At 45.4% G+C, this 72,089-nt stretch overlaps 1 protein-coding gene across 1 annotated transcript; it reads left to right on the plus strand.

The window, feature by feature from the left end:
* The first annotated feature begins 15,726 nt into the window (after positions 1-15,726).
* Positions 15,727-33,210, plus strand: LOC134586251 (ankyrin repeat domain-containing protein 50-like). The gene is made up of 4 exons (XM_063441745.1): positions 15,727-15,837; positions 20,702-21,335; positions 26,043-26,272; positions 29,066-33,210. The coding sequence occupies exons 2-4, from the start codon at positions 20,962-20,964 to the stop codon at positions 33,208-33,210; spliced, it is 4,749 nt and encodes a 1,582-aa protein (XP_063297815.1). The 5' UTR covers positions 15,727-15,837; positions 20,702-20,961.
* Positions 33,211-72,089: the final 38,879 nt, after the last annotated feature.

Consider the following 72,089-nt stretch of genomic DNA (forward strand, 5'->3'; position numbering starts at 1 on the left):
CTGTCTCACTTAGCTCTATATTCTATATTCCTGGTTCACTTAGCTCTACATTCTATATTCCTGGCTCACTTAGTTCTATATTCTATATTCCTGGCTCGCTTAGCTCTATATTCCATATTCCTGGCTTTCTTAGCTCTATATTCTATATTCCTGGCTCAGTTAGCTCTATATTCCATATTCCTGGCTCGCTTAGCTCTATATTCCATATTCCTGGCTCGCTTAGCTCTATATTCCATATTCCTGTCTCACTTAGCTCTATATTCTATATTCCTGGTTCACTTAGCTCTACATTCTATATTCCTGGCTCACTTAGTTCTATATTCTATATTCCTGGCTCGCTTAGCTCTATATTCCATATTCCTGGCTTTCTTAGCTCTATATTCTATATTCCTGGCTCAGTTAGCTCTATATTCCATATTCCTGGCTCGCTTAGCTCTATATTCCATATTCCTGGCTCGCTTAGCTCTATATTCCATATTCCTGGCTTTCTTAGCTCTATATTCTATATTCCGGGCTCAGTTAGCTCTATATTCTATATTCCTGGCTCACTTAGCTCTATATTCCATATTCCTGGCTCACTTAGTTCTATATTCCATATTCCTGACTCACTTAGTTCTATATTCCATATTCCTGGATCACTTAGCTCTATATTCTATATTCCTGGTTCACTTAGTTCTATATTCCATATTCCTGGTTCACTTAGCTCTATATTCCATATTCCTGGCTCGCTTAGCTCTATATTCCATATTCCTGACTCACTTAGTTCTATATTCCATATTCCTGGTTCACTTAGCTCTATATTCTATATTCCTGGTTCACTTAGCTCTATATTCTATATTCCTGGTTCACTTAATTCTATATTCTATATTCCTGGCTCGCTTAGCTCTATATTCTATATTCCTGGCTCACTTAGCTCTATATTCTATATTCCTGGTTCACTTAGCTCTATATTCTATATTCCTGGCTCAGTTAGCTCTATATTCCATATTCCTGGTTCACTTAGCTCTATATTCTATATTCCTGGCTCACTTAGCTCTATATTCCATATTCCTGGCTCACTTAGTTCTATATTCCATATTCCTGGCTCACTTAGCTCTATATTCTATATTCCTGGCTCGCTTAGCTCTATATTCTATATTCCTGGCTCACTTAGCTCTATATTCTATATTCCTGGTTCACTTAGCTCTATATTCCATATTCCTGGCTCACTTAGTTCTATATTCCATATTCCTGGCTCACTTAGCTCTATATTCTATATTCCTGGCTCGCTTAGCTCTATATTCTATATTCCTGGCTCACTTAGCTCTATATTCTATATTCCTGGATCGCTTAGCTCTATATTCTATATTCCTGGATCGCTTAGTTCTATATTCTATATTCCTGGTTCACTTAGCTCTATATTCCATATTCCTGGATCGCTTAGTTCTATATTCTATATTCCTGGTTCACTTAGCTCTATATTCTATATTCCTGGATCGCTTAGTTCTATATTCTATATTCCTGGCTCACTTAGCTCTATATTCTATATTCCTGGATCGCTTAGTTCTATATTCTATATTCCTGGTTCACTTAGCTCTATATTCTATATTCCTGGTTCACTTAGCTCTATATTCTATATTCCTGGCTCACTTAGCTCTATATTCTATATTCCTGGCTCGCTTAGCTCTATATTCTATATTCCTGGTTCACTTAGCTCTATATTCTATATTCCTGGTTCACTTAGCTCTATATTCTATATTCCTGGCTCAGTTCGCTCTATATTCCATATTCCTGGTTCACTTAGCTCTATATTCTATATTCCTGGCTCACTTAGCTCTATATTCCATATTCCTGACTCACTTAGCTCTATATTCTATATTCCTGGCTCAGTTAGCTCTATATTCTATATTCCTGGCTCAGTTAGCTCTATATTCTATATTCCTGGCTCAGTTTGCTCTATATTCCATATTCCTGGCTCACTTAGCTCTATATTCTATATTCCTGGCTCAGTTAGCTCTATATTCTATATTCCTGGCTCAGTTAGCTCTATATTCTATATTCCTGGTTCACTTAGCTCTATATTCTATATTCCTGGCTCAGTTCGCTCTATATTCCATATTCCTGGTTCACTTAGCTCTATATTCTATATTCCTGGTTCACTTAGCTCTATATTCTATATTCCTGGCTTACTTAGCTCTATATTCTATATTCCTGGTTCACTTAGCTCTATATTCCATATTCCTGGCTCACTTAGCTCTATATTCTATATTCCTGGCTTACTTAGCTCTATATTCTATATTCCCGGTTCACTTAGCTCTATATTCCATATTCCTGGCTCACTTAGCTCTATATTCCATATTCCTGGCTCACTTAGCTCTATATTCTATATTCCTGACTCACTTAGCTCTATATTCTATGTTCCTGGATCACTTAGCTCTATATTCCATATTCCTGGTTCACTTAGCTCTATATTCTATATTCCTGGTTCACTTAGCTCTATATTCCATATTCCTGGTTCACTTAGCTCTATATTCTATGTTCCTGGTTCACTTAGCTCTCTATTCCATATTCCTGGCTCAGTTAGCTCTATATTCCATATTCCTGGTTCACTTAGCTCTATATTCTATATTCCTGGCTCACTTAGCTCTATATTCCATATTCCTGGCTCACTTAGTTCTATATTCCATATTCCTGGCTCGCTTAGCTCTATATTCCATATTCCTGTCTCACTTAGCTCTATATTCTATATTCCTGGTTCACTTAGCTCTACATTCTATATTCCTGGCTCACTTAGTTCTATATTCTATATTCCTGGCTCGCTTAGCTCTATATTCCATATTCCTGGCTTTCTTAGCTCTATATTCTATATTCCTGGCTCAGTTAGCTCTATATTCCATATTCCTGGCTCGCTTAGCTCTATATTCCATATTCCTGGCTCGCTTAGCTCTATATTCCATATTCCTGGCTTTCTTAGCTCTATATTCTATATTCCGGGCTCAGTTAGCTCTATATTCTATATTCCTGGCTCACTTAGCTCTATATTCCATATTCCTGGCTCACTTAGTTCTATATTCCATATTCCTGACTCACTTAGTTCTATATTCCATATTCCTGGATCACTTAGCTCTATATTCTATATTCCTGGTTCACTTAGTTCTATATTCCATATTCCTGGTTCACTTAGCTCTATATTCCATATTCCTGGCTCGCTTAGCTCTATATTCCATATTCCTGACTCACTTAGTTCTATATTCCATATTCCTGGTTCACTTAGCTCTATATTCTATATTCCTGGTTCACTTAGCTCTATATTCTATATTCCTGGTTCACTTAGTTCTATATTCTATATTCCTGGCTCGCTTAGCTCTATATTCTATATTCCTGGCTCACTTAGCTCTATATTCTATATTCCTGGTTCACTTAGCTCTATATTCTATATTCCTGGCTCAGTTAGCTCTATATTCCATATTCCTGGTTCACTTAGCTCTATATTCTATATTCCTGGCTCACTTAGCTCTATATTCCATATTCCTGGCTCACTTAGTTCTATATTCCATATTCCTGGCTCACTTAGCTCTATATTCTATATTCCTGGCTCGCTTAGCTCTATATTCTATATTCCTGGCTCACTTAGCTCTATATTCTATATTCCTGGTTCACTTAGCTCTATATTCCATATTCCTGGCTCACTTAGTTCTATATTCCATATTCCTGGCTCACTTAGCTCTATATTCTATATTCCTGGCTCGCTTAGCTCTATATTCTATATTCCTGGCTCACTTAGCTCTATATTCTATATTCCTGGATCGCTTAGCTCTATATTCTATATTCCTGGATCGCTTAGTTCTATATTCTATATTCCTGGTTCACTTAGCTCTATATTCCATATTCCTGGATCGCTTAGTTCTATATTCTATATTCCTGGTTCACTTAGCTCTATATTCTATATTCCTGGATCGCTTAGTTCTATATTCTATATTCCTGGCTCACTTAGCTCTATATTCTATATTCCTGGATCGCTTAGTTCTATATTCTATATTCCTGGTTCACTTAGCTCTATATTCTATATTCCTGGTTCACTTAGCTCTATATTCTATATTCCTGGCTCACTTAGCTCTATATTCTATATTCCTGGCTCGCTTAGCTCTATATTCTATATTCCTGGTTCACTTAGCTCTATATTCTATATTCCTGGTTCACTTAGCTCTATATTCTATATTCCTGGCTCAGTTCGCTCTATATTCCATATTCCTGGTTCACTTAGCTCTATATTCTATATTCCTGGCTCACTTAGCTCTATATTCCATATTCCTGACTCACTTAGCTCTATATTCTATATTCCTGGCTCAGTTAGCTCTATATTCTATATTCCTGGCTCAGTTCGCTCTATATTCCATATTCCTGGCTCACTTAGCTCTATATTCTATATTCCTGGCTCAGTTAGCTCTATATTCTATATTCCTGGCTCAGTTAGCTCTATATTCTATATTCCTGGTTCACTTAGCTCTATATTCTATATTCCTGGCTCAGTTCGCTCTATATTCCATATTCCTGGTTCACTTAGCTCTATATTCTATATTCCTGGTTCACTTAGCTCTATATTCTATATTCCTGGCTTACTTAGCTCTATATTCTATATTCCTGGTTCACTTAGCTCTATATTCCATATTCCTGGCTCACTTAGCTCTATATTCTATATTCCTGGCTTACTTAGCTCTATATTCTATATTCCTGGTTCACTTAGCTCTATATTCCATATTCCTGGCTCACTTAGCTCTATATTCCATATTCCTGGCTCACTTAGCTCTATATTCTATATTCCTGACTCACTTAGCTCTATATTCTATATTCCTGGATCACTTAGCTCTATATTCTATATTCCTGGCTCAGTTAGCTCTATATTCCATATTCCTGGTTCACTTAGCTCTATATTCTATATTCCTGGTTCACTTAGCTCTATATTCCATATTCCTGGTTCACTTAGCTCTATATTCTATGTTCCTGGTTCACTTAGCTCTCTATTCCATATTCCTGGCTCAGTTAGCTCTATATTCCATATTCCTGGTTCACTTAGCTCTATATTCTATATTCCTGGCTCACTTAGCTCTATATTCCATATTCCTGGCTCACTTAGTTCTATATTCCATATTCCTGGCTCACTTAGCTCTATATTCTATATTCCTGGCTCGCTTAGCTCTATATTCTATATTCCTGGCTCACTTAGCTCTATATTCTATATTCCTGGTTCACTTAGCTCTATATTCCATATTCCTGGCTCACTTAGTTCTATATTCCATATTCCTGGCTCACTTAGCTCTATATTCTATATTCCTGGCTCGCTTAGCTCTATATTCTATATTCCTGGCTCACTTAGCTCTATATTCTATATTCCTGGATCGCTTAGCTCTATATTCTATATTCCTGGATCGCTTAGTTCTATATTCTATATTCCTGGTTCACTTAGCTCTATATTCCATATTCCTGGATCGCTTAGTTCTATATTCTATATTCCTGGTTCACTTAGCTCTATATTCTATATTCCTGGATCGCTTAGTTCTATATTCTATATTCCTGGCTCACTTAGCTCTATATTCTATATTCCTGGATCGCTTAGTTCTATATTCCATATTCCTGGTTCACTTAGCTCTATATTCTATGTTCCTGGTTCACTTAGCTCTCTATTCCATATTCCTGGCTCAGTTAGCTCTATATTCCATATTCCTGGTTCACTTAGCTCTATATTCTATATTCCTGGCTCACTTAGCTCTATATTCCATATTCCTGGCTCACTTAGTTCTATATTCCATATTCCTGGCTCACTTAGCTCTATATTCTATATTCCTGGCTCGCTTAGCTCTATATTCTATATTCCTGGCTCACTTAGCTCTATATTCTATATTCCTGGTTCACTTAGCTCTATATTCCATATTCCTGGCTCACTTAGTTCTATATTCCATATTCCTGGCTCACTTAGCTCTATATTCTATATTCCTGGCTCGCTTAGCTCTATATTCTATATTCCTGGCTCACTTAGCTCTATATTCTATATTCCTGGATCGCTTAGCTCTATATTCTATATTCCTGGATCGCTTAGTTCTATATTCTATATTCCTGGTTCACTTAGCTCTATATTCCATATTCCTGGATCGCTTAGTTCTATATTCTATATTCCTGGTTCACTTAGCTCTATATTCTATATTCCTGGATCGCTTAGTTCTATATTCTATATTCCTGGCTCACTTAGCTCTATATTCTATATTCCTGGATCGCTTAGTTCTATATTCTATATTCCTGGTTCACTTAGCTCTATATTCTATATTCCTGGTTCACTTAGCTCTATATTCTATATTCCTGGCTCACTTAGCTCTATATTCCATATTCCTGGTTCACTTAGCTCTATATTCTATATTCCTGGTTCACTTAGCTCTATATTCCATATTCCTGGTTCACTTAGCTCTATATTCTATGTTCCTGGTTCACTTAGCTCTCTATTCCATATTCCTGGCTCAGTTAGCTCTATATTCCATATTCCTGGTTCACTTAGCTCTATATTCTATATTCCTGGCTCACTTAGCTCTATATTCCATATTCCTGGCTCACTTAGTTCTATATTCCATATTCCTGGCTCACTTAGCTCTATATTCTATATTCCTGGCTCGCTTAGCTCTATATTCTATATTCCTGGCTCACTTAGCTCTATATTCTATATTCCTGGTTCACTTAGCTCTATATTCCATATTCCTGGCTCACTTAGTTCTATATTCCATATTCCTGGCTCACTTAGCTCTATATTCTATATTCCTGGCTCGCTTAGCTCTATATTCTATATTCCTGGCTCACTTAGCTCTATATTCTATATTCCTGGATCGCTTAGCTCTATATTCTATATTCCTGGATCGCTTAGTTCTATATTCTATATTCCTGGTTCACTTAGCTCTATATTCCATATTCCTGGATCGCTTAGTTCTATATTCTATATTCCTGGTTCACTTAGCTCTATATTCTATATTCCTGGATCGCTTAGTTCTATATTCTATATTCCTGGCTCACTTAGCTCTATATTCTATATTCCTGGATCGCTTAGTTCTATATTCTATATTCCTGGTTCACTTAGCTCTATATTCTATATTCCTGGTTCACTTAGCTCTATATTCTATATTCCTGGCTCACTTAGCTCTATATTCCATATTCCTGGCTCACTTAGCTCTATATTCTATATTCCTGGCTCGCTTAGCTCTATATTCTATATTCCTGGTTCACTTAGCTCTATATTCTATATTCCTGGTTCACTTAGCTCTATATTCTATATTCCTGGCTCAGTTCGCTCTATATTCCATATTCCTGGTTCACTTAGCTCTATATTCTATATTCCTGGCTCACTTAGCTCTATATTCCATATTCCTGACTCACTTAGCTCTATATTCTATATTCCTGGCTCAGTTAGCTCTATATTCTATATTCCTGGCTCAGTTAGCTCTATATTCTATATTCCTGGCTCAGTTCGCTCTATATTCCATATTCCTGGCTCACTTAGCTCTATATTCTATATTCCTGGCTCAGTTAGCTCTATATTCTATATTCCTGGCTCAGTTAGCTCTATATTCTATATTCCTGGTTCACTTAGCTCTATATTCTATATTCCTGGCTCAGTTCGCTCTATATTCCATATTCCTGGTTCACTTAGCTCTATATTCTATATTCCTGGTTCACTTAGCTCTATATTCTATATTCCTGGCTTACTTAGCTCTATATTCTATATTCCTGGTTCACTTAGCTCTATATTCCATATTCCTGGCTCACTTAGCTCTATATTCTATATTCCTGGCTTACTTAGCTCTATATTCTATATTCCTGGTTCACTTAGCTCTATATTCCATATTCCTGGCTCACTTAGCTCTATATTCCATATTCCTGGCTCACTTAGCTCTATATTCTATATTCCTGACTCACTTAGCTCTATATTCTATGTTCCTGGATCACTTAGCTCTATATTCTATATTCCTGGCTCAGTTAGCTCTATATTCCATATTCCTGGTTCACTTAGCTCTATATTCTATATTCCTGGTTCACTTAGCTCTATATTCTATGTTCCTGGTTCACTTAGCTCTCTATTCCATATTCCTGGCTCACTTAGCTCTATATTCCATATTCCTGGTTCACTTAGCTCTATATTCCATATTCCTGGTTCACTTAGCTCTATATTCCATATTCCTGGATCACTTAGCTCTATATTCTATATTCCTGGTTCACTTAGCTCTATATTCTATATTCCTGGCTGGCCAAGCGCTATCTTTCATATTCCTGGTTTGCTTGGCGATATATCCTATTTTCCTGAGGGTGATCTAATGTGCATCCAATAGCGCCCTCTACCCAGATGCATCTCCAAACACCATGAACAAAGTTAGTCCTCCTTTGCACCCATTAGCTTCTTAAGAGCACACCAATATGTGTTTGCAGCCTGACAGTAATCTTAGATAACTCCCTGTGTCCCCTGTGCCCCCAGTACACACCCTGTATGCACTGTTATTGATCCCCTGTGCACCCCAATACATACCCTGTATGCACTGTTATTGATCCCCTGTGTCCCCAGCTGGCTGTGCTATGCACTGTTATTGACCTCCTGTGCCCCTAGCTGGCTGTGCACTGTTATTGATCTCCTGTGTCCCCAGCTGGCTGTGCACTGTTATTGATCCCCTGTGTCCCCAGCTGGCTGTGCACTGTTATTGATCCCTTGTGTCCACAGCTGGATGTGCACTGTTATTGATCCCCTGTTTCCCCAGTACACACCCTGTATGCACTGTTATTGATCCCCTGTGTCCCCAGCTGGCTGTGATGTGCACTGGTGTTGATCTCTTGTGTCCCCAGCAGGCTGTGCTCTGTTATTGATCACCTGTGTCCCCAGCTGGCTGTGCTGTGCACTATTGTTGATCCCCTGTGTCCCCAGCTGGCTGTGCTCTGTTATTGATCCCCTGTGTCCCCAGCTGGCTGTGCTGTGCACTATTGTTGATCCCCTGTGTCCCCAGCTGGCTGTGCTGTGCACTGTTATTGATCCCCTGTGCCCCCAGCTGGCTGTGCTGTGCACTGTTATTGATCCCCTGTGTCCCCAACTGTGCTGTGCACTGTTATTGACCCCCTGTGTCCCCAGCTGGCTGTGCACTGTTATTGATCCCCTGTGTCCCCAGCTGGCTGTGCTGTGCACTGTTATTGACCCCCTGTGTCCCCCAATACACTCCCTGTGTGCACTGTTATTGATCCCCTGTGTCCCCACCTGGCTGTGCACTGTTATTGATCCCCTGTGTCCCCAGCTGGCTGTGCACTGTTGTTGATCCCCTGTGTCCCCAGCTGGATGTGCTGTGCACTGTTATTGATCCCATGTGTCCCCAGCTGGCTGTGCACTGGTATTGACCCCCTGTGTCCCAGCTGGCTGTGCACTGTTATTGGTCCCCTGTGTCCCCAGCTGGCTGTGCACTGTTATTGATCCCCTGTGTCCCCAGCTGGATGTGCACTGTTATTGATCCCTTGTGTCCCCAGCTGGCAGTGCACTGTTATTAATCCCCTGTGTCCCCAGCTGGCTGTGCACTGTTATTGATCCCCTGTATCCCCAGCTGGCTGTGCACTGTTATTGATCCCCTGTGTCCCCAGCTGGCTGTGCACTGTTGTTGATCCCCTGTGTCCCCAGCTGGATGTGCTGTGCACTGTTATTGATCCCATGTGTCCCCAGCTGGCTGTGCACTGGTATTGACCCCCTGTGTCCCAGCTGGCTGTGCACTGTTATTGGTCCCCTGTGTCCCCAGCTGGCTGTGCACTGTTATTGATCCCCTGTGTCCCCAGCTGGATGTGCACTGTTATTGATCCCTTGTGTCCCCAGCTGGCAGTGCACTGTTATTAATCCCCTGTGTCCCCAGCTGGCTGTGCACTGTTATTGATCCCCTGTATCCCCAGCTGGCTGTGCACTGTTATTGATCCCCTGTGTCCCCAGCTGGCTGTGCACTGTTATTGATCCCCTGTGCCCCCAGCTGGATGTGCACTGTTATTGATCCCCTGTGTCCCCAGCTGGCTGTGCACTGTTATTGATCCCCTGTGTCCCCAGCTGGCTGTGCACTGTTATTGATCCCCTGTGTCCCCCGCTGGCTGTGCTGTGCACTGTTATTAATCCCCTGTGTCCCCCAATACACTCCCTGTATGCACTGTTATTGATCCCTTGTGTTCCCAGCTGGCTGTGCTGTGCACTGATATTGATCCCCTGTGCCCCCAACTGGCTGTGCTGTGCACTGATATTGATCCCCTGTGTCCCCAGCTGGCTGTGCTGTGCACTGTTCTTGATCCCCTGTGTCCCCAGCTGCTGGGCTGTGCACTATTATTGATCCCGTGTCCCCAGCTGGCTGTGCACTGTTATTGATCCCCTGTGTCCCCAGCTGGCTGTGCTGTGCACTGTTATTGATCCCCTGTGTCCCCCAATACACTCCCTATATGCACTGTTATTGATCCCCTGTGTCCCCAGCTGGCTGTGCACTGTTATTGATCCCCTGTGTCCCCAGCTGGCTGTGCTGTGCACTATTATTGATCCCCTGTGTCCCCAGCTGGCTGTGCACTGTTATTGATCCCCTTTGTCCCCAGCCGGCTGTGCTGTGTACTGTTATTGATCCCTTGTGCACCCCAATACACACCCTGAATGCACTGTTATTGATCCCCTGTGTCCCCAGCTGGCTGTGCACGGTTATTGATACCCTGTGTCCCCAGCTGGCTGTGCTGTGCACTGTTATTGATCCCCTGTGTCCCCAGCTGGCTGTGCACTGTTATAGATCCCCTGTGTCCCCAGCTGGCTGTGCTGTGCACTGTGTAGAAGTGAAAGCTGGGAGGGAGCAGCATGTGGCCTGGGGCAGCCCTGCCTTGGCTGGAAGGAGCAGCACTCAGCACTCAGGGAGCAGACTGGGCTGGTTTTACAGGAATGAGAGAGGTTGGGCCTGAGTGAGCTACACACCCTTCCTTCTACTGGGATAGTGAGCCTGCAGGCAGCAAACCAAGTGAGTGAGAGGGGTCACACTGAGTGAGTGAGAGGGGTCACACTGAGTGAGTGAGTGGGGTCACACTGAGTGAGTGAGTGGGGTCAAACTGAGTGAGTGAGTGGGGTCACACTGAGTGAGTGAGTGGGGTCACACTGAGTGAGAGGGGTCACACTGAGTGAGTAAGTGAGAGGGGTCACACTAAGTGAGTGAGAGGGGTCACACTGAGTGAGTGAGAGGGGTCACACTGAGTGAGTGAGTGAGAGGGGTCACACTGAGTAAGTGAGTAGGGTCACACTGAGTGAGTGAGTGGGGTCACACTGAGTGAGTGAGTGAGTGGGGTCACACTGAGTGAGTGGGGTCACACTGAGTGAGTGAGTGAGAGGGGTCACACTGAGTGAGTGAGTGAGAGGGGTCACACTGAGTAAGTGAGAGGGGTCACACTGAGTGAGTGAGTGAGAGGTGTCACACTGAGTGAGTGAGAGGGGTCACACTGAGTGAGTTAGTGAGAGGGGTAACAGTGAGTAAGTGAGAGGGGTGACACTGAGTGAGTGAGTGAGAGGGGTGACACTGAGTGAGTGAGTGAGTGAGTGAGAGGGGTGACACTGAGTGAGTGAGTGGGGTCACACTGAGTGAGTGAGAGGGGTCACACTGAGTGAGTGAGTGAGAGGGGTCACACTGAGTGAGTGGGATCACACTGAGTGAGTGAGTGAGTGGGGTCACACTGAGTGAGTGAGAGGGGTGACACTGAGTGAGTGAGAGGGGTGACAGTGAGTGAGTGAGAGGGGTCACACTGAGTGAGTGAGAGGGGTCACACTGAGTGAGTGAGTGAGTGGGGTCACACTGAGTGAGTGGGGTCACACTGAGTGAGTGAGTGAGAGGGGTCACACTGAGTGAGTGAGTGAGAGGGGTCACACTGAGTAAGTGAGAGGGGTCACACTGAGTGAGTGAGTGAGAGGTGTCACACTGAGTGAGTGAGAGGGGTCACACTGAGTGAGTTAGTGAGAGGGGTAACAGTGAGTAAGTGAGAGGGGTGACACTGAGTGAGTGAGTGAGAGGGGTGACACTGAGTGAGTGAGTGAGTGAGTAAGAGGGGTGACACTGAGTGAGTGAGTGGGGTCACACTGAGTGAGTGAGAGGGGTCACACTGAGTGAGTGAGTGAGAGGGGTCACACTGAGTGAGTGGGATCACACTGAGTGAGTGAGTGGGGTCACACTGAGTGAGTGAGAGGGGTGACACTGAGTGAGTGAGAGGGGTGACAGTGAGTGAGTGAGAGGGGTCACACTGAGTGAGTGAGAGGGGTCACACTGAGTGAGTGAGAGGGGTCACACTGAGTGAGTGAGTGAGAGGGGTCACACTGAGTAAGTGAGTAGGGTCACACTGAGTGAGTGAGTGGGGTCACACTGAGTGAGTGAGTGAGTGGGGTCACACTGAGTGAGTGAGTGGGGTCACACTGAGTGAGTGAGTGAGAGGGGTCACACTGAGTGAGTGAGTGAGAGGGGTCACACTGAGTAAGTGAGAGGGGTCACACTGAGTGAGTGAGTGAGAGGTGTCACACTGAGTGAGTGAGAGGGGTCACACTGAGTGAGTTAGTGAGAGGGGTAACAGTGAGTAAGTGAGAGGGGTGACACTGAGTGAGTGAGTGAGAGGGGTGACACTGAGTGAGTGAGTGAGAGGGGTGACACTGAGTGAGTGAGTGGGGTCACACTGAGTGAGTGAGAGGGGTCACACTGAGTGAGTGAGTGAGAGGGGTCACACTGAGTGAGTGGGATCACACTGAGTGAGTGAGTGAGTGGGGTCACACTGAGTGAGTGAGAGGGGTGACACTGAGTGAGTGAGAGGGGTGACAGTGAGTGAGTGAGAGGGGTCACACTGAGTGAGTGAGAGGGGTCACACTGAGTGAGTGAGAAGGGTCACACTGAATGAGTGAGTGGGGTCACACTGAGTGAGGTAGAGGGGTGACACTGAGTGAGTGAGAGGGGTGACACTGAGTGAGTGAGAGGGGTGACACTGAGTGAGTGAGAGGGGTCACACTGAGTGAGTGAGTGAGAGGGGTCACACTGAGTGAGTGGGATCACACTGAGTGAGTGAGTGAGTGGGGTCACACTGAGTGAGTGAGAGGGGTGACACTGAGTGAGTGAGAGGGGTGACAGTGAGTGAGTGAGAGGGGTCACACTGAGTGAGTGAGAGGGGTCACACTGAGTGAGTGAGAAGGGTCACACTGAATGAGTGAGTGGGGTCACACTGAGTGAGGTAGTGGGGTCACACTGAGTGAGGTAGAGGGGTGACACTGAGTGAGTGAGAGGGGTGACACTGAGTGAGTGAGAGGGGTGACACTGAGTGAGTGAGAGGGGTCACACTGAGTGAGTGAGAGGGGTCACACTGAGTGAGTGAGAGGGGTCACACTGAGTGAGTGAGAGGGGTCACACTGAGTGAGTGAGAGGGGTCACACTGAGTAAGTGAGTAGGGTCACACTGAGTGAGTGAGTGGGGTCACACTGAGTGAGTGAGTAGGGTCACACTGAGTGAGTGAGTGGGGTCACACTGAGTGAGTGAGTGGGGTCACACTGAGTGAGTGAGTGAGAGGGGTCACACTGAGTGAGTAAGTGAGAGGGGTCACACTGAGTGAGTAAGTGAGAGGGGTCACACTGAGTGAGTGAGTGAGAGGGGTCACACTGAGTGAGTAAGTGAGAGGGGTAACAGCGAGTAAGTGAGAGGGGTGACACTGAGTGAGTGAGTGAGAGGGGTGACACTGAGTGAGTGAGTGAGAGGGGTGACACTGAGTGAGTGAGTGGGGTCACACTGAGTGAGTGAGAGGGGTCACACTGAGTGAGTGAGTGAGAGGGGTCACACTGAGTGAGTGGGATCACACTGAGTGAGTGAGTGGGGTCACACTGAGTGAGTGAGTGAGAGGGGTGACACTGAGTGAGTGAGAGGGGTGACAGTGAGTGAGTGAGAGGGGTCACACTGAGTGAGTGAGAGGGGTCACACTGAGTGAGTGAGAGGGGTCACACTGAATGAGTGAGTGGGGTCACACTGAATGAGTGAGTGGGGTCACACTGAGTGAGGTAGAGGGGTCACACTGAGTGAGTGAGAGGGGTCACACTGAGTGAGTGAGAGGGGTCACACTGAGTGAGTGAGAGGGGTCACACTGAGTGAGTGAGAGGGGTCACACTGAGTGAGTGAGAGGGGTCACACTGAGTGAGTGAGAGGGGTCACACTGAGTGAGTAAGTGAGAGGGGTCACACTGAGTGAGTAAGTGAGAGGGGTCACACTGAGTGAGTGAGAGGGGTCACACTGAGTGAGTGAGAGGGGTCACACTGAATGAGTGAGTGGGGTCACACTGAGTGAGTGAGTTAGAGGGGTGACACTGAGTGAGTGAGAGGGGTGACACTGATTGAGTGAGAGGGGTGACACTGATTGAGTGAGAGGAGTCACACTGAGTGAGTAAGTGAGAGGGGTGACACTGAGTGAGTGAGAGGGGTCACACTGAGTGAGTGAGTGAGTGAGTGAGTTAGAGGGGTGACACTGAGTGAGTGAGAGGGGTGACACTGATTGAGTGAGAGGGGTCACACTGAGTGAGTAAGTGAGAGGGGTGACACTTAGTGAATAAGTGAGAGGGGTCACACTGAGTGAGTGAGTGAGTGAGTGAGAGGGGTCACACTGAGTGAGTGAGTGAGTGAGAGGGGTCACACTGAGTGACTGGGATAACAATGTGTGAATGAGTGGGGTCACACTGAGTGAGTGAGTTAGAGGGGTGACACTGAGTGAGTGGGGTCACACTGAGTGAGTGAGAGGGGTGACACTGAGTGAGTGAGTGGGGTCACACTGAGTGAGTGAGAGGGGTGACAGTGAGTGAGTGAGAGGGGTGACAGTGAGTGAGTGAGAGGGGTCACACTGAGTGAGTGAGAGGGGTCACACTGAGTGAGTGAGTGAGTGGGGTCACACTGAATGAGTGAGAGGGGTCACAGTGAGTGAGAGGGAGGAGCACAGACTGGGAGGGTGAGTGAGTAAGAGAAGGCTGGATGATGGGAATGACAGTCGGGCTGGGAATGCAGGGAGGAGCACAGACTGGGAGAGTGAGTGAGTGAAGGCTGGATGATGGGAATGGCAGTCGGGCTGGCAATGCAGGGAGGAGCACAGACTGGGAGAGTGAGTGAGTGAAGGCTGGATGATGGGAATGGCAGTCGGGCTGGGAATGCAGGGAGGAGCACAGACTGGGAGAGTGAGTGAAGGCTGGATGATGGGAATGGCAGTCGGGCTGGGAATGCAGGGAGGAGCACAGACTGGGAGAGTGAGTGAGTGAAGGCTGGATGATGGGAATGGCAGTCGGGCTGGGAATGCAGGGAGGAGCACAGACTGGGAGGGTGAGTGAGTGAAGGCTGGATGATGGGAATGGCAGTCGGGCTGGGAATGCAGGGAGGAGCACAGACTGGGAGGGTGAGTGAGTGAAGGCTGGATGATGGGAATGGCAGTCGGGCTGGGAATGCAGGGAGGAGCACAGACTGGGAGGGTGAGTGAGTGAAGGCTGGATGATGGGAATGGCAGTCGGGCTGGGAATGCAGGGAGGAGCACAGACTGGGAGGGTGAGTGAGTGAAGGCTGGATGATGGGAATGGCAGTCGGGCTGGGAATGCAGGGAGGAGCACAGACTGGGAGGGTGAGTGAGTGAAGGCTGGATGATGGGAATGACAGTCGGGCTGGGAATGCAGGGAGGAGCACAGACTGGGAGGGTGAGTGCTGCTGGGGGAGGGAGACTAACAGAGGAAACACTCACAGAGACAGCCCACAAGTCAGACACACAGAGAGAGAGAGACAGGCAGCAGAGAGTGAGTTAACCAGACTGTCATTTCATGGTGAGACTCCCTCCTATAACACCCCCTATCTCTGTATAACACCCCCTTACTCTGTATAACACCCCCTTACTCTGTATAACACCCCCTTACTCTGTATAACACCCCCTTACTCTGTATAACACTCCCTTACTCTGTATAACACCCCCTTACTCTGTATAACACTCCCTTACTCTGTATAACACCCCCTTACTCTGTATAACACCCCCTTACTCTGTATAACACCCCATTACTCTGTATAACACCCCCTTACTCTGTATAACACTCCATTACTCTGTATAACACTCCATTACTCTGTATAACACCCCCTTACTCTGTATAACACCCCCTTACTCTGTATAACACTCCATTACTCTGTATAACACCCCCTTACTCTGTATAACACTCCCTTACTCTGTATAACACTCCATTACTCTGTATAACACCCCCTTACTCTGTATAACACCCCCTTACTCTGTATAACACCCCCTTACTCTGTATAACGCCCCCTTACTCTGTATAACGCCCCCTTACTCTGTATAACGCCCCCTTACTCTGTATAACGCCCCCTTACTCTGTATAACGCCCCCTTACTCTGTATAACGCCCCCTTACTCTGTATAACGCCCCCTTACTCTGTATAACACCCCCTTACTCTGTATAACACTCCATTACTCTGTATAACACCCCCTTACTCTGTATAACACCCCCTTACTCTGTATAACGCCCCCTTACTCTGTATAACGCCCCCTTACTCTGTATAACGCCCCCTTACTCTGTATAACGCCCCCTTACTCTGTATAACGCCCCCTTACTCTGTATAACGCCCCCTTACTCTGTATAACGCCCCCTTACTCTGTATAACACCCCCTTACTCTGTATAACACCCCCTTACTCTGTATAACACTCCCTTACTCTGTATAACACCCCCTTACTCTGTATAACACCCCCTTACTCTGTATAACGCCCCCTTACTCTGTATAACGCCCCCTTACTCTGTATAACGCCCCCTTACTCTGTATAACGCCCCCTTACTCTGTATAACGCCCCTTTACTCTGTATAACGCCCCTTTACTCTGTATAGCGCCCCTTTACTCTGTATAGCGCCCCTTTACTCTGTATAGCGCCCCCTTACTCTGTATAGCGCCCCCTTACTCTGTATAGCGCCCCCTTACTCTGTATAGCGCCCCCTTACTCTGTATAGCGCCCCCTTACTCTTTATAGCGCCCCCCTTACTCTGTATAGCGCCCCCCTTACTCTGTATAGCGCCCCCCTTACTCTGTATAGCGCCCCCCTTACTCTGTATAGCGCCCCCCTTACTCTGTATAGCGCCCCCTTACTCTGTATAGCGCCCCCTTACTCTGTATAGCGCCCCCTTACTCTGTATAACGTCCCCTTACTCTGTGCAACGTGTATAATACAATCCTTACAACAGCTCTTTACGCTGTATAATATCTCTTGCGTAACTCCCCCCGTAACCCTAACTCTGCGTAACTCCCCCTATAACCCTAACTCTGCGTAACTCCCCCTATAACCCTAACACTGCGTAACTCCCCCTATAACCCTAACTCTGCGTAACTCCCCCTATAACCCTTAACCCTAACCCTGTGTAACTCCCCCCATAACCCTAACTCTGCGTAACTCCCCCATAACCCTAACTCTGCGTAACTCCCCCATAACCCTAACTCTGCGTAACTCCCCCATAACCCTAACTCTGCGTAACTCCCCCCATAACCCTAACCCTGCGTAACTCCCCTCCATAACCCTAACCCTGCGCAACTCCCCTCCATAACCCTAACTCTGCGTAACTCCCCCATAACCCTAACTCTGCGTAACTCCCCCCATAACCCTAACCCTGCGTAACTCCCCTCCATAACCCTAACCCTGCGCAACTCCCCTCCATAACCCTAACCCTGCGTAACTCCCCCCATAACCCTAACCCTGCGTAACTCCCCCCATAACCCTAACCCTGCGTAACTCCCCCCTGTAACCCTAACCCTGCGCAACTCCCCTCCATAACCCTAACCCTGCGCAACTCCCCCCTATAACCCTAACCCTGCGTAACTCCCCCCTATAACCCTAACCCTGCGTAACTCCCCCCTATAACCCTAACCCTGCGTAACTCCCCCCTGTAACCCTAACCCTGCGCAACTCCCCTCCATAACCCTAACCCTGCGCAACTTCCCCTGTAACCCTAACCCTGCGTAACTCCCCTCTTTAACCCTAACCCTGCGTAACTCCCCTCCATAACCCTAACCCTGCGTAACTCCCCTCCATAACCCTAACCCTGCGTAACTCTTCCCTGTAACCCTAACCCTGCTTCCCTTATAGACCCTTCTCACCCACCCTGTTTCTCGCTGCTCCCGGTTTGCATTTCTCCTTTTCCTTGTGCCTCCCTTGCCTCTCATGTTGGTGACTGTCCCCCCAGCAATGAGTGGATGTGTCTGGTCTTGTCGGGGTATTTCCTGCAGTCTATGTGCTGTTTGACCTTGTGCAAGTGATGCTGAGGTGGGGTCAGAGTAACATTTGTTCTAGCAGTAATTCACCTTTGGACAGACAGACAATAACAGGCTTCCAATGCACCAAACAGCAAATGTGTCTATCATGAATGGATGGTGTGTTTGTCATTGCTCACCAGCTCTGGTTTACAACTCACTGTCTCTGTGTACCTTCTCTTTCACTTCTCTCTCGCTCTCTACGTCTCTGGTTCTCTGCGTTGCCCTCCCCCCCGACCTCCCGGCTCTCTGCGTTGCCCTCCCTCCCGGCTCTCTGCGTTGCCCTCCCTCCCGGCTCTCTGCGTTGCCCTCCCTCCCGGCTCTCTGCGTTGCCCTCCCTCCCGGCTCTCTGCGTTGCCCTCCCTCCCGGCTCTCTGCGTTGCCCTCCCTCCCGGCTCTCTGCGTTGCCCTCCCTCCCGGCTCTCTGCGTTGCCCTCCCTCCCGGCTCTCTGCGTTGCCCTCCCTCCCGGCTCTCTGCGTTGCCCTCCCTCCCGGCTCTCTGCGTTGCCCTCCCTCCCGGCTCTCTGCGTTGCCCTCCCTCCCGGCTCTCTGCGTTGCCCTCCCTCCCGGCTCTCTGCGTTGCCCTCCCTCTCGGCTCTCTGCATTGCCCTCCCGGCTCTCTGCGTTGCCCTTCCTCCCGGACTTCTGCGTTGCCCTTCCTCCCGGACTTCTGCGTTTCCCCCTTCCTCCCGGACTTCTGCGTTTCCCCCTTCCTCCCGGACTTCTGCGTTTCCCCCTTCCTCCCGGACTTCTGCGTTTCCCCCCCCCTCCCGGACTTCTGCGTTCCCCCCCCCCTCCCGGACTTCTGCGTTCCCCCCCCCCTCCCGGACTTCTGCGTTCCCCCCCCCCTCCCGGACTTCTGCGTTCCCCCCCCCCTCCCGGACTTCTGCGTTTCCCCCCCCTCCCGGACTTCTGCGTTTCCCCCCCCCTCCCGGACTTCTGCGTTTCCCCCCCCCTCCCGGACTTCTGCGTTTCCCCCCTCTCCTGGACTTCTGCGTTCCCCCCCCCCCCCCCGGACTTCTGCGTTTCCCCCCCCCCTCCCGGACTTCTGCGATGCCCCCCCACCCCCCCGACTTTCTTCACTGCGCCCTCCCGGCTCTCTGCGCTGCCCTCCCACCCGGCTCTCTGCGTCCCTTCCGCCCTCTGGCTTTCCGCGTCCCTCCGCCCTCTGGCTTTCCGCGTCCCTCCGCCCTCTGGCTTTCCGCGTCCCTCCGCCCTCTGGCTTTCCGCGTCCCTCCGCCCTCTGGCTTTCTGCGCCCCGTCGCCCTCTGTCTCTCTGCGTCGTCACCTCCTCTGGCTTTCTGAATCCCTCCCTCTCTCTGCTTACCAATCACTGTCTCTTGTGCTTTCCGTCTCTCAGACAGGTCTTTTTTTCTCTTTTTACTCTTGTTTTCAAGTTGTTTATGTTTTTTCTCTTGATCTCTTTATCTCTATAACACATCTCTTTCCAGTCACTGTGTCTCCCTCACTGTTTCTCAGTAACTCAGTAACTGTCTTCTATTCATTCCTCTGTCTTTATCTGTGTATCTCTTGGTCTTTCTGTCTTTGAGTCTCTCTCTTTCTCCATCTCCCAGTCACTGTTTCTCTCCCTCCCTCTGTCTCATGGTCACTCTCGTTCTCTCTGTTTCTCAGTCACTGTCTCTCGATCAGTGCAGCGGATACTCAGTAGAATGTGAGTTGATTCCCTCAGTAGAATGTGAGTTGATTCCCTCAGTAGAATGTGAGTTGATTCCCTCAGTAGAATGTGAGTTGATTTTTATTCCAGCTATTTCTTTCAATGATATCTGCCAATAGTGATGTCCCGAACAGTTCGCCAGGAACCGTTCGCCGGCGAACATAGCGTGTTTGCGGTTGCGAACACGTGCGATGTTCGGTCCGCCCCCTATTCGTCATGGAGGTGGGAGGGTCTGGGAGGGAGGGTCTGCTGCTTATTGGCTGGAATGTGTCTGCTGACTGTGAGGTACAGGGTCAGTGATGACGAATAGGGGGCAGACCGAAGATTGCGCGTTCCCGGCGAACTGTTCGGGACATCACTATCTGCCAACAGAAGCAGTGGGGTTTAGGTTATATAATGGAACGTTTTTTTTTTTTTTTTTATCTCATTACTGCTTCAACCATATAGTTCCACACAATCTCTCCCCCATTTTTCAGTGTGGTTACTGTTGCTATTTGAGGGTACAACACACCTTTGTGTCCACGTTTCAAGAAACGTTTTTTAATGTTTTATGTTTTACAAACCTCCTCCCTTCACTTTCACTGTATTTCTGATAATTCTGATAGCAGCACACAGAATATATCTAATCAGTAACCGTGTGAGGTGGGATCATTACCATGGAGTCCTGCTGGGTGTATCATGTTTGTTTTATTAATATATTTTCTTTATGTTTCCACCAGGTCATACTGCTATCCTTATTAAGACACCAAAGTCTTCTGTCGCCCCTCATCCTCACTTTCTTCTGCAATCCTTTGTAATGAGCAATTTGCTGACTATCATCCTATTATTGCTCTGAGGCACTTGGACTGTGCGGAACTCCCAACATACGACCAACACATCCTGCCGTCTTTTGAGACCTTTTACTTTGTGCTCGCACGCTATATACTGCCTTGGGGATGCCCCTGTCACTTGTGGCATTTCACCCACTATTCCTACTGTCATGACCCACAATCCACTACGTAGGCGAGCATTTTATTGTCGGGAATGGGCGCTTCAGAGGCTGCAGCACTACCTAGAAGGGCTTGGAGGAACTCGGACCTCAGGCATTCTCATTACTGGGGCTGCAGGAGCTGGAAAGACTGCTCTTTGTAAAGAGATCATATGGCCTTCTTCAGCGGCCGGGCACTGCTCACATTTGAGCACCAGGGTCTTGGCATACCACTTCTGTCAAGCTCACACACATGCCAGCCTAAACCCTCATCAGTTCATTGTCGGCCTGGCACAGCAGCTCAGGGAGAGCTCTCTCATTGACGGTTACAAGGAGGACATCAAGGGAGACAATGATAAAGGAGATCTAGATGATGCCTTCAAGCGGTGGGTGCCCCAGTATCTCTCTATGAAGAGATCATTTTTAAAAGTTCAATGTTTATTTAGTTATGCAGAGAAAACCAATGGGTGGGAATCAAGACATATGGTAAGTCATATGGATATAAACATGCTGCTGCGGAGTGCCTGAACCCAGCATGTCTGCTTTACAATGTACTAAAGAGCATGTACAAGTAACCCACAGACTATTTAATAACCAAGGGTGTATGCTTTTTGGTACCTGAGGACACCAAAATTGGCTCCATGGTACCTGAGGACACAGCACTTGGTTCCCAAAAACAGAACACGGGCTCTTGAAAGGGTCTCCTGTCAGTAGTAGGTGCTGTGTGTGTGTGTGTGTATGTGTGTTAGGCGGTGGGCCTCCGGTCAGTGGTAGGTCGTGTGTATGTATGTATGTGTGTGTGTGTTAGGCAGTGGGTCTCCTGCTAGTGGTAGGTGCTGTGTGTTAGGTGGTATGTCCCCTGACAGTGGTAGGTGCTGTGTGTTAGGCGGTGGGTCTCCTGACAGTGGTAGGTGCTGAGGGTTTGGAGGTGGGTCTCCTGTCAGTGGTAGGTGCTGTGTATTAGGCGGTGGGTCTCCTGCCAGTGGTGGTGTTTGGTAGTATGTCTCCTGATAGTGGTAGGTGCTGTGTGTTTGGTGGTGGGTCTCCTGCCAGTGGTAGGCGCTGTGTGTTATGCGGTGGGTCTCCTGCCAGTGGTAGGTGCTGTGCGTTAGGTGGTGGGTCTCCTGCCAGTGGTAGGTGCTGTGTGTTAGGTGGTGGGTCTCCTGCCAGTGGTAGGTGCTGTGTGTTAGGCGGTGGGTCTCCTGCTAGTGGTGGTGTTTGGTAGTATGTCTCCTGACAGTGGTAGGTGCTGTGTGTTTGGTGGTATGTCTCCTGACAGTGGTAGGTGCTGTGTGTTTGGTGGTGGGTCTCCTGTCAGTGGTAGGTGCTGTGTGTTGGTTTGGTGGTGGGTCTCCTGCCAGTGGTAGGTGCTGTGTGTGTTTGGTGGTGTCGTCTCCTGCCAGTGGTAGGTGCTGTGTGTGTTTGGTGGTGGGTCTCCTGCCAGTGGTAGGTGCTGTGTGTGTTTGGTGGTGGGTCTGCTGCCAGTGGTAGGTGCTGTGTGTGTTTGGTGGTGGGTCTGCTGCCAATGGTAGGTGCTGTGTGTTTGGTGGTGGGTCTCCTGCCAGTGGTAGGTGCTGTGTGTTTGGTGGTGGGTCTCCTGCCAGTGGTAGGCGCTGTGTGTTAGGCGGTGGGTCTCCTGCCAGTGGTAGGTGCTGTATTTGGTGGTGGGTCTCCTGCCAGTGATAGGTGCTGTGTGTTATTCGGTGGAACACCTGCCAGTGGTAGGTGCTGTGTGTTAGGCGGTGGGTCTCCTGACAGTGGTACGTGCTGAGGGTTTGGTGGTGGGTCTCCTGTCAGTGGTAGGTGCTGTGTGTTAGGCGGTGGGTCTCCTGCCAGTGGTAGGTGATGTGTGTTAGGCGGTGGGTCTCCTGACAGTGGTAGGTGCTGAGGGTTTGGAGGTGGGTCTCCTGTCAGTGGTAGGTGCTGTGTGTTAGGCGGTGGGTCTCCTGCCAGTGGTGGTGTTTGGTAGTATGTCTCCTGATAGTGGTAGGTGCTGTGTGTTTGGTGGTGGGTCTCCTGCCAGTGGTAGGCGCTGTGTGTTATGCGGTGGGTCTCCTGCCAGTGGTAGGTGCTGTGCGTTAGGTGGTGGGTCTCCTGCCAGTGGTAGGTGCTGTGTGTTAGGTGGTGGGTCTCCTGCCAGTGGTAGGTGCTGTGTGTTAGGCGGTGGGTCTCCTGCTAGTGGTGGTGTTTGGTAGTATGTCTCCTGACAGTGGTAGGTGCTGTGTGTTTGGTGGTATGTCTCCTGACAGTGGTAGGTGCTGTGTGTTAGGCGGTGGGTCTCCTGCTAGTGGTGGTGTTTGGTAGTATGTCTCCTGACAGTGGTAGGTGCTGTGTGTTTGGTGGTATGTCTCCTGACAGTGGTAGGTGCTGTGTGTTTGGTGGTGGGTCTCCTGTCAGTGGTAGGTGCTGTGTGTTGGTTTGGTGGTGGGTCTCCTGCCAGTGGTAGGTGCTGTGTGTGTTTGGTGGTGTCGTCTCCTGCCAGTGGTAGGTGCTGTGTGTGTTTGGTGGTGTCGTCTCCTGCCAGTGGTAGGTGCTGTGTGTGTTTGGTGGTGGGTCTCCTGCCAGTGGTAGGTGCTGTGTGTGTTTGGTGGTGGGTCTGCTGCCAGTGGTAGGTGCTGTGTGTGTTTGGTGGTGGGTCTGCTGCCAATGGTAGGTGCTGTGTGTTTGGTGGTGGGTCTCCTGCCAGTGGTAGGCGCTGTGTGTTAGGCGGTGGGTCTCCTGCCAGTGGTAGGTGCTGTATTTGGTGGTGGGTCTCCTGCCAGTGATAGGTGCTGTGTGTTATTCGGTGGAACACCTGCCAGTGGTAGGTGCTGTGTGTTAGGCGGTGGGTCTCCTGACAGTGGTACGTGCTGAGGGTTTGGTGGTGGGTCTCCTGTCAGTGGTAGGTGCTGTGTGTTAGGCGGTGGGTCTCCTGCCAGTGGTAGGTGATGTGTGTTAGGCGGTGGGTCTCCTGCCAGTGGTAGGTGATGTGTGTTAGGTGGTGGGTCTCCTGACAGTGGTAGGTGCTGTGTGTTAGGTAGTGGGTCTCCTGCCAGAGATAGGTGCTGTGTGTTAGGCGGTGGGTCTCCTGCCAGTGGTGGTGTTTGGTAGTATGTCTCCTGACAGTGATAGGAGCTGTGTGTTTGGTGGTGGGTCTCTTGTCAGTGGTAGGTGCTGTGTGTGTTTGGTGGAGGGTCTCCTGCCAGTGGTAGGTGCTGTGTGTTTGGTGGTGGGTCTCCTGCCAGTGGTAGGTGCTGTGTGTTTGGTGGGTCTCCTGCCAGTGGTAGGTGCTGTGTGTTTGGTGGGTCTCCTGCCAGTGGTAGGTGCTGTATTTGGTGGTGGGTCTCCTGCCAGTGGTAGGTGCTGTGTGTTAGGCGGTGGGTCTCCTGACAGTGGTACGTGCTGAGGGTTTGGTGGTGGGTCTCCTGTCAGTGGTAGGTGCTGTGTGTAAGAGTGTGGGTCTCCTGCCAGTGGTGGTGTTTGGTAGTATGTCTCCTGACACTGGTAGGTGCTGTGTGTTTGGTGGTGGATCTCCTGCCAGTGGTAGGTGCTGTGTGTTAGGTGGTGGGTCTTCTGCCAGTGGTAGGTGCTGTGTGTTAGGCGGTGGGTCTCCTGACAGTGGTAGGTGATGTGTGTTAGGTGGTGGGTCTCCTGCCAGTGGTAGGTGATGTGTGTTAGTTGGTGGGTCTCCTGCCAGTGGTAGGTGCTGTGTGTTAGGTGGTGGGTCTCCTGACAGTGGTAGGTGCTGTGTGTTAGGTAGTGGGTCTCCTGCCAGAGATAGGTGCTGTGTGTTAGGCGGTGGGTCTCCTGCCAGTGGTGGTGTTTGGTAGTATGTCTCCTGACAGTGATAGGAGCTGTGTGTTTGGTGGTGGGTCTCTTGTCAGTGGTAGGTGCTGTGTGTGTTTGGTGGAGGGTCTCCTGCCAGTGGTAGGTGCTGTGTGTTTGGTGGTGGGTCTCCTGCCAGTGGTAGGTGCTGTGTGTTTGGTGGGTCTCCTGCCAGTGGTAGGTGCTGTGTGTTTGGTGGGTCTCCTGCCAGTGGTAGGTGCTGTATTTGGTGGTGGGTCTCCTGCCAGTGGTAGGTGCTGTGTGTTAGGCGGTGGGTCTCCTGACAGTGGTACGTGCTGAGGGTTTGGTGGTGGGTCTCCTGTCAGTGGTAGGTGCTGTGTGTAAGAGTGTGGGTCTCCTGCCAGTGGTGGTGTTTGGTAGTATGTCTCCTGACACTGGTAGGTGCTGTGTGTTTGGTGGTGGATCTCCTGCCAGTGGTAGGTGCTGTGTGTTAGGTGGTGGGTCTTCTGCCAGTGGTAGGTGCTGTGTGTTAGGCGGTGGGTCTCCTGACAGTGGTAGGTGATGTGTGTTAGGTGGTGGGTCTCCTGCCAGTGGTAGGTGATGTGTGTTAGTTGGTGGGTCTCCTGCCAGTGGTAGGTGCTGTGTGTTAGGTGGTGGGTCTCCTGCCAGTGGTAGGTGCTGTGTGTTAGGTGGTGGGTCTCCTGCCAGTGGTAGGTGCTGTGTGTTAGGCGGTGGGTCTCCTGCCAGTGGTGGTGTTTGGTAGTATGTCTCCTGCCAGTGGTAGGTGCTGTGTGTTTGGTGGTATGTCTTCTGACAGTGGTAGGTGCTGTGTGTTGGTGGTGGGTCTCCTGCCAGTGGTAGGTGCTGTGTGTTAGGTGGTGGGTCTCCTGCCAGTGATAGGTGCTGTGTGTTAGGCGGTGGGTCTCCTGCCAGTGGTGGTGTTTGGTAGTATGTCTCCTGACAGTGATAGGAGCTGTGTGTTTGGTGGTGGGTCTCCTGCCAGTGGTAGGTGCTGTATCTTTGGTGGTGGGTCTCCTGCCAGTGGTAGGTGCTGTGTGTGTTTGGTGGTGGGTCTCCTGCCAGTGGTAGGTGCTGTGTGTGTTTGGTGGAGGGTCTCCTGCCAGTGGTAGGTTCTGTGTGTTTGGTGGTGGGTCTCCTGCCAGTGGTAGGTGCTGTGTGTTAGGCGGTGGATCACCTGCCAGTGGTAGGTGCTGTGTGAGTTACAGGTTGTTTCTTGAATGACTACCTGTGAGGTTCCTGTTTTGCTAGTTCTGTATCCAATGATGTTTTCTCTATTTTCTCCCTAATCAGCTTCTCTTATTTTGCAGGATGGTTGTCGAGCCCCTCATGGCTGTGCCTCCCCCCTCACAGAACATATTGCTCATTGTTGATTCTCTTGATGAAATGTGTTGCTGTTGTCAGTCAGATGGATTCCTTGCTGAATCAAGTTTTACGATTGCAGAGCTTCTTGTCAATAACCTCCAGCTCCTGCCTCCATGGCTGCTGCTTGTCTGTAGCGCTCGGCGCCAAAACAAAGCTCTAACAAGGATGTTCTCAGGTGAGAAAGACCCCTCTCAGTGATGTTTGTGCTGAAACTTGTTGTGATTATCCTCGAGCTGCAGAACCCCAGCATTTTTGTTTGCCCTTTCCACAAAATAGAGAAGACCTGCCCTCTTGGGCTGCACTTTCAGACCAGGCTTAGGGATACAAGTGGTTCCATTATTGGTGCCTCATTGGTGGAGTTCTTCAAAACTCTTCAGTGTGTTAAGATTTTGGAAGGTTTAACTTTTGGGTAGAATTCAGCCTCTCTCTTCCATGGTTTTACAATGAGCAGCTTGGCTATACATTTACCTCCGTTTAGTTCCATCCCAATGGTTTGCGCTGTTTCATGTCATATCATGATACTTCCTTCTCTGTGACATAAATGCCATGTTATATCCAAAGCTCTCATTAATCTTGCTCTCTCAGGGATCCACCATGTAAGTGTCCTTCACGCAAATGGAGCCAGGTCTTTAATGACCAATCTCTGACGGTGACCGTGGACTTTGTGATTTACAGACTCCTAAAACATCTCACCGTCAAAGTAACAATAATACAGTGAAATAAAAACCTTATAGTCTGCCACCAACCCAATCTACTAGAAAATACCAGAAATTCCTTTTTTGAATAAACCGAATTATATGTAGATCTCCGGAAATACTTGGAAACTATCGACTTGCCTGTCCTGGTTTATTACCTTCATAACCTTTCTGTTGTCAGTAACAATTTGCTAGTCTACTGCCACCAGGTGTTCAAACGGTGCACTGTATGTCATTAACTTGGTCTGCAACGAAATAGAGTCATTGAATCACTAGATTGTCTTCTTTGAATAATAGAATGTCGTAATCTCGCCATCCTCCCAGAATACAGCCGACCTGTCTGTTAGTGAATAATAGAATGTCGTAATCTCACCATCCTCCCAGAATACAGCCCGACCTGTCTGTTAGTGAATAATAGAATGTCGTAATCTCGCCATCCTCCCAGAATATAGCCCGACCTGTCTGTTGGTGAATAATAGAATATCGTAATCTCACCATCCTCCCAGAATACAGCCCGACCTGTCTGTTAGTGAATAATAGAATGTCGTAATCTCGCCATCCTCCCAGAATACAGCCCGACCTGTCTGTTACTGAATAATAGAATATCGTAATCTCACCATCCTCCCAGAATACAGCCCGACCTGTCTGTTATTGAATAATAGAATGTCGTAATCTCACAATCCTCCCAGAATACAGCCCGACCTGTCTGTTAGTGAATAATAGAATGTCGTAATCTCGCCATCCTCCCAGAATACAGCCCGACCTGTCTGTTAGTGAATAATAGAATGTCGTAATCTCACCATCCTCCCAGAATACAGCCCGACCTGTCTGTTAGTGAATAATAGAATATCGTAATCTCGCCATCCTCCCAGAATACAGCCCGACCTGTCTGTTAGTGAATAATAGAATGTCGTAATCTCACAATCCTCCCAGAATATAGCCCGACCTGTCTGTTGGTGAATAATAGAATATCGTAATCTCACCATCCTCCCAGAAAACAGCCCGACCTGTCTGTTACTGAATAATAGAATGTCGTAATCTCACCATCCTCCCAGAATACAGCCTGACCTGTCTGTTACTGAATAATAGAATGTCGTAATCTCGCCATCCTCCCAGAATACAGCCCGACCTGTCTGTTACTGAATAATAGAATGTCGTAATCTCACCATCCTCCCAGAATACAGCCCGACCTGTCTGTTAGTGAATAATAGAATGTCGTAATCTCACCATCCTCCCAGAATACAGCCCGACCTGTCTGTTACTGAATAATAGAATGTCGTAATCTCGCCATCCTCCCAGAATACAGCCTGACCTGTCTGTTACTGAATAATAGAATGTCGTAATCTCGCCATCCTCCCAGAATACAGCCCGACCTGTCTGTTACTGAATAATGGAATGTCGTAATCTCACCATCCTCCCAGAATACAGCCTGACCTGTCTGTTACTGAATAATAGAATGTCGTAATCTCACCATCCTCCCAGAATACAGCCCGACCTGTCTGTTAGTGAATAATAGAATGTCGTAATCTCGCCATCCTCCCAGAATACAGCCCGACCTGTCTGTTACTGAATAATAGAATGTCGTAATCTCGCCATCCTCCCAGAATACAGCCTGACCTGTCTGTTACTGAATAATAGAATGTCGTAATCTCGCCATCCTCCCAGAATACAGCCCGACCTGTCTGTTACTGAATAATAGAATGTCGTAATCTCACCATCCTCCCAGAATACAGCCTGACCTGTCTGTTACTGAATAATAGAATGTCGTAATCTCGCCATCCTCCCAGAATACAGCCCGACCTGTCTGTTACTGAATAATAGAATGTCGTAATCTCACCATCCTCCCAGAATACAGCCTGACCTGTCTGTTACTGAATAATAGAATGTCGTAATCTCGCCATCCTCCCAGAATACAGCCCGACCTGTCTGTTAGTGAATAATAGAATGTCGTAATCTCGCCATCCTCCCAGAATACAGCCCGACCTGTCTGTTACTGAATAATAGAATATCGTAATCTCGCCATCCTCCCAGAATACAGCCCTATCTAGCCGTTACTGGATAATAGAATGTCAGAATATCACAATTATTGCATGCCAATTATCCAGTTTGTTGCGAGATCAGATCAGCCTCTTATCCTTTTGAGCTTGAGAAAATAATTGTGGTTTTATGGGATAATAATGTGGTCTATTCTTATAATAAACTTTCACTGTGCCCTTGCTGATAATTCTGTATCATTTTTTTTTTTTTTTTACAATTTTTGTTTATTTTCACAGGTTTTCGAAAACTTTGCTTGGATGACCTTCGGAAAGCTCACGTTGTACGAGATGTGCAGCAGTACATCCTTTGTCGCCTAGACCATGAGGAGAGCCTTCGCCAACACCTGACTCTTGACACTGCGGAAATGCTGAACCAACTTCATATAAAGAGTAATGGCTGCTTTCTGTACCTGGAGCGGGTTATAGATGGTGTTTCAGAGGGTTCCATTCTCTTACGAGAGATCCGCCACATTCCTGGCACATTGAACGGATTGTACTTATGGCTGTGCCAAAGACTATTCCCTGGAAAGCAGTTCTGCCAGGTGCAGGCACTGCTGAATGTTCTTCTGGCCTCCTCACAGCCCCTTTCTCAATATCAGCTGCACCAGGCCGTGTGGACAAAGCAAGTGACAGACCGGAGCACAGAGGACTTCAACAAGAATTTGAATGCTATTTCTGGACTGCTGCTTCCTTTGGATGACCTCGGAGATATGCAAGTCCTTTTCCATCATAGCTTCTCAGAGTGGCTCCTGGATGTGAAATATTGCTCTCAGAAATACCTTTGTAGTGTGGCTGAAGGTCACAGCATGCTCGCAATGAGCCTTTCTGCCCATGCTTCAAATCTCAATCCTGATGAGGTTCATAAGCTTGCCCGACACCTTCTGCTTTCTGATTTGCTAGGGCTGGAACCCTCTCACTTAGCTCTTTGGCTGCTCTGGCTAGATGTGCCTGTCTCCCAATGCCTCTCCTCTAATGTTTCTCTGGAACTGGAAGTGCTACAGCTGCTGCTTTTGGCAGGAGGTGCATTGGATAGTACCTCTAATGTGGTGGACTCCAGTGCTCTCAGGAGAACATTGGTAAAGGGAAATTCTGTGGAAATGCTGATAGAAAGTGGAGCTGGATTGCACCAGAGGGATAGGTCTGGAAGGACTTTGCTGGCTGCTGCAGCCTATGCTGGGAACTTGGAAGCTGTAAACCTGATGATCTCTAGGGGAGCAAATCTTGAAGCCATTGATGGCGAAGGCCAGACTTCTTTGGGACTTGCAGCACACCATGGTAATCTCAGTGTGGTACAGATGCTGCTCCAACATGGTGCCCATCATAACCACACGGATTGCCGTGGGTGGACGCCTCTTCGCTCAGCAGCATGGGCAGGGCACACAGATATAGTAGAAGTATTACTGGCATCTGGTGCACAGCCCGATGTATCTGGCCCTGATGGACGTACTGCACTCAGAGCAGCAGCATGGGGTGGCCATGAGGGGCCAATTAGAGCTTTATTAGCAGCTGGGGCTGAGATAGATCATGCAGATGCAGAAGGTCGTACCCCTCTCATGGCAGCTGCCTACATGGGTCACAAAACTGTGACAGAGCTTTTACTGGCAGCAGGGGCTGATGTAAATAAATGTGATTCGGAAGGGAGGAGCGCACTAGCTGTGGCCTCTCTTTGTGTGCCAGCTGGACATGAGTACCCTGAATTGGTTTCCTTGTTATTGGAGCATGGGGCAGATCCTGAGCTTGATGATAAGGATGGTGTTACTCCACTGCTGGTGGCTGTGTATGAAGGCCAGGCTGAGGTGGCTGAGCTGCTTCTTGAGGCTGGAGCAGATCCTAACCGAGCTGACAAAAGTAGGATGACTCCTCTACTGGCAGCTGCTTCTGGGGGCCATGCTGAAGTAATAAGGGTATTGCTTCTCTGGGGTTCCACAATAGATGCTACTGACTCCGAAGGTCGATCATCTCTTGCAATGGCAGCTGCAGCAAATGGGGGAGAACAGGCAGTAAGAGTTCTACTAGATCGAGGCCTAGATGAGAATCACAGGGATCGACTAGGCTGGACACCTCTGCACTGGGCAGCCTGTCAAGGAAGGAGAAGCTCCTGCAGGGCACTGATTGAAGGAGGAGCTAAAGTGGGTATTAGAGACTATGAGGGCTACACGCCATTTCTCTTGGCATCTCAAGAAGGTCACACAGGTTGTGTGGAACTACTATTGAATCGTGGCTCACACATAGAGCAGTGCACCAATGATGGAAGGACCGCATTGTGCTTGGCAGCTCTGGCAGGTCATAGATCAACTGTGGAACTACTGTTAAGAAGAAGAGCAGATCCCAATGTGAAGAACAGACATGGGAAACCTCTACTTTATCTGCTCGTTCTAGAGGGACAGTTAGATATGGTAGAGATACTGTTGGAGCATGGAGCTGACCCTGAAGGAAGTGACCTTGAGGATCGTACAGCTCTACATGCCTGCTGCTGGCAGGGAGATTTGGAAATGACTCATCTTCTTTTGGTAAAGGGTAGAGCACAGCCCAATTCCTGTGATGTGGAAAAGAGAACTCCTTTACACTGTGCTGCCTGGAGAGGACATGCTAACATTGCACATATTCTTCTAGACAATGGGGCCTTCTCTGATGCACAAACATCCCAGGGTGCCACCCCACTCTGTATTGCAGCCCAAGAAGGACACGAAGAACTGGCTAAGGTGCTACTGGAAGAGGGGAGGTCCTGTCCACATCATGCTGACCACTATGGACGTACGCCTATACGTGTTGCAGGAAAAGGTGGCCACATAACAATAGTGAATTTATTGGAGAAGTATGGTGTCCCACCATATCATGGTCCTTTGGGAATAACCCATGATAACGTAATATCAGTGGGAAAGACAGTTGAAGGAAGTGATGGCAGCTGGTCAACCCTTTCTCCAGTGTCCACAGGAAGCCACTCACAGGGCAATTCACTGAAGAGTTCTAAAGGATCCATATTGACCTCATCAACCTACCATTCCCAAGCCACTGTACTGATGGACAGCCTGACATTTACACAACAGCTTCAGCAGCAATCCCTACCTCGCAGCCGCTCCCGGCAAACAATTGCACTTACTGAAATAACCACATTTGAAGACCATAATGATTATAGGACTCCTCCTGTTATAAACCAGTATCCCAGCTCGTTCCTTGAAGTCGAGAAATGTGAAAAGTTTAGAACGGACAAGCCAAGTTCCCAAGATCATGAACTGAAGCGGAACGAGATTCTTACAAATCCAAACTATGTAAGCCCCTTATACACACCTTGGAAAATTTCTGATCGTGAATGCTCTTCGGTTATGACCACTATCACTTCATCATCACAGGACAATTGCTTCAATCCACTAAAAACCAGTAGCTCTGGCTATTCCTCAAGCAGAACTGTAAATATTTCCCACAAAAAGACTGGAAATTCCATAAAAAGTGAAGACCTTGTGCACTCTCTGGAAAAACAGGGGGAACCTACATCATATCTGCATATTTTGGGCCCTGCAAACTCTCACGAGAATGAAGAAATTTTATGTTCTTACAGAAAAATAGGTAATGTGACCCCAGATGGAAAAAATGGGGACCCTGTAATCTATACCAAGAAACTGGGCCATGCACATATTTCCATGAACATCAGGAAGCCAGCATGCTCTCCCAAAAAAACAATTGATGCAAAATTCACTCCCTGTGAGATTGACATCCCTGTGTACTCCCCCGGCAAGTCTGGGAACCCTGTGTACTCCCCCGGCAAGTCTGGGAACCCTGTGTACTCCCCCGGCAAGTCTGGGAACCCTGTGTACTCCCCCGGCAAGTCTGGGAACCCTGTGTACTCCCCCGGCAAGTCTGGGAACCCTGTGTACTCCCCCGGCAAGTCTGGGAACCCTGTGTACTCCCCCGGCAAGTCTGGGAACCCTATGTACTCCCCCGGCAAGTCTGGGAACCCTGTGTACTCCCCCGGCAAGTCTGGGAACCCTGTGTACTCCCCCGGCAAGTCTGGGAACCCTGTGTACTCCCCCGGCAAGTCTGGGAACCCTGTGTACTCCCCCGGCAAGTCTGGGAACCCTGTGTACTCCCCCGGCAAGTCTGGGAACCCTGTGTACTCCCCCGGCAAGTCTGGGAACCCTGTGTACTCCCCCGGCAAGTCTGGGAACCCTGTGTACTCCCCCGGCAAGTCTGGGAACCCTGTGTACTCCCCAGGCGAGGCTGATGATGGTGGATGCTCTTCACACAAGGCTACCATTGCTAAGGTCCAGTCTCCAGTTATCTCTATTACTACCATGGACCCTCAGCTTCACCTGAAACAGGCCATCAAGCTGCAATTTGAGGGCCGTACCTGTGGTTTCAACATGAGGAAGGAGACCCCTCTGTGAGTTTTACATCATATGCATGTTCACTGTTCATGAGGGCCATCATCGTGGTGGAGATTCAACATTTCACCATTATTTAGTCAAATTATGTTGGGGTTTATTCATAAAAATATGAATTATGGTAATTGACGAGGAAATGGTAAATAATCAAAGCCGAAAAAAAAGTCTCCAGCACTTTTTCCAGAGAATAACATTACTAGGGTGGCAGTGTAAGGGTTGCCAAATACAGAGGCCACCCGTCAAAGCTAAAAGTAAAAGAAAAGTGGGATGAGGGATGAGCCTTTCTCCTCCATGTAACTATCAGAAGAACAAAGGCTGCTTAACCGTAATCCTTGCCCCATTGACCAGGAGCTGGAGGGTTAACAAAACAGGGCCTGGGCTGCGGCCTATTCACTAAGAGATCACAGTGTAATGGGAGTTCAGTTTTACCAGTCGCTGTTTTATTTGCCCCCATCCGCTAGGTTTGATGAGCAGAATTAAACTGTGATCATGGACCGGTTCCCCTGTATTATATAAATAGCATTATCCAACAACTCAGTGGAACAGCTGGTGGATATGTCCCCACTCGCAGCATATCAGGTGGACACTAGCAAAATACTTTGTTGTGTATAATGGAGTAGTGTTGAGGTGTGTATAATGGAGTAGTGTTGAGGTGTGTATAATGGAGTAGTGTTGAGGTTTGTATAATGGAGTAGTGTTGAGGTGTGTATAATGGAGTAGTGTTGAGGTTTGTATAATGGAGTAGTGTTGAGGTTTGTATAGTGGAGTAGGGTTGAGGTTTGTATAATTGAGTAGTGTTGAGGTTTGTATAATTGAGTAGTGTTGAGGTGTGTATAATGGAGTAGTGTTGAGGTTTGTATAATGGAGTAGTGTTGAGGTTTGTATAATGGAGTAGTGTTGAGGTGTGTATAATGGAGTAGTGTTGAGGTGTGTATAATGGAGTAGTGTTGAGGTGTGTATAATGGAGTAGTGTTGAGGTGTGTATAATGGAGTAGTGTTGAGGTGTGTATAATGGAGTAGTGTTGAGGTGTGTATAATGGAGTAGTGTTGAGGTGTGTATAATGGAGTAGTGTTGAGGTGTGTATAATGGAGTAGTGTTGAGGTGTGTATAATGGAGTAGTGTTGAGGTGTGTATAATGGAGTAGTGTTGAGGTTTGTATAATGGAGTAGTGTTGAGGTGTGTATAATGGAGTAGTGTTGAGGTTTGTATAATGGAGTAGTGTTGAGGTGTGTATAATGGAGTAGTGTTGAGGTTTGTATAATGGAGTAGTGTTGAGGTTTGTATAATGGAGTAGGGTTGAGGTGTGTATAATGGAGTATGGTTGAGGTGTGTATAATGGAGTAGTGTTGAGGTGTGTATAATGGAGTAGTGTTGAGGTGTGTATAATGGAGTAGTGTTGAGGTGTGTATAATGGAGTAGTGTTGAGGTGTGTATAATGGAGTAGTGTTGAGGTGTGTGTATAATGGAGTAGTGTTGAGGTGTGTGTATAATGGAGTAGTGTTGAGGTGTGTGTATAATGGAGTAGTGTTGAGGTGTGTGTATAATGGAGTAGTGTTGAGGTGTGTGTATAATGGAGTAGTGTTGAGGTGTGTGTATAATGGAGTAGTGTTGAGGTGTGTGTATAATGGAGTAGTGTTGAGGTGTGTGTATAATGGAGTAGTGTTGAGGTGTGCGTATAATGGAGTAGTGTTGAGGTGTGTGTATAATGGAGTAGTGTTGAGGTGTGCGTATAATGGAGTAGTGTTGAGGTGTGTGTATAATGGAGTAGTGTTGAGGTGTGTGTATAATGGAGTAGTGTTGAGGTGTGTGTATAATGGAGTAGTGTTGAGGTGTGTGTATAATGGAGTAGTGTTGAGGTGTGTGTATAATGGAGTAGTGTTGAGGTGTGTGTATAATGGAGTAGTGTTGAGGTGTGTGTATAATGGAGTAGTGTTGAGGTGTGTGTATAATGGAGTAGTGTTGAGGTGTGTGTATAATGGAGTAGTGTTGAGGTGTGTGTATAATGGAGTAGTGTTGAGGTGTGTGTATAATGGAGTAGTGTTGAGGTGTGTGTATAATGGAGTAGTGTTGAGGTGTGTGTATAATGGAGTAGTGTTGAGGTGTGTATAATGGAGTAGTGTTGAGGTGTGTATAATGGAGTAGTGTTGAGGTGTGTATAGTGTAATATTGTAGTGTTGAGGAGTGTATAATGGAGTATTGGAGTAGTGTTAAGGGTTTCTATATAATGGAGTATTGGAGTAATGTCGAGCCCTGGTATAATGGAATAGGGTTGAGGTGTGTATAGTGTAATATTGTAGTGTTGAGGAGTGTATAATGGAGTATTGGAGTAGTGTTGAGGTGTGTATAATGGGGTACTGGAGTAGTGTTGAGCCCTGGTTTAATAGAATAGGGTGACGTGTTGAGGTGTGTATAATGGAGTATTGGAGTAATGTCAAGCCCTGGTTTAATGGAATAGGGTTGAGATGTCTATAATGTAATATTGGAGTAGTGTTGAGGTGTGCATAATGGGGTATTGGAGTAGTGTTGAGGTGTGTATAACGAGTATTGGAGTAGTGTTGAGGTGTGTATAACGAGTATTGGAGTAGTGTTGAGGTGTGTATAACGAGTATTGGAGTAGTGTTGATGTGTGTATAATGGAGTAGTGTTGAGGTGTGTATAATGGAGTAGTGTTGATGTGTGTATAATGGAGTAGTGTTGAGGTGTGTATAATGGAGTAGTGTTGAGGTGTGTATAATGGAGTAGTGTTGAGGTGTGTATAATGGAGTAGTGTTGATGTGTGTATAATGGAGTAGTGTTGAGGTGTGTATAATGGATTAGTATTGAGGTGTGTAAAATGCAGTATTGGAGTAGTGTTGAGGTTTGTATAGTGGAGTAGTGTTGATGTGTATAATGGAGTAGTGTTGAGGTGTGTATAATGGAGTATTGGAGTAGTGTTGAGGTGTGTATAATGGAGTATTGGAGTAGTGTTGAGGTGTGTATAATGGAGTATTGGAGTAATATTGAGGTGTGTATAATGCAGTATTGGAAGAGTGTTGAGGTGTGTATAATGCAGTGGTGGAGTAGTGTTGAGCTGTGTATAATGCAGTATTGGAGTAGTGTTGAGGTGTGTATAATGCAGTATTGTAGTAATGTTGAGGTATGTATAATGCAGTATTGGAGTAGTGTTGAGGTGTGTATAATGCAAAATTGTAGTAATATTGAGGTGTGTATAATGCAGTACTGTAGTAATGTTGAGGTGTGTATAATGCAGTATTGTAGTAATGTTGAGGTGTGTATAATGCAGTATTGGAGTAGTGTTGAGGTGTGTATAATGCAGTATTGGAGTAGTGTTGAGGTGTGTATAATGCAGTATTGGAGTAGTGTTGAGGTGTGTATAATGCAGTATTGGAGTAATGTTGAGGTGTGTATAATGCAGTATTGTAGTAATGTTGAGGTGTGTAATGCAGTATTGGAGTAGTGTTGAGGTGTGTATAATGCAGTGGTGGAGTAGTGTTGAGGTGTGTATAATGCAGTATTGGAGTAGTGTTGAGGTGTGTATAATGCAGTATTGGAGTAGTGTTGAGGTGTGTATAATGCAGTATTGGAGTAGTGTTGAGGTGTGTATAATGCAGTATTGGAGTAGTGTTGAGGTGTGTATAATGCAGTATTGGAGTAGTGTTGAGGTGTGTATAATGCAGTATTGGAGTAGTGTTGAGGTGTGTATAATGCAATATTGTAGTAATATTGAGGTGTGTATCATGCAGTATTGTAGTAATGTTGAGGTGTGTAATGCAGTATTGGAGTAGTGTTGAGGTGTGTATAATGCAGTATTGGAGTAGTGTTGAGGTGTGTATAATGCAGTATTGGAGTAGTGTTGAGGTGTGTATAATGCAGTATTGGAGTAGTGTTGAGGTGTGTATAATGTAGTATTGGAGTAGTGTTGAGGTGTGTATAATGCAGTATTGGAGTAGTGTTGAGGTGTGTATAATGCAGTATTGGAGTAGTGTTGAGGTGTGTATAATGCAGTGGTGGAGTAGTGTTGAGGTGTGTATAATGCAGTATTGGAGTAGTGTTGAGGTGTGTATAATGCAGTATTGGAGTAGTGTTGAGCTGTGTATAATGTAGTATTGGTGTAGTGTTGAGGTGTGTATGATGGAGTATTGTAGTAATATTGAGGTGTGTATAATGCAGTATTGGAGTAGTGTTGAGGTGTGTATAATGGAGTATTGGAGTAGTGTTGAGGTGTGTATAATGCAGTATTGGAGTAGTGTTGAGCTGTGTATAATGTAGTATTGGTGTAGTGTTGAGGTGTGTATGATGCAGTATTGTAGTAATATTGAGGTGTGTATAATGTAGTATTGGTGTAGTATGTGAATGGAGATTTTTATATAAAGTAGTATGGAGATACCACAGGGGTGCCAATGATTTGGGCGTGATGGAATAGTATGGTATTTTATGCTCTGGCAGGCTAGATGTTGAAAATTAGTATTTTGAGGTTCTGGATCCCATACTTTAACGTTTGTTTCTCTATGTTCACAGATGATCGTAATGTACAGCCATTGTATCTTCACCTGAAGCAAGTACAAGCATGTACATTTAAACACGAGACCTAATATCGGATGTTGTATACCTTTAATGATGGCTGGAGTTCAACTAAACTGCTCCCGGGTATATATTCTCAGGACTTGACATATCAATCTGGTCAGAGAGCAGCCTATCTCTCGTGCAGTCCTCCTAGTGATCTTTCTGGTGGGAGAGAAGACAAACTCTCTGTGAAGAATTATGTTAATATTAGGCACCTAATAAGGGCTTGCTCACCCTCCACTGAAATTGTGTTGAACCTTCATGAGCCAGTCCGGTTTTGTTATGTACCATCAGTGGTAGTCCAATAATATAATTTGACTATGCAAAGAGCAGGTATTGTACACTAATTATGGGTTCTCCGGATCTGTTCAGTCTTGATAGAAACTATCTTGCCTTTGTATGTAAACCAATAACCAAATCCACTGTGGTGGAGTGCAAATCTCAGTGATGACCCAGAAGATAGCAGCCGATTTATTTTTCCTGTGTTGTCGTCTGAATTCTCCAGTTTTAATGATGTTCACTATGGACCAGCAGAGATCAGATTGTCTGTCTGTTCTATACTGTGACAATCTTCTCTGACGTGTCCATTTTAGTGTTGTCCACCTCGGGATCAGCTTGTCTGTTCTGTTGATGTCTGCTGGTATAGTCCCAGGACCAGGCTAACCTCAGTGAAGGCTGTATCTGAACGGAATTTAAAAACAGATTAAATAACAGAGACTAATAAAAAAATGTTTTAAAGTGCCCGTATGGTCTGGCCAGACTAGACCTGAAAACTCTCACACCACATCTCTCTGTAAACGTTGCCAAGAGGATTTATAGGACACCCAAGTCATTGGTTCCGGTCACTGTGGTTGGGTTTTGTGGCCAAATATGGACTGTTTTTACACATGTACATCATATTCATATTTATGTCAAAAAGTAACCCTACAATTTCTTCATTCTTTGTTGAGAACAAACACTTGTTTGAAAACAAAATATGAGAATAGATATTTTTCTATTAAATAGAAATAGAGAATTGCCGTTTTCTAACTATGTGCCTTTGTTCATGTTGAATAATTAAGTTTTAAGTTTTTTTTATTAATCTTCACATTTTATTTCACTTGCTTCCATTTTGTTTTGAGTCCCTTTCTGTGGCCCCCCTCAATGGGAGGCACTGACTTGCTTTCCATAACTTGGGTTGCCACCTGGCCAGTATATTACTGGCACAGCCGGTATGTGAGGCAGTCTGGCCGGTGGCAGTGCAAAGGCCGGTATTTTTCCACGATGGGACTGTGGGAGAGCGGTGAGAGACATGGAGCCAGGATATCTACTGCTATTATACACGACAGGTCCACACATTGCTATATACACACAATTACACACACAGACACATCCTGCCACACGCACACACTTAGACAAAGCATACTAAAAATGACACACGCACGGTATGCTCACATTGTTATATACAGAGATGATGACACAATACTATACACACACTCAGACAATACACGCATTGTATTTAGTGAATTAGGGAATTTTCCCCTTCTCGTGTCACAGAGATGTTACAAAACATTAGGTGGAGTCGAGCCCTGTGATCTTATGCATATATAATTAATTCTGCAAATTGGCACGGCTGGTATGTTTTCCAAAAAAGGTAGCATCCCTACCCAAAACAGATTCAAATTTGCCAGCAGTTCTGTCTACTATTTACTGATAACATGTATACACTTTTTTGGTAGGATAGAGCAGTGCTCCCCAACCTTTTTATCGCCGCGGACCGGTAAACGTTTGATAATTTTTCCGTGGCCCGCTTGTTTTGATTTAATAAGACAAAAAAAAAAACAGTCACATATATTAAAAAAACACGCAGGCACATACATAGTCAGAAAATCACAAACACAGTCACATAAAGACATAGACTCAAAATTGTGTGTATGAGCGGTGCAGTGTGTGTGAGAGTTGCATTGTGTGTGTGTTTGGGGCAGTGTGTGTAGTGTGTGTATGGGGGCAGTGTTTGTGGGGCAGTGTGTCTATGGGGCAGTGTTTGTGGGGCAGTGTGTGCAGTGTGTGTAGTGTGTGTATGGGGCAATGTGTGTAGTGTGTGTATGGGGCAGTGTTTGTAGTGTGTGTTTATGGGGCAGTGTTTGTGGGGCAGTGTGTGTAGTGTGTATGGGGCAGTGTTTGCGGGGCAGTGTGTGTAGTGTGTATGGGGCAGTGTTTGCGGGGCAGTGTGTGTAGTGTGTGTATGGGGCAGTGTTTGCGGGGCAGTGTGTGTAATGTGTGTATGGGGCAGTGTTTGCGGGGCAGTGTGTGTATGGGGCAGTGTTTGTGGGGCAGTGTGTAGTGTGTGTATGTGGGCAGTGTTTGTGGGGCATTGTGTGTAGTGTGTGTATGTGGGCAGTGTTTGTGGGGCAGTGTGTGTATGGGGCAGTGTTTGTGGTGCAGTGTGTGCAGTGTGTGTATGGGGCAGTGTGTGTAGTGTGTGTATGGGGCAGTGTTTGTGGGGCAGTGTGTGTAGTGTGTGTGTGGGGCAGTGTGTGTAGTGTGTGTATGGGGCAGTGTGTGTGTGGGGCAGTGTTTGTAGTGCGTGTATGGGGCAGTGTGTGTATGGGGCAGTGTGTGTAGTGTGTATGGGGCAGTGTGTGTATGGGGCAGTGTGTGTATGGGGCAGTGTGTGTAGTGTGTATGGGGCAGTGTGTGTAGTGTGTGTATGGGGCAGTGTTTGTGGGGCAGCGTGTGTATGGGGCAGCGTGTGTATGGGGCAGCGTGTGTATGGGGCAGCGTGTGTATGGGGCAGTGTGTGTAGTGTGTGTATGGGGCAGTGTTTGTGAGGCAGTGTGTGTATGGGGCAGTGTTTGTGGGGCAGTGTGTGTAGTGTGTGTATGGGGCAGTGTTTGTGGGGCAGTGTGTGTATGGGGCAGTGTGTGTATGGGGCAGTGTGTGTATGGGGCAGTGTGTGTATGGGGCAGTGTGTGTATGGGGCAGTGTGTGTATGGGGCAGTGTGTGTATGGGGCAGTGTGTGTATGGGGCAGTGTGTGTATGGGGCAGTGAGTGTATGGGGCAGTGTGTAGTGTGTGTATGGGGCAGTGTTTGTGGGGCTGTGTGTGTAGTGTGTGTATGGGGCAGTGTGTGTAGGGCTGTGTGTGTAGTGTGTGTATGGGGCAGTGTGTGTAGGGCTGTGTGTGTAGTGTGTGTATGGGGCAGTGTGTGTATGGGGGGTAAGGAGGGCAGGGAGGCTTTTTTTTTAATTTAATTAAACTTAATATATTCATGTCCCCCCTCCCTCCTCTCCCCCTCTTACCTTTACTGGGAGGAGGGGGGACATTTCTTAGTCCCCCCTGGTGGTCCGGTGGGGATTCCCTGGTGGTCCGGTGGTGGTGAGATGAACTCTAGCCCAGTTACAGGGCTAGAGTTCACTCTCGCGAGATTTGGAGCGTTGCCGTGGTTACCGCGGCAACGCTCCAAATCTCGCGAGAGGAGGACCCGGAGGAGCTGCAGGTAAGAGCTCCCGGGTCCTCTCTCACTCCCTCCCCTGCCGGCTGTCCGCACAGTGCCTGCAGACCGGGGAGGGAGATCTCTGATCTCCCCTCCGGTCCGCAGGCACATTGCAGGGCTGGCACTTGGGCAATGCCAGCCCTGCATTAGCCGGCAGGCTCGCACACCCCTGGGCGGCCCGGTACCGTTTGATCCACGGACCGGTACCGGTCCGCGGCCCGGGGGTTGGGGAACACTGGGATAGAGAATCAAATGTCATTTTCTCTGATTTGCTTTCAAAATAAAACTTCCAGGATTGTTTACAAAATCGACTGTAATGGGCGTAAAAGACATGTCTATTTACTAAAGCCACATCCAGTTGGGATTAGGTCAGCCCGAGTGAATCGGCAGCAATTTTATCTTGTATGAATCCCGAGTCATAGAACGAGGTATTGTTATTATTATCATAGAACGAGATATTGTTATTATTATCATCGAACGAGGTATTGTTATTATTATCATAGAACGAGGTATTGTTATTATTATCATCGAACGAGGTATTGTTATTATTATCATCGAACGAGGTATTGTTATTATTATCATAGAACGAGGTATTGTTATTATTATCATCGAACGAGGTATTGTTATTATTATCATCGAACGAGGTATTGTTATTATTATCATCGAACGAGGTATTGTTATTATTATCATCGAACGAGGTATTGTTATTATTATCATCGAACGAGGTATTGTTATTATCATCGAACGAGGTATTGTTATTATCATCGAACGAGGTATTGTTATTATCATCGAACGAGGTATTGTTATTATTATCATCGAACGAGGTATTGTTGTTATTATCATAGAACGAGGTATTGTTATTATTATCATAGAACGAGGTATTGTTATTATTATCATAGAACGAGGTATTGTTATTATTATCATAGAACGAGGTATTGTTATTATTATCATAGAACGAGGTATTGTTATTATTATCATAGAACGAGGTATTGTTATTATTATCATAGAACGAGGTATTGTTATTATTATCATCGAACGAGGTATTGTTATTATTATCATCGAACGAGGTATTGTTATTATTATCATCGAACGAGGTATTGTTATTATTATCATAGAACGAGGTATTGTTATTATCATAGAACGAGGTATTGTTGTTATTATCATAGAACGAGGTATTATTATTATCATAGAACGAGGTATTGTTATTATTATCATAGAACGAGGTATTGTTATTATTATCATAGAACGAGGTATTGTTATTATTATTGGTATTTACATATCGCCAGCTAATTCAGCAGCGCTTCAGTTGTACACGAAGTATGCTGTCTGTGTCTTTAGAAGGTAGTTTTCATATCAAAGGGAGTTTATATTTATTGATAAAACCCTATTGATTACAGCAATAAGAGCTGTGTTAAGGACCGGCACACTGTTACATAGTATATAGGGTGTGGGCTACACAGCTGGCGATCGAGCACTCCGCACTGTAAGTGCTGAAACATTGTGGGTTTAATTACTTCCTCCACGAGGGGATCAAAGTGCACCCGTCATACATAAATACGATACACGGTATAAGATTTCAGGGATAGTTCACTAAACAGAGATTTTTAGTGAGCCTTCAATAGCAAACTGATAATTCATCGAAATGCAGCAATAAATCAGCTTTACTGGCAGGAGGCAGGGATTGAAGCTATTAATGTCTACACCATGTCAAGCATTACAAGTGGTTACGTATCAATGACATTTCAGGTGAAGGGGTGTTCAATTTGGCAGAGTGTGTGCAGAGACTTAGTGAGCTTTCCCTCAGTAACAATACATTTATTTCCATGGCAACTGCTCAACTTCTACATGAGAAAAGCCCTCCATATATTAATTTAATGTATTCACTGTCAACAACAGGACGTTAAATGTTCACACTTTGCATCAATACCTACGCTCGGCACACTGTGGGCACTCGGCTATAACAGTCTCTCATACCTGTGACCAGGGCCGCCATCAGGGCATGACAACCATAACGGCGGTCCTGGGGGGCCCAGACTGCTCTGGGAGTCCCGGGCCCCACATTCCATATGTGCACATATAGATAGCGATTATCACTATCTATATGTTCACCTCGGGCCACGGCTACCTGTACAATGTAGACGGGGGCCAGCCAGCACCATCTTAACTCTCCAGCAGCTCCTGTGCCTTTAACTCTCGCGAGCTCCGCGGCCGGCTGAGCGTTGTCACGGGTTACCATGGCAACGCTCCGCGCAGCAAACAGGCACAGCTCGCAAGAGTTACAGACACAGGAGCTGCTGGAGAGTTAAGATGGTGCTGGCTGGCCCCCGTCTACATTGTACAGCAGCTGGCTCCCTCCACCAGACCACCAGGGATGCAATCTCCCCCCTCCCAAGTTAGGTGGGGGAATAAAATAGTGTGTTAAATAAATGTGGATCATATACAAAAAGGCTCCCCTCCCCCCCAATGCAGCCCCCTATTTTACATATTTACACACACTAAAACCACAACACAAACACACACTGCATACACCATACACACACTAAAACCACAACACAGACACACACTGCATTCACCATACACACACTAAAACCACAACACAGACACACACTGCATTCACCATACACACACTAAAACCACAACACAGACACACACTGCATACACCATACACACACTAAAACCACAACACAGACACACACCGCATTCACCATACACACACTAAAACCACAACACAGACACACACTGCATTCACCATACACACACTAAAACCACAACACAGACACACACTGCATTCACCATACACACACTAAAACCACAACACAGACACACACTGCATTCACCATACACACACTAAAACCACAACACAGACACACACTGCATTCACCATACACACACTAAAACCACAACACAGACACACAATGCATTCACCATACACACACTAAAACCACAACACAGACACACACTGCATTCACCATACACACACTAAAACCACAACACAGACACACACTGCATTCACCATACACACACTAAAACCACAACACAGACACACACTGCATTCACCATACACACACTAAAACCACAACACAGACACACACTGCATTCACCATACACACTTAAACCACAACAGAAACACACACTGCATTCACCATACACACACTAAAACCACAACACAGACACACACTGCATTCACCATACACACACTAAAACCACAACACAGACACACTGCATTCACCATACACACACTAAAACCACAACACAGACACACACTGCATTCACCATACATACACTAAAACCACAACACACAGACACACACTGCATTCACCATACACACACTAAAACCACAACACACACACACACTGCATTCACCATACACACACTAAAACCACAACACAGACACACACTGCATTCACCATACACACACTAAAACCACAACAGAAACACACACTGCATTCACCATACACACACTAACCACAACAAAGACACACACTGCATTCACCATACAAACTTAAACCACAACACAGACACACACTGCATTCACCATACAGACACTAAAACCACAACACAGACACACACTGCATTCACCATACAAACTTAAACCACAACACAAACACACACTGCATACACCATACACACACTAAAACCACAACACAAACACACACTGCATTCACCATACACACACTAAAACCACAACACAGACACACACTGCATTCACCATACACACACTAAAACCACAACACAGACACACACTGCATTCACCATACACACTTAAACCACAACAGAAACACACACTGCATTCACCATACACACACTAAAACCACAACACAGACACACACTGCATTCACCATACACACACTAAAACCACAACACAAACACACACTGCATTCACCATACACACACTAAAACTACAACACAAACACACACTGAATTCACCATACAAACTTAAACCACAACACAGACACACACTGCATTCACCATACACACACTAAAACCACAACACAGACACACACTGCATTCACCATACACACACTAAAACCACAACACAGACACACACTGCATTCACCATACAAACTTAAACCACAACACAAACACACACTGCATACACCATACACACACTAAAACCACAACACAAACACACACTGCATTCACCATACACACACTAAAACCACAACACAGACACACACTGCATTCACCATACACACACTAAAACCACAACACAGACACACACTGCATTCACCATACACACACTAAAACCACAACACAGACACACACTAAAACCACAACACAGACACATACTGCATTCACCATACACACTTAAACCACAACAGAAACACACACTGCATTCACCATACACACACTAAAACCACAACACAGACACACACTGCATTCACCATACACACACTAAAACCACAACACAAACACACACTGCATTCACCATACACACACTAAAACTACAACACAAACACACACTGAATTCACCATACAAACTTAAACCACAACAAAGACACACACTGCATTCACCATACAAACTTAAACCACAACACAGACACACACTGCATTCACCATACACACACTAAAACCACAACACAGACACACTGCATTCACCATACACACACTAAAACCACAACACACACACACACTGCATTCACCATACACACACTAAAACCACAACACACACACACACTGCATTCACCATACACACACTAAAACCACAACACAGACACACACTGCATTCACCATACACACACTAAAACCACAACAGAAACACACACTGCATTCACCATACACACACTAACCACAACAAAGACACACACTGCATTCACCATACAAACTTAAACCACAACACAGACACACACTGCATTCACCATACACACACTAAAACCACAACACAGACACACACTGCATTCACCATACAAACTTAAACCACAACACAAACACACACTGCATACACCATTTAAAAGCTGCACTACTGAAGGCAACAGAAAATTGCATTAGGCTTGTCAGTAAAAGCAAAAAATTCAAGAAACCACTGTGGTACTCCGCAGATGTGGCCAAAATAGTAAAAAACAAAAAGTTAGCATTTAGTAATTATAAAAAAACCCAGAGTGAGGAAGACAGAATGACCTATAAGATTAGGCAGAAAGAGGCTAAGCAAGTTATAAGAGCTTCCAAATCACACACAGAAGAGAAAATAGCACAGTCAGTAAAAAAGGGGGACAAAACTTTTTTTAGATACATAAATGAGAAAAGGAAAGTAAAACAAGGATTAGTTAGATTAAAAACAAAAGAAGGAAGGTATGTAGATGAGGATAAAGGTCTAGCTGACTGCCTCAATGAATATTTTTGTTCGGTATTTACAGCTGAAAATGAAGGAAAGGGACCTCTGTTAAAAAAAAGGATAAATGAGTCATTTATTACACGTGAGTTTACAGAGGAAGAGGTTCTATTTCAACTGTCAAAAGTAAAAACAAATAAGTCAATGGGACCTGATGGAATACACCCAAAGCTATTAAAAGAGCTTAGTGGTGTACTAGCAAAACCATTAACAGATTTATTTAACCAATCATTGATAACAGGAGTAGTCCCAGAAGATTGGAAGTTAGCGAATGTTGTGCCCATTCACAAGAAAGGTAATAGGGAGGAGTCGGGCAACTATAGGCCAGTAAGCCTTACTTCAGTAGTGGGGAAAATGATGGAAACCATGTTAAAGGATAGGATTGTTGAACATCTAAAAACACATGGATTTCAAGATCAGAGACAACATGGGTTTACTTCAGGGAGATCATGCCAAACTTATCTTATTGATTTTTTTGATTGGGTAACTAAAATTATAGATCAGGGTGGTGCAGTAGACATTGCTTACCTAGATTTCAGTAAGGCTTTTGACACTGTTGCACATAGAAGGCTTATCAATAAACTGCAATCTTTGAGTTTGGATTCCAATATTGTTGAATGGGTAAGGCAGTGGCTGAGTGACAGGCAACAGAGGGTTGTAGTCAATGGAGTATATTCGAAGCTTGGGCTTGTCACCAGTGGGGTACCTCAGGGATCTGTACTTGGACCCATTCTCTTTAATATTTTTATTAGTGATATTGCAGAAGGTCTTGATGGTAAGGTGTGTCTTTTTGCGGATGATACTAAGATATGTAACAGGGTTGATGTTCCAGGAGGGATAAGCCAAATGGCAAATGATTTAGGTAAACTAGAAAAATGGTCAGAGTTGTGGCAACTGACATTTAATGTGGATAAGTGCAAGATAATGCATCTTGGACGTAAAAACCCAAGGGCAGAGTACAGAATATTTGATAGAGTCCTAACCTCAACATCTGAGGAAAGGGATTTAGGGGTGATTATTTCTGAGGACCTAAAGGTAGGCAGACAATGTAATAGAGCAGCAGGAAATGCTAGCAGAATGCTTGGTTGTATAGGGAGAGGTATTAGCAGTAGAAAGAGAGAAGTGCTCATGCCATTGTACAGAACACTGGTGAGACCTCACTTGGAGTACTGTACACAGTACTGGAGACCATATCTTCAGAAGGATATTGATACCTTAGAGAGAGTTCAAAGAAGGGCTACTAAACTGTTTCATGTATTGCAGGATAAAACTTACCAGGAAAGGTTAAAGGATCTTAACATGTATAGCTTGGAGGAAAGACGAGACAGGGGGGATATGATAGAAACATTTAAATACATAAAGGGAATCAACACAGTAAAGGAGGAGACTATATTTAAAAGAAGAAAATCTACCACAACCAGAGGACATAGTCTAAAATTAGAAGGACAAAGGTTTAAAAATAATATCAGGAAGTATTACTTTACTGAGAGGGTAGTGGATGCATGGAATAGCCTTCCAGCTGAAGTGGTAGAGGTTAACACAGTAAAGGAGTTTAAGCATGCGTGGGATAGGCATAAGGCTATCCTAACTATAAGATAATGCCAGGGACTAATGAAAGTATTTAGAAAACTGGGCAGACTAGATGGGCCGAATGGTTCTTATCTGCTGTCACATTCTATGTTTCTATGTTTCATACACACACTAAAACCACAACACAGACATACACTGCATTCACCATACACACACTAAAACTACAACACAAACACACACTGCATTCACCATACACACACTAAAACCACAACACAGACACACTGCATTCACCATACACACACTAAAACCACAACACAGACACACACTGCATTCACCATACACACACTAAAACCACAACACAGACACACACTGCATTCACCATACAAACTTAAACCACAACACAGACACACACTAAAACCGCAACAAACTCGTACTGCATTCACCATACACACACTAAAATTACAACACAAACACTGCATTCACCATACACACACACTAAAACTACAACACAAACACACTCTGTGTAGTGAATGCAAACACATACTTTATCTAAAACACACAAAACTACATCCATTATACAAATGTGCACTCTGTATCCATTTTACATACTACACAGACAGGGCATCCTTGTGGGCGGACTCAGAATGGGCCCTGTGGGCAGACTCTGGGGCGGGTCCGGGGGGCCCAGACTTTGAACTGTCAAGGGCTCCAAAATTTCTGATGGCAGCCCTGCCTGTGATGAAGTGCCTTTCGCCACTTGGTCCTGGAGAGGCCTGCTGGCCAGCCTCCTGCCCTGTGACTATGGCTCAGGGGTGTATGGCCCTTTAAAAGCATTAATGGAGCTTATGGACTTTTATGGGACTGGTGCTGGCCCTTTAAGCACATTTTTGGGATACAGGGAGAATTGGAACAATGCCCCTTTAAAATCGTGTCCCCAGACTGAAAATAACTTGTAATATTGCATGTGTGCTTTTAAAGTTCTAGGAATTGTATAAAACCTGTATTTTCCTGCCTGTGATAATTACATTAACCCATTGTGTACAGTAATTATATCACAGGCAGAGGGGAGGATTTTGCTGGAATGAATGGGAGTGTTTTACTGTATATTACGTGTTTAATTGGCTGTTCCACAAAACCCTGTGGTCGGTACTGTATGTGTAAAACCTGCATAAAAGAAAGCCCTTTGGTGCTGATTAGAAGAGATCTTCTTGACCCTCAACACGTAGTCTTGTCTCGTGATTGGAGGGGACAGCTATATTCACACTGGGGATTGCTATACTTGTATAACCCCCTGAGCTTTAATCACGTAGCTCTTTAAAGAGCTTGTTCCTAATACGCTCTCCTGGACGAGCGGTCTTTCCCACACGGTCCTGGAGGACAGAAGCTGATCCAGGGTGGAAGGAAGACGGCGAGACTCCAGTTAAGCTACAGCGGTTGTGGAGTCTGCGGAGGTTCTGATGTCCGGTGCGCTGCTTGTGGTCCTCGGCGCAAGCTAGGAAGCGTCCAGCAACGGAAGGTACTCGGTCGAAGTTACGGGTGTTCCGTTACAATACCCACTCTGAAAAAGTCCTAAACCCACTGCTAAAATCCCTCCTCTAACTGCTTCTATACCCGCTCCCTATAACTCCTCCTCTAACTGCTCCTATACCCGCTCCCTATAACTCCTCCTCTAACTGCTCCTATACCCGCTCCCTATAACCCCTCCTCTAACTGCTCCTATACCCGCTCCCTATAACTCCTCCTCTAACTGCTCCTATACCCGCTCCCTATAACTCCTCCTCTAACTGCTCCTATACCCGCTCTCTATAACTCCTCCTCTAACTGCTCCTATACCCGCTCCCTATAACTCCTCCTCTAACTGCTCCTATACCCACTCTCTATAACTCCTCCTCTAACTGTTCCTATACCCGCTCCATATAACTCCTCCTCTAACTGCTCCTATACCGGCTCCCTATAACTCCTCCTCTAACTGCTCCTATACCCGCTCCCTATAACCCCCTCCTCTAACTGCTCCTATACCCACTCTCTATAACTCCTCCTCTAACTGCTCCTATACCCGCTCCCTATAACCGTTCCTATTCCCGCTCCCTATAACTCCTCATCTAACTCCTCATCTAACTGCTCCTATACCCGCTCCCTCTAACTCCTCTAACTGCTCCTATACCCGCTCCCTATAACCATTCCTATACCCGCTCCCTATAACACTCCTCTAACTGCTCCTATTCCCGCTCCCTATAACTCCTCCTCTAACCGTTCCTATACCCGCTCCCTATAACTCCTCCTCTAACTGCTCCTATACCCGCTCCCTATAACCCCTTCCTCTAACTGATCCTATACCCGCTCCCTATAACCCCTCCTCTAACTGCTCCTATACCCGCTCCCTCTAACTCCTCTAACTGCTCCTATACCCGCTCCCTCTAATTGCTCCTATACCCGCTCCCTATAACGGTTCCTATTCCCGCTCCCTATAACGGTTCCTATTCCCGCTCCCTATAACTCCTCCTCTAACCGTTCCTATTCCCGCTCCCTATAACTCCTCCTCTAACTGCTCCTATACCCGCTCCCTATAACCGTTCCTATACCCGCTCCCTATAACGGTTCCTATTCCCGCTCCCTCTAACTGCTCCTATTCCCGCTCCCTATAACCCCTTCCTCTAACCGTTCCTATACCCGCTCCCTATAACTCCTCTAACTGCTCCTATACCCGCTCCCTCTAACTGCTCGTATTCCCGCTCCCTATAACTCCTCCTCTAACTGCTCCTATTCCCGCTCCCTATAACCCCTTCCTCTAACTGCTCCTATACCCGCTCCCTATAACCCCTCCTCTAACTGCTCCTATACCCGCTCCCTCTAACTCCTCTAACTGCTCCTATACCCGCTCCCTCTAATTGCTCCTATACCCGCTCCCTATAACCCCCTCCTCTAACTGCTCCTATAACCGTTCCTATACCCGCTCCCTATAACCGTTCCTATACCCGCTCCCTATAACTCCTCCTCTAACCGTTCCTATACCCGCTCCCTATAACTCCTCCTCTAACTGCTCCTATACCCACTCCCTCTAACTGCTCCTATTCCCGCTCCCTATAACTCCTCCTCTAACCGTTCCTATACCCGCTCCCTATAACTCCTCCTCTAACTGCTCCTATACCCGCTCCCTCTAACTGCTCCTATTCCCGCTCCCTATAACCCCTTCCTCTAACCGTTCCTATACCCGCTCCCTATAACTCCTCTAACTGCTCCTATACCCGCTCCCTCTAACTGCTCCTATTCCCGCTCCCTATAACTCCTCCTCTAACTGCTCCTATTCCCGCTCCCTATAACTCCTCCTCTAACTGCTCCTATTCCCGCTCCCTATAACCCCTTCCTCTAACCGTTCCTATACCCGCTCCCTATAACCGTCCCTATACCCGCTCCCTATACCCGCTCCTTATACCCACTCCCTCTAACTCCTCTAACCGTTCCTATACCCGCTCCCTCTAACTCCTCTAACCGTTCCTATACCCGCTCCCTCTAACTCCTCCTATACCCGCTCCCTATAACCGTTCCTATACCCGCTCCCTATAACTCCTCCTATACCCGCTCCCTATAACTCCTCCTATACCCGCTCCCTATAACTATTCCTCTAACTTTACAGCGAATTGCTTTTTTACAGCCTTCCTGATCAGCCTGTGTGCAGAAACTGAAATATTTGTTTATAACAATATATAGATACATGACATCATATGTATTAAATAACTTCACAAGGTGTGGTAATATTTTACTTTTATTTTTAGGATAATCTAGGATTTGAATTTACAGAATCCTCATCACCATCACAATGCTGATGTTTCTCAATAAAAGGAAGTATCTGGATAATACTCATTCAAGTTATTCTTTGTATTGGAATACCTTGATGCAGTTGTGCATACTATCTGCCACCATGAGGTGGTGGTCTTGCCACAGTGCCAAACCTCTAGGACTGCTGAGGCCCTCTGTAACAATGAATTGGGCAGGCTTTGTGGGAGAATAATAGATAATAGAATGTTTCTTTCCCCAATCTGCCACCAGCACTCCTCCCTCATTGTCTATGCAGACTCCCCATGGGTTATAGAGCACTGGACCAAGACTATCCTTCAGCCCTAGGACTTTCAGAATTTGCCAGTCCTTTCCAAGCACCTTCACACAACAACCTCCATCAAATCCTCTTTCTGAAATAACTAGAAGTCCTTGATTGTTGGAGTCAACAAGGTAGGGCTTGTTAAAGCCAGGGACTACTGTGCTTTCCTTCAGACGTCCATTTGAAGAATCGAGTGTCAAGGCCCACAGAGTTCCCAGCCTCATGTCTGCAATAACAAAATCATCATTGTGGTTGACAGTAATACCACGTGGGGCTCCCCAGTTCCTAGAAATGGATTGGAGGAAACGGCCATGCCGATTATACACTTCCACAGTGCGATCGGTTGAGTTGGTCAATGCAACTAGCCCTCGCTTGTTCACAGCAACATCAAAATAATTCTTGGTGGCTAGTGCAATTTGTTGGAGGACTTTCCCCTTAGCATCCATCACTTGCAGCCTCCGATTTCCATAATCTACTATGTAGAGTAACCCTGTGGTTATTGTGTGGATGCCATGGGGGAGATTTAACTCTGCTCGGCCAGACCCAAACTTTCCAAATTGTTTAACAAGATTATCAGGAGCTCCACTCTCAATGGGAAAGTCAATGAGATTTGATTCACTTTTGCTTAAACACTTTGTTTTGTAAGGGAGTTGATGAGAAATCTTTGCAGTCTTTCTCCAGTGCTGAGAAGACCTTACTCGCACTTGCACTTCTCGAGCGGTACCTGATGGATTTGATGATGCTAAACTCCTTGGATTCGACCAGCAGCTTGAAGAACTAGATCTAGAGTCCCTTCTTTCCATGTATGACGACGATTTGATGGCTTTGGGTTGTGCATTCATTTGCCTTGAGATTTTTTCAATATAAGGCATCGAGGATGATCTTGGAACAGAGTTATAGGTTGAGGTGGGTCGGAGTAGTTTTTTGATATTAGGAACAAGTTTTGGTGATAGACACCTGACTTGAGATAACTTCTTTGATTTGGGCAAATGTTGTTGAGTCCGTATTTCAGATTTTGCAAAAGAAGGAGAAATAACAGGATGAGCTTTCTTATTTTTTTTAGCTGTTGGCTGTGAAAATGGGCAAGTTATATGGGACTTTTGAACTTTCTCCCTGCTCCCTGCAGGCTCTATGATAAAGGTACATGTAGATGTGACACTCTCTGCGGGGGACACTGATCTTGCAGGTTCATACCTAATCTCACTTCTCACTTTATCTAGTCTTACATCATCACTATTCAGTGATAGACTCTTTACATGAGCTTTTAATACAGAGGTATCTGTAAATTGGCTTAACTGCAAGTCTTGACTATATCTACAAGTCAGGTCTTCACTCTTCATGTCACTCTGGCTTTGCCATCTAGCCAATTGTCCCCCATCAGCATTCTGTTTAGCAGAAGGCATTCGGCTTTCTCTGATTGCCAATTCCCGAAAATCCTTAGAAGCAATAATGCTGACAGAGATCCTATCTTCCAAAATATCTTCTGAACTGTCTGAGTAGTCTTCAAGCACATATGCTGCTGTGGCTCTAAATAATGTATTGGGATCTGGTAAAATGCCCGACTGATCTATGGTATTGATAATACTGTTTTTCTCATAGCAGGAGTTCTGATTTGTCCCCTTAACTGTTTCTGAACCATTGCTTAACACAGGCTTATTGTCACTTGGGCTGTAAAAGCAGGAATTATCAGTTTTGTCCTGTGTTGATGAATGATTTAACTTTTGGGTGGGTGGACAGAGACCATGACGTTTCCTTCTGGTTCCCACGTCACAGTTCTTTGTCGTTTCTGACTCCTTACTCTTTACAAGCAGGTGCATTGCCTTCATTTCTTGGAACTCGTTAGGAAGACGTTGAGTTGCTCTACTGCGATCTTCAGAACGCATAATTCTTGATGTTCCTTTCTTTAGTGTAATCAAACTCTGCTCCTTGCATGGACTATGTTTAATTTCTGAGATCCAGGTTTTGGTGGCAATTTGAGGATTCACTTCTGCGTTGTCTGCTTCATTAACTACCTGCTCCAAGAGGGATAATGTACTTTTCTGAAGTTCATGATTTATTATTTTCTCTTGTCTTGTATAGGGTAACCTGGGGCTGGGTTCAGAATCCAGATCACTCCGATCATTTGCCATATTTATTATGATATTTCCAGGATCTACTAAACTCTGAGAAGAGTTTTCCCATGGTGGCTTTTCATCGCAAAGCATAACTGTATCCTCATTCTTGATGGAGATTGTTTGAGTTCTTTTGGGAGGGCACGGGATGGAGAAACCTAGAGTTTGTTCTTCACATCGAATCTCACCGAGTGTGGTAGGAACAAGCTGATAAGGAGTAAAATGTACCTTCTTTAAACTAACACTGATACTTTTTCTTTTGAAAAATATGTTGGATACTCGTTCCTTGATCTGCCTTACCACAGTTTCACTATCGTTGGATGTGCCCAAAGCCTGTTTGAGCTGGGACGAGATTCCAGAGATCTCATGCACAAGGCTATTTATTTCTGCCACCCCATCCTGAAGGGCCAGCTCATTACTTCTCTGGATGGAAGACAGCTGATCTCTGAGCCGCCTGTGCTCCTCTTCCACCTGAGTAAGGATGGTCTGCTCACGTTCGAGGATGGAAAGTAAAGTCTTTTCAAATGACTTTGCAACCCGTTGGTGGTCCTTGGTTTGCTTAGCTTTGATCTGTTCCAGCTGTTGGCAAGTCCAGGCCAGGTCACTCAGTAGGGCTGAATGCTCTCCCATTGCCTTGGGCTTTCTGCCACAGCACTGGATGGTCCGTCCTCACTACATAAATAGCTGGCGCATGGAACTTTTTCCTGAAATGAAAGAAAACGATTATCAAATGTTATCATTAGTTAGAGCTTACTAATAAACTGAAAAGGAAACATGGAAAATAATAAATGTTTTGAAAAGCAGACTAACTCTTTGCCACACTTAAACTGCTGGCAATAGCAGGTCTCACAGGTGTTGTGTGAGATGTTATGACATCACACAACTACCAGTATTAGTTCAGTCATGCATAGGGAGATAAATCTAATTTATTCTTTGTTTAAGTCAAGGAGTGTACCCCAATATGCTTTCATTTGTGTTAAATGGAGTTTTTATATACCCAGATGTGACAAACTTACTATTTATCATGTTCTAAGGTCAGATCCCTTCTAGTTCGTGTTATAAGTTTCCCCGAACACAAATAAGTTTCCACAGTTCGACAGCTGCAATCTACTAACATCGACCAGCCCCCTGGCTCATTAACTACAAACTAACCACAAACTTAAGGACTCTCTCTGTGTTGTCGGGAACAGAAGCAGGCGTTGGCGAGGTTTGACACATGGATGTATCAGACTGTGAGTTCAATACGCTCGATGACCAAGTGCCGCTGCCTGGGTTTAGGAGACAAGATGGTTGCCGTTTTCCACAGCAGGTGTTTTTCGGTTATACGAACAGCGGTCATCTTGTCTCCTGAACGCAAACAGCGGCACTTGGTCATCAAGCGTATGGAACTCAAAGTCGGATACATCCTTGTGCGAACCTCGGTGATCTTGTGTTAACGCCTGCTTCTGTTCCCGACAATACAGGAGAGTGCTGTTCGGTCAAATTGCTCGTACAAACTAGGCGAACAATAGCTACCTATGAGCCAGGGGAACAGTTCGACAGTTTGTTTGTTTTGGAACTCTCAAAAGTGACCGACCGCTACCACTTTTTCTCTGGAACTAATTTGTGCAGACGCCACGTGTGTAGTCGGTCAAAACTTTACCCCGGTGGCGATTCGGCTGTTTGTGGAAACTGAATTGTATTTGGACACGTTGGGCGCTCAGATCCAGGTTATCTGGCGATATGTACTCGCCCTCTTAGGACCATACAACCCGCTCTCTATAGGGACACCCCCACAAGGCAAAATGAGTATAAGACACCCAGGGGGATCTAGAACAGGGTTTTCCCCCTTTGAACTATTGTAGGGGCCCCTGGACCTTGTCCGAGAACATTGGGAGGGAGACATGGGAGAGGCAGGTACCCCTATAGTAACATATGTCCTGGAGCTGCGGGATCAGTTGCAGGCTCTGAGTCCTTTCAAAAGAACTTGCCCAGCAGCGCCACAAACGTTGGTACAGCTGGAGGGGGGGGGGCTAGAGATCATGTGGGGATATGTATGGGATGATAATAGTAAACAGTTGAGAATTGCCCACTATTTCAACTCTCTAGATCCCAAAGATCACGTAAGTGAAATGTATTCCATATAAATAAAATCACAATTTGTTATAAAAATAGATACAATTTATTGTGACAAATTAAATAATAATAATATGTAACATGCGTGATAATAATCAATTAATATTTAGTATAACATGAATTTGCAATACTATGGCAACACACATTCCAATGGTTAACACAGCAAGACAAGATTTATGAGGGGCTTCACAGAGAAAGAAAGTATTTCGCACAGCACAGAAAAAGGCCATAAAACTTTGGCTAGCAGTTAACTAATAACCCTTTCAATGCTGGTTAGATCTTCCTAGGCATAAAATACCTATTCTCATGTAATTTTAATTAAGATAACATTTAAACCCGCTCATTAATCATTTCCTGGAACCATCCAATAAGAGTAATCTACCAGATTCTATAAGCCGAATTTTAATTTGCCTAAAAAGATATCTTATCTTATTTTAGAGCAAATCAATACACCTGGATAAAAACAGCGGTATGCTAACACGTGATAATATCACATTAATATATAATTATTCTTAATTCCACCTGCAGAATGGAATGTTTATAACTATATATTCTTTAGTTAACTAAGATTTCTAAATATCGAAATCTGACCGTGATTTATCCAGTCATATATCATGCTATTAGATTTTAATTAATTTAGATTAATTAAATAAAACCAGCATAATTACCAGTTAAGTAGATGTTCTCATCAGATGAGTAGGTAGTCCCAGGATTGGTTGTATGAGTGATTGCATGGAAGTATGCGAGTGTTAGCCTCAGAATGAATGTCTGTCATAGATCTTTCTGCATGTCCGAATTTGGAAGCCCAAACTCCAACTGACTCTTCTCTGACTCACATGCTTTCTCTCTGACTCCTTTTGCTTACTTCCCTCCTTGCTTACTTCTCACTTAGCCTGTGATCCTGATTTTAAAAGGGCCAGACTTTCTGTTCGTTATTACTTGATAAACCAAAAGGAAATTGAAGGTGGGGTCACCCTGCATATAGCAATTTAGGTATTTGGTCCATAGAGGGCAGTATCGCCTCACTAAACTTTCCTATCCAGGAAACAGTTAACTTTTCCTGATGACGATTTTGACGTCATTTCGCTTATCTATATGGCTGCCATAACTTAAGTTTACTTGTCAGTTCAAAGCGTTTCTTTGGATTTTGCCGAGACAGTGTGTCTCCAATTCCTGCTGTAATTTCTAAAATGACCGTTATTAACTTAGTCTCACCTTTCACTTACAATGGGAATCTTGTAAAATTTAGAAAATAAAATTAATTACTAATCTTCTCTGTCACTAATGTCTGGGTTTAGAATTATTTCTATTCCATTAACATCTAGGCAGAGCATCCATCCCCCTATTTTACTGCTTATCACTTTGTTTGTTTATATAATACATTCCTTAGCTCCGGCTTAGTGGTTAGTGTTACAGAATTTTGTGTCTCTTTGTTAGCCTGAAAATCCAAAATGGAGTCTGCTCTGTTCTGAGTGACCCTGGCCATATACACTTTTAATTTCTATCATAGCACAAAATGTCTGCCGATATAAATATCCTGACAATCATATTTTAGAACCTGGGCAAAAAATGTTAGTCCTTAGACCCACAAAAGCCGCATGGCAAGGGTCCTTCAGGCAGTGGTGTATTTTGGATTTGTGCTGCCCTAGGCAAGACTAAATTCGGGACGACCCGTTTCTGTGTAGATTACCGGAGGCTCAACGACAAAACTATCTCCGACGCTTACCCTATGCCCCGGATAGACAAGCTCCTAGACAAAATGGCCAGGGGCCAGTACCTCACCACAATAGATTTGTGTAATCCCGCTGGCTGAGGACGCCATCCCCAAGTCGGCGTTTGTCACCCCGTTTGGCCTGTACCAGTTCAAGGTCATGCCATTCGGGATGAAAAATGCCCCGGCTACCTTTCAGAGGATGGTGGATCGGCTACTGGATGGGTTCCAGGAGTATGCTTGCGCCTATCTAGACGATATATCCATTTTCAGCCACTCCTGGACCGAACACCTGACCCACATAGGAGCCATACTAGACCGGATTAGGGAGGCAGGACTGACCCTTAAACCCAGTAAGTGCCACATAGGGATGGCAGAAGTTCAGTACCTAGAGCACAGGGTAGTAAGTGGCCAACAGAAGCCAGAGCCCGCTAAAATAGAGGCAGCCACCAAATGGCCAACCCCCCGAACCAAGACGCAAGTCTTCGCGTTCCTAGGTACCGCAGGGTACTATCGAAAATTCGTGTCCAACTACAGTACCCTAGCCAAACCCCTCACCGACCTAACCCATAAGAATCTCCCTAAGATAGTGTTATGGGCCCCAGAGTGTGGACAGGCATTCCAACAGCTCAAGACTGTGCTTGTTAATTCACCTGTACTTTCTGCTCCTGATCCAACTAAATCCTTTCTTGTCCATACAGAAGCTTCTATGTTTGGATTGGAAGCAGTACTGAGCCAAGTCTGAGCAGATGGCGGCGAGCACCCAGCAGAAAACTTTTACCCAGAGAAGTAAGCTACGCCGCCATTGAAAAGGAATGCCTGGCTGTGGTGTGGGCCCTCAAAAAGCTGCAACCATATTTGTATGGATAACCTTTTACATTACTCACAGATCACAACCCGTTGATGTTGCTGAACAGGGTGTCAGGAGACAATGCCAGGCTGCTGCGCTGGAGTTTGGCGCTGCAGCCTTTTGACTTCACCATTCATTACCACTCTGGGAAGCAAAATGGCAATGCCGACGGGTTATCCAGACAAACAGACCTTGAAAAGTGATCTGTGAGTACTCCTCCGGACATCCCCAAGCTGATCCGTTGGGATCAGACTGTGTATGCCGGCTTGGTTCTGGGGGAGCGTTGTGGCAAACCTAGCCACTTAAGACTGTATTTCCCACTTAAAACTGTATTTACATGCATGTGATATTGTGGCTTTAAGACTATCTGAACTGTCCATGTTCCCTATTCTGTATTTGATGTGAACGAGAGCATTCATATGCTGGGGCACGAAAGCCACCAGCATTCATACAGTAGTTTCACGAACAGTGAATTTCAACACTTCGTGAAATTAACAAACTACCGAATGGGAGACCACACACAGGAGGTCATGTGGCTCCCATTACGGATCGCAACAATGTAGCTTTCAGCAGTTAATAGATGTTCAGGGTGGCCGCCGTTCGGATACTGACCACGCGGCGGCGGCCATCTTGGATCCTTTGTTAGCCCAGCGGTGTTCGGTCATGAAGTGCCTGGAACTAAAATCGGCTACTCGACGGCATGAATACCGCTGGACTTCCAGGCCGTTCGGAGCCCCGGTCTTTCGGTATTTTATCTCTGCTTGTGTATTCGTGCCTTTGGTGAAGAATGTGTGTTCAAGTGTATTTCGTGCGGCGTTCGGCTAATTGTGCTGGGATCTGAGCGGTACTTTCACAAAGTATGCACTCAGACCCCAGCTATCTGCCGAACGGTCATTTGGTATAATACCACGAATAATGTTAAAGTTATAGATTTTTATGTAAAAGCCAGTTCTGCTGTACGGAGGGATAATCCACTTAACTGGGTATTCTAGTGGTGATACCGGAGAAACTGACGGAAGCCAAGCACAGAGAGATGGACACAGGTTTCTTCAGGAAGGAAGAGATTCTTTATTGGATCACCGATCGGGACTCAGAGGGACTAATGTCACCAAAATACAGCAAGTTCTGAGCCCCGGACAATAGTGCAGGCTCCTTATATAGGCACATAACTCCTCCCATATTAAGCTCCACCCGCACATTCTCTTGACCAATCATTACAAATAAGAATTAACTTCCTGCTTGACCGCATGGCCTGTCCAGCACAATGGAGGAGGGGAATACTATATCCTGTATTCTTGCACATGCTCCGTACACTACTGATCGTATCTTGCCTCGTACAACCAACTGATCGATACGTCAGCATATGCACGTACACATGCCACGTGGTAATCTCGGCCTACTAAATTTATTTTTACCGAGATTCCACCACAGTGGGAGTATCCCGCTCGTACAGCAGTGCATGGTGGGAGAAATGTTCTGGTTGTTAAGTTCCCCATGTAGTCCCCTACTGTACAACCCCTGTAAAGTCAGTAAGAAAACCCCTTGCATGGGGAACCACATAAATACTGGAGCTTGAGAATAAAACCTCAGTTGACTCCAAGCCTATGTGTCGTCTAGTTCTTGGGAAGGAAGGATCTGTATAACGCTACCGGGATTATTGTATGCTGTACCTGTTTTACCTGGATTATTATATGCTGCTCCTGTCTACCAGCGGAGATATTGTGGATTATACTACCTCTCCGCTACAATGTGCGCTCAGATCTAAGCTATCTGGGGATGTGTTGAATGCACCAGTTTTATGCAATAGCTGCACAGTTATATATTTTTGTGTAATTTTATGTATTTTTGTCACCATGTGGGTAATGGAGTTTTGCCTCTGTCCTTGGATTACTTCCCAATTATCTCCAGGATAGAGAGGAGGGATTGTGATGTAATTGTGAGAGTGTTAAAAGGTGTGTGTCCGTTATAGGTAAGTGTATATTTTGTGTCCCAGTCTTCCATCTGGTTCCCGAGGGGAGTGTCCACCAGGTGGGAGACATGCATAAAAGCCAGGCAGGTAGCCCCAGTAAACCAGATTTTGCTTGACCCTCATCACGAAGTGTCATCTCGTTCTTGGGGGAAATTTGATTGTATGCTGTTACAGTTCGACTGCCAGGAGTGTAAGATGTTCGTATGGTTTTTCCTGTTCGGCTGTTTAACAGCATTCATGTGTTTGCAGTTTGGGAGATTGGTGATTGCTGCTTGTCTACCTGGAAGGGGAATATCGCCTAAACGGATTTTACCTCTTGTGTGGCTGGGGGATCCGTTACACCCCACACCATTACTGACCCACTGCCAAACCGGTCATGCTGGAGGATGTTGCAGGCATCAGAACGTTCTCCACGGCGTCTCCAGACTCTGTCACGTCTGTCGTATGTGCTCAGTGTGAACCTGCTTTCATCTGTGAAGAGCACAGGGCGCCAGTGGCGAATTTGCCAATCTTGGTGTTCTCTGGCAAATGCCAAACGTCCTGTGCGGTGTTGGGCTGTAAGCACAACCCCCACCTGTGGATGTCGGGCCCTCACACCACCCTCATGGAGTCTGTTTCTGATCGTTTGAGCAGACACATGAACATTTGTGGCCTGCTGGAGGTCATTTTGCAGGGCTCTGGCAGTGCTCCTCCTGTTCCTCCTTGCACAAAGGCGGAGGTAGCGGTCCTGCTGCTGGGTTGTTGCCTTCCTACGGCCTCCTCCACGTCTCCTGATGTACGGGCCTGTCTCCTTGTAGCGTCTCCATGCTCTAGACACTAGGCTGACAGTCACATCAAACCTTCTTGCCACAGCTCGCATTGATGTGCCATCCTGGATGAGCTGCACTACCTGAGCCTCCTCCATCTCATGCTACCACTAGAGTGAAAGCACCGCCAGCATTCAAAATTGACCAAAACATCAGCCAGGAAGCATAGGAACTGAGAAGTGGTCTGTGGTCACTACCTGCAGAACCACTTCTTTATTGGTGGTGTCTTGCTAATTGCCTATAATGTCCACCTGTTGTCTATCCTATTTGCACAACAGCATGTGAAATTGATTGTCACTCAGTGTTGCTTCCTAAGTGGACAGTTTGATTTCACAGAAGTGTGATTGACTTGGAGTTACATTGTGTTGTTTAAGTGTTCCCTTTATTTTTTTGAGCAGTGTATTAAGATAAAGTGCTTTTAATCCCCATATGTTTACTATGCCAACTTACAATCATCTTCAGTTACACCGCAGGGTATGCTAATATCTATCACATCTATTTTTCTTTTTTTTTGCTTTTCCTTAACAACCAGTAAGCCCCCAACCGATATACAACTTACAAATCGCCCTCCATGTGTGTTTCTCAGCATTGGCATGCCCACACTGTACCTAAGGACTTAAAATGGCCCTTCTCTCGGCATTATGTGTATATTCCCTACGCAAAACCCTCACTAGGCCTGTGCAACACGCTTCATACATCCTCAGTGGGCTACCAGGTCCACTTCCAACCCCTGGTCTTGGCATTAAGTTATATATCATCAGGGTACAAGTGTAGGCGTATGTTTAGCTATCCCACAACTTACAACCATTTATCAACCATGTCTTATCATTTAACACACCTGTTATTCCTTGCCGACATAAGCACTCTGCTAATCTACTCACAATCCTTCCTTAGTCACATACATTGAGCCATACTCACAGGATGTTACAGTATTCCTCATCATATATGTAATCCTTACATCTTTCATTAGGCTATTGCGGTTCAGCGTAATGTCAATAATCCGGTGTAACCATGCCACTTACAATATGAAACGTATGAGTATTACTTCTCATATAACCCTGCAACTCTGCTCTTGTGTCATTTCCAGCTTAAAACGGGGTGCTACAACCCTATCATATCTTGGCCCTCCATAAGCTACGCAGCACATCACAATTTTCGGCCCCCTCAATTGGGCACTCACATACAGCATAAGATTTACAGCCTGCCACAACAATATCCCTACATATGGCCCTTACTAGGCCATCACTCATATGTTACAAATAACCCACCATGGGCATTCCACTACAACTCCATTTCGACCCCGCATCTGAGCAATTACGCACAACTCATAGTTAGAGCCTTGATTCAACCACTATAGGTTATTAGATAGAGCCTCACCTGTCATGGCCACTCGTATTGAAGTGGCCACTCCGTTCGGTGGCCTCAGTCAAATTCATATCTAGAGCCTATCAAAGCCACTTGGCATTTAGTAGGGCTTCACTTATCCCTGGTTAGCTAATTTCTTCGCTATTTGGCACTAAGCAAGACGCCAGTTGATGTAGGGTTAAACTCTCACAGCACGGCTGTTAAATTACTCGTGACTTATTACCTCATACTATGTCTCATAACCAAGTGCAAGCAGGATTTTCACCCCTGAGTCCTGCAACAAACCCTCCATCCCCGGCATACACTCAACATAGATATAGGATTCCGCTAGGCCAGTGTCTTGTGATCCTGGACCAGCCAATTGCTGATGCCCAGACATAAGGTATATCATTCCCTGTCACAACTCAGGAGCAGGGTTCGTGTTTACCAACCCAGAAATTTGCAGACAGCATAGCATATTGCAAACTGTGAAATCTGACATCTGTTCACCCCTTTATACGATTCATGTTAAACTAAAGAAGTCAAATCCCCCAAAGTCTAGGCAGTAGATTGAACTAGGAGCCATAGACCATACTTCCTCAGATGCCCAAATTTGTTCTGACCTTTGGTCTATATAAATACGCTATCTCATACGTTCTAAACGTCTGTAGGGACAAATGGACCTCTGTTACATGACCATTATGTTCCAGGGTTAGGCATACAGCCCTCACAATACGTGATGGTAGTGCAATATTGCTTATGGATTACACCACATTCGATCCCTGTTTCTCTGCTACACCAAACCATGGGCTCTATCCTCCTTTTCACAGCCATGACTTTTAGAAGTTGCTTCGACAACTATCCTTTACCTCTATTACTCAACCTCCCCTTTCACTAGTCGACTTATACTTAGTTTGAAGTACCAATTACTATCCCCCGAAGCACCCAAGTACACATGGCCATACTTTCTCCCCTGAGGGGTCTAAATATCCCTAGCTTCCATAGCCTCCTCCAGCAGTCTAATTTGCGGTTAACTGGACTCAATCTGACAAAGTACTGCCAAACCAAAGGCAGGGCCCTGTGTATCAGGCAGCATGGTACATTCAGCCTCCCTGGTTCTCTGAACCTTTTTCATGCGCGCCATACTGTGAGGTCACAAATACATTATCGGAATACTTCGCCAACTCCCTGGTCATCCGCTTACATTAACCCTGCGATGCTTGTCACGTCTGTTCTGACAGACCTGTCCATGTGGTCAAATGTTGTCTTTCTTATAGGTACAGGACGCCACGTCCAGTTCCCACAGTGTGTTGATTCCCCTATGTATTGCAGATACAGCTGCCACGCGGGATCTACTGCTGTTTCAGGTCACTGGGTCTGTGACTTGTAGCTCCACTCGCACTTTAGTATTCTTTGGGCTTTTGGTAAGTATACCCCACATAGCCACTGTTTGCCGGGGTCTCTATGGAGTGTATATATCTCAAATGCTACCCAGACAACACATCAGGTGGTGAAGTTCATCAGGGTCGGTTCTCCCTCCTCAGTTACTCTGTTACTTTCGAAGTTCACTTGCTTGCAACACAGCAACTCAATCTTGTCCGCACACTTATACAGTCATGGTAGCTGTTAATTTGACTCATTCCCACTTGCTGACATGATACTAAGCACACCATACGCTACCAAACGACCTACAGGACTCCAAAAACCATTAGAATTATACTACATTAGGTCATATTATGGCCTTGTTCCATTGATGGCACACCTGACTCTCTGCCAATATCTGCCGTTCTAATAACAGAGCTCTGGCCACTACCAACATGGGGCACTTCGGCCTATCATATTGTCATCACGTATTCTATCATACCTTGGTAGTGTTCATATCCTTTTTTCCACCTCATTCTTAAATTAGCTCACAAATATCACAAACGTATCTCATACCACCTACAGAGATAACCTCATGCCAATCAGCATGGTTTCAGGTCTACATACTAGACCAATTATCCGACACTCAGAGGACTATATGCCTGTCTTAAGATCTCACAAAATACACTCACAACTTAAATTGCATTACATACGTCAAGACTTTTCTGTAACTCGTACACCACTCTTCAGCATTTTGTAAGTCAATCTCATAGTAGGGAACTACCTTGCAGCATTTAGTAATACCCCAGTACACATAATCAAACACCGGAACATAAGAATCCACTATAACATCTCTCAATAGAGAGAGATTTGAGGAAGCCGTTTAAGGTATTGGTTATGTATCATCAACACGTATTAATGCGTTTATCCATTCAATTTTTTGCCCTCTTTATTTACAGGCCTACCATGAACGTCGGTCCCGGCACACCTCAACCGACTTGTACCACATCCCACTTATTCCAACAATACTATTACTCAGCTTATTGTCCCCGACTACAAATATATATATATATACAATTTGTTGGTGTTTTGCACTCCTGCTTTCCTCTTGGTTAAATGCCCGGTGCTCAGCTGCACAAAAATAGAATCTGCCAAATGAAGCCAGCACTCAAGGACTTGTAAAAAACGAAAAGGGTTTTAATCCATAGAACTTGTCAACGTTTTAGTTTACATCAGCAAACCTTCATCAGGGCATCAATAGCATGTGTTGTAACTAACTGGCTATAAATAAGGAGAGTTCACTTACCCGACTTCAATCACCTGTGTGTCGGCGTGTACCACTACCCCATGCACATGCGTGCAATCAAGCCACTCCACCTGTGATGTCATGCTATCCAGATAAAACCAAGCCGTCACCATGGTGATGAATAAACAACTCACTCATACATCACTATGATGATAGCTGTCAGTAAAGCAATTAGGACAGATACAGATCTGTGTACAACGTAAGAAAACAATCTCTAATTAAATGATCAGATAGACCGAACCTAATGGTGATTATGTGCATAGATTCTATTAAGCAATGTAAGGACTATGTGCTAAATTAAAAAAAACGGAGCTAATGTTTAAATAAAGTGACCGTGCATATAGACCAACAGAATTGGAGTATATATCCCCAATATAAGAATAGCACAATTGTAAAAATATTCTTACAATGTGAAGTGGAGGGAGACACCCGTAGTATTATCAAAGTGCCAGTGTACATATGATTATATATGGAGTGAGAAAGTCTCCAATAAGTATCATTTTAAAGTGACAAAGTGAAAATACAAATGGAGCTATTTAAAGTGTCAGTAGTGCCAACAGAACATAGAGTGCAAAACAATTTCTGACTAATTACCGGAGTTGTTAAAGGCTTATCTAGCATAAGGGGAGCATATGATATGCTGATTGTAACACAAGAATACCCTATAAAGTATTCAGATTATAGTTAAGTACAGTATATAAACATTAATAAAACAATAACTAAATAAGTTATAATATACAAACACACGTTCCAATATATAGAGCAGGGGAGAGAGTTATTATTTCATCTACTCTCTCTATAAAATGAGAGAATTGTAACTGTCTACTCTCTATAGCAAAAAAAGAGAGTCTTACTATATTCTCTATTTTTTGTCAATATTAAATGGCCAGGGGACCATGTGAATGGTTGTACCTCTTATGGCCAACATAGGTCCACTGGCTTTTAATCACTATTTGCTCGACTTTATGCTTACAAAATTATTGGAAGTGTGTTGTGATTTTAAATAGAATATATCTCAATAAACACAAACAAATAAATAAATCACTCGAACTCTCCAAGGATATTAAAGGAATGATGTGTATGGCAATTTTTCATTAAGTCCCAGTGGTGCTATGGTGTTCAATTCTCGAATCCAGAAGGTCTCCTATCGCAGTAATAGAGAGGCTCGGTTTCCCCCTCTTCTGGATAGTGGAATGTGGTAAATCGCGATACACTTGAGGGTAGTTAATGGATTTTTAAACTTCAAAAAATGTTGTGCCAATGGTTTGTCCGTATGACCATCACGAACTGCAGTTCGAATGCTTGATCTATTGTGTTTCGGTTTTGCCAACATAGTTTAAACCACACGGACACGATAGCTTGTAAATTACATAATCAGTTTTGCAAGTGATGCGATGTCTGATAAAATATTTTTTTCGTGTGAGGGTGATCAAATGATTTAGTTGGAATTAAGTGTCCACAGATGACACATCCAAGGCATCTAATGCAACCCGGATTGAGAGACTTATTCTGATTCCGCAAATAGCTTAGTTTCGGGATCAGTCCAGACCAAAAGGTCTCGTAAGTTTTTCTCTCTTTTGTAGCACATCATTGATTTATGATGAAAAATTGCCGGCAGAGTTGGGTCTCCAGTTAGAATGTTCCGTTTTTCCTTGACAGCTCTTGATAATTCAGAGCTTGCTGAGTTGAACTTCATAGGGAAGGTTAGTCTCTGATTCTTTGGTAAATCACTTGTATTGATACCTTCTTGTATAGTTAGTCGAGCTTTCTAAAGAGCTGCATCCAATATGAAACGATTGTAACCTCTTGACACAAATTTGTTGTACATTGTCACAATTTGAACTTCAATGTTTTCATTCAGGGAATTATTCCGAAACACTCTTAGATATTGAGTGTATGGTAGGGATTTCTGAATGTGTTCTGGATGAGCACAAGTGAAGTGAAGGATCGTGTTCCTATCAGTAGGCTTAGAATAAAGTTGATATTCCAATTTATTGTTTTGGATAAAGATTTCAAGATCCAAATACTGTACAATTCTATCGTTGATGTTGGCTGTGATCTTGATTGGACTGGGTAAGTTGTTAATTTCTTGTACAAATTTGTCAGCCTCCTCTATAGTGCCTTTCCAAAGTATTAACACATCATTGATAAAGCGGACGTATTTAATGATCTGTTTGGAAAATGGTTGGAGAATATGTTTCTTCTCGAACACATGCATAAATGCGATTAAATGCCATTGCTGTGCCCATGGATGTTCCGAGCGTTGCATGTACCATTTAGTCTCAAATCTAAAATAATTGAGCTGTAAGGTTAACATTAATAATTCCATAATTAATTCAATTGGAGGACCATGATAATGAGATCACTTAGATAGTGTTTCTCTCATGGCTTCAACACCTGCGTTGTGTGGGATTGCCTTATAGAGACTTTGTACATCCAAAGTCATTAAAATAAGATCTTTGAGTATATCTTACATTTTTTTCAAGGTTTCAATCAGCTCATGTGTATCTTTGATACAAGTAGGTAGTTGTTCCACCGGTGCTTTAAACAAAAAGTTGAGGTACTTCGTTATGGGTTCCAGTACCCCATCTATTGCCGAAACTATTGGGCGTCCAGGGGGTTTTTGTAAGCTCTTATGGATCTTAGGCAATGTGTAGAGAATAGGAGTTCTTGGGTGGATTTTCTTTAAGTAGTTTAATAGGTCTAGGTCAATATATCCTGCTCTGAGTCCCATTTCTAACGAATCTTCAATTTTTCTCATAACTTCAATCATAGAATCATGTTGTAACAAAACATAACTCTTCTGATCTTCTAGTTGTTTATGGATTCCTGATGAATAATCACGATAGTTGAGCACAACTATCCCTCCTCCTTTGTCCGCTGGTCTCAAAACAATTGAAGGATCATTAGCCAGTCCTTTGATTAGCTTGTGTTGTTCTTTTGATAGATTACTATGTTTAGAACGAAACTCCTTAAGGATTGTGTCAGTGCTTGTTTTCAAGGATGTAAGGTATGTTTTGATTGAAGATTGGTTTTGAGGGGGATCGAAAGAGCTCTTTAGTTTAAACCTAGAGGTTAGATTTCCAATATCTTGAATTTTCTTATCTTTCTCAAAGAACTCTTTGAGCCTCAATGTCCGTCCAAATTTGAACATCTCCACTTCCCATTGGAATTTATTTGGATGAATCGTGGGGATATACAACCAGGAGCAGGATGAGAAACGAAAACGAGGGCGCACTAGGAGAGGCCAAAAAGGGAACCCACACTGGACAAGGAGGCAAACCTCCAATACGACAATGATTCCAGTATTTAATTTATCAGATAGGCAATTGACAGACCAGGAAATAGAGACCCTTAGTAAAGGACTTTCCTATATCCCCACGATTCATCCAAATAAATTCCAATGGGAAGTGGAGATGTTGATGTAAACTGAAACGTTGACAAGTTCTATGGATTAAAACCCTTTTCGTTTTTTACAAGTCCTTGAGTGCTGGCTTCATTTGGAAGATTATATATGTTTAAGGCCGTAGGCCTGTATTTGTGGGAGGAGTTAAACGTTCCTATATAAACGCTACTCCCCCCTTCCTACCTTGCCGTACGCACGCTGTTCACTCCCAGTGACAGACGAACTTCCGGTCCTCGCTCACCCTCCTACGGTCCTTGCCTCTTCCGGTCATCGCCTCTTCCAGTCCTCACCTCTTCCGGTCCGGCGTTCTCTCAGTTCCCCCGCTCCACCTTTCAGGCAACGAACATACGAACGCTAAGGTAATCGGCAAATAGCCTCGCTCGGGCTATTTGCTGGTCGACAATTAAACTGTCAAATAATTTAACCGCTAGGATACTTGGGCTCCTGCTATTTATAAGGCTGGGGTCATTCCTAATAATATTAAAGTACTAAAAAGATCCCACAGTTAGGTTATTGGTACAGGAATTCTTCTGTTCACTTGGACAGATTAAAACTCGACAGGTGGGTAAAATCTAGTCTCTGCCACCTTCCAAACTGGTATAGCAACCATCATCCCTAGGAATATGTTTAAAAGTTAAATCGCCGTACAAACCCAGGTTATGTCAGCCATTACAGTCTGACTTCTTACAGTTGTCATATCAAGGATTAATTTATATAAACTGTTACACATATCACTAAGTACATCTTGTTTGGTGTAAATGATTTTTCGTTACTTAGTGCACCCTCTGTTCCTGTGATGCTTTATTTTATGTGTTGTTGGCCTTTTGTCAGCTGCTTTTGTGTGCACTTGCCTTAAAAGTGTTTAATGTCAGTGGAAGGATACTTAGCAGGGTGTGTTTATGTTTGCGGTGTGATAGTACTGTAAAAGTTGGAGCGTATTGGCAGTTACAGCAGATGCTGTTGTGACTGACAGGACCAGGTGTAGCCTATGGGATATAGCCATGTCATTCGCTTATAATGGCTACCAGCTGTAAGAGGTAAATAAGTGTGAATCTTAGGTAAATTATGCATATATTGTGGTTTTCAGTGTTTAGAGTATATCTACTTATAAACCATAAGTTAACAAATGAAAGAAACTAAACAACCAAGTATAATTCATAGGGACAGTTCCTGTTCATAAGCCTCAGACCTAATTACATATTTTACAAGGGCATTTACTACAACCCGATCATTATTCCCATAGACTCTGTGTTTTTAGGTACTAAGCTACCCTAATTCATGTCTCTAATTACTGCCTGCAAGGCCATGCAGCACTAAAAAGTGGGTTCTTAACAGGGAGCTTGACTTCTCGCCTAGACTCCCTTAAACTCCTTCAGTTTGTCATCCTTTAAATCCTATCACACTTCGGCACCTTATAGGGGAAATTTAGTTACTGTCCTTAGTCTCATTTTGTATGCTCAGGACCTTTGGTTATAATTCTGTATGTAATATCACGGAATTCACAATAGATATTCCCTACTATCTTCTACTCGTATAACCAGCTGCGTTGCTTTGCTACATATTCAGCATAGTTTGATTCCGTTTAGAGGCACTTAGATTGTAGGGTTGTCCTTTTTTTTTAAACTGCACCTTGATTTCAGGTTCAAGACAGCATTCTATCGCCAGTCGATTACTGTCTCGTTTTGTCTCCACGTTTCAATCAGGTACATGTACTTTTCGTTTATTTGGTTAATCTACCACCTTTTCAAGGTTACGCCTTCACACGATGGGGTATTGGGATACGGGGGCTTGATTTCCCGCCTTGCCTCGTCAGGCCACGGCACTACTCGATTACTCGTCATACGTTTCATCAAACTCGCTGTCTATGGACTATCACCCTGTTCCATACAGCCTCGCTCTTTTCACCACCCTCTCCCCGTCTGTTACTATCACATTTTTCTTGGCACAATGCCTTTCCGGTTATATAGTCCGGTTATATAGAGTTTCTTCTGTACCTTCTGGGGTTATGGTTACTACGCTATCATCCACATTTTCTGACATCTACACTGAATTGTTCATACTTTTCTCTGTCTTCTATCCCACGTCTACAGTTCCTCCTCGTCTTGTTTTCTTTTCTTTTCTCTCCCTGTAATTCGTACCTTCACGGTTCATGTCAACCTCGACTCGGTTGCTACATACCTTACATTCCACCCTCATCAAGCCCCCGTCTAGGGCTAGAGAACTGGCTGTTTAGGGTTAGATTGCTGGCCTTAGTTGCACTACGGATCTGGTCCCGCGAGGCCAACTCCCCAATCTCAACGCTGAGATTTTGCCCTCGGCCCAAATCATAGTTAGAGCCTCGCATCAGCCCACCTATCGGGTTCATAGCTAGGGCCTCACCTGACACAGCCACACGTTTTTGGATCTTTTACTGTCACCGAGAGGCCAACATCCCGCCACCACGCTAGTGGCACAAGCCCCACGCCCAAATCATAGGTAGAGCCTCTCGCCAGCCGCTTGGCAACTAGCAGGGCCTCACCTGTCATGGGGTAGAGAGCTTTTCGCTTTGGCACTAGTCAGCCAGCCAGTTCTATGCTTATTCTACTGTTTAAGTTATTAATCAATGCTTTGTTTGTTGTGATGTTCTTTTTCAGTACGTCCCAAGAAGGAAATATGGGAGACGAACCATTCCTTCCTAGTACAGCCACTGAACCGAACCTGGAAGATTCCGGGTCAGGGACCAGCTCGCAAGGAGAACTCTCTGCCATAATAGGAAGTCTGAACGCCATTCTGACCACTCTTCAGTCCTTCAATGATAGACTATCCGCCTTAGAGACCACCAGCCCGGCTCATACTGGCACTCCACACACGCTCACTCCATCCACCCCGCAGAGGTGGCCCCCCACATCACCTTTCACCCCTCCTCACG

This window comes from Pelobates fuscus, chromosome 1, assembly GCF_036172605.1.
Source record: "Pelobates fuscus isolate aPelFus1 chromosome 1, aPelFus1.pri, whole genome shotgun sequence".
Taxonomy (NCBI): domain Eukaryota; kingdom Metazoa; phylum Chordata; class Amphibia; order Anura; family Pelobatidae; genus Pelobates; species Pelobates fuscus.

What these genes read in the sequence shown, in the direction of transcription:
- LOC134586251 (XM_063441745.1), top strand. Translation starts at nt 20,962, where the DNA reads ATGACCCACAATCCACTACGTAGGCGAGCATTTTATTGTCGGGAATGG. An exon ending in CTAGATGATGCCTTCAAGCG is followed by an intron (nt 21,336 to 26,042) that starts GTGGGTGCCCCA and finishes CTTATTTTGCAG; the next exon opens with GATGGTTGTCGAGCCCCTCA. An exon ending in TCTAACAAGGATGTTCTCAG is followed by an intron (nt 26,273 to 29,065) that starts GTGAGAAAGACC and finishes TTATTTTCACAG; the next exon opens with GTTTTCGAAAACTTTGCTTG.